The 72,089-nt window shown below is 34.8% G+C and overlaps 4 protein-coding genes and 1 non-coding gene across 6 annotated transcripts; 1 reads left to right on the top strand and 4 right to left on the bottom strand.

The window, feature by feature from the left end:
• Positions 1-37,145: 37,145 nt before the first annotated feature.
• Positions 37,146-38,197, top strand: LOC114410814 (protein MAIN-LIKE 2-like). The gene is made up of 2 exons (XM_028374737.1): positions 37,146-37,304; positions 37,400-38,197. Exons 1-2 carry the CDS (start codon positions 37,146-37,148, stop codon positions 38,195-38,197), a joined length of 957 nt encoding a protein of 318 aa, XP_028230538.1.
• A 72-nt stretch (positions 38,198-38,269) lies between these two features.
• On the bottom strand, positions 38,270-41,518 carry LOC114409711. Of its 2 annotated transcripts, XR_003666188.1 has the most exons (4): positions 39,982-41,518; positions 38,956-39,881; positions 38,653-38,881; positions 38,270-38,560 (listed from the first exon to the last, which is right to left on the bottom strand). XR_003666188.1 is itself a non-coding variant. In XM_028373277.1 (3 exons), the coding sequence occupies exons 1-2, from the start codon at positions 40,086-40,088 to the stop codon at positions 39,164-39,166; spliced, it is 825 nt and encodes a 274-aa protein (XP_028229078.1). In that variant the 5' UTR covers positions 40,089-41,518; the 3' UTR covers positions 38,270-38,881; positions 38,956-39,163. The 2 variants fall into 2 exon arrangements, 1 of the variants encoding a protein (XP_028229078.1); XM_028373277.1 differs by having other exon boundaries at positions 38,270-38,881.
• A 2,995-nt stretch (positions 41,519-44,513) lies between these two features.
• On the bottom strand, positions 44,514-46,412 carry LOC114409710 (chlorophyll a-b binding protein P4, chloroplastic-like). Its single transcript, XM_028373276.1, has 3 exons — positions 46,120-46,412; positions 45,261-45,676; positions 44,514-44,842 (listed from the first exon to the last, which is right to left on the bottom strand). Exons 1-3 carry the CDS (start codon positions 46,323-46,325, stop codon positions 44,706-44,708), a joined length of 759 nt encoding a protein of 252 aa, XP_028229077.1. The 5' UTR covers positions 46,326-46,412; the 3' UTR covers positions 44,514-44,705.
• Positions 46,413-51,784: 5,372 nt separating this feature from the next.
• LOC114409709 (expansin-A15-like) lies at positions 51,785-54,933 on the bottom strand. The gene is made up of 3 exons (XM_028373275.1): positions 54,705-54,933; positions 53,802-54,114; positions 51,785-52,587 (listed from the first exon to the last, which is right to left on the bottom strand). The coding sequence occupies exons 1-3, from the start codon at positions 54,829-54,831 to the stop codon at positions 52,281-52,283; spliced, it is 747 nt and encodes a 248-aa protein (XP_028229076.1). The 5' UTR covers positions 54,832-54,933; the 3' UTR covers positions 51,785-52,280.
• A 3,703-nt stretch (positions 54,934-58,636) lies between these two features.
• On the bottom strand, positions 58,637-58,709 carry TRNAA-AGC. Its single transcript has one exon. It is a non-coding gene; the product is annotated as a tRNA-Ala (tRNA).
• Between the last annotated feature and the right edge of the window lie 13,380 nt (positions 58,710-72,089).

Genomic DNA, 72,089 nt, shown 5'->3' with positions numbered 1-72,089 from the left:
TGTGTTTTCACGATTCTTGGTGGGTATTTTATTTGTGAGAGTGTTGATTACCCAACACATATGGATATTGGAAAGTCTAGAAGTTGCTCAGACTCAGCCAAGTCTTCCAGGGATTTTTCATTGCCTCGAATGGCAAACATCAAACATCAATTCAAACATAAAGGTTGATCATACTGAACCAACAATTTTATGGATGTCTAGATGTCAATAAACATAATAAAAAATGAGTAAATAATATATGCATTGACCGTGTCAAAAATATTTATATTTTCATCAAATCATAAATCATCATATATAGTCACTTTATTAATTTTTATAGTAGTTACCTTAAAAACTATACTACCGATCATAATGTAAAGGGTTTTTACAATGCTATTTAAAAAGTCGATTTTCTTAGGCTAATGGACTTCTATATATATTACCTTCTTTGAAAATTTTGAATAGTTATTTGGTTTAAAAGGTAACTTTGATTCTCCAATGGATAAACATCGCATACCATATCACTATCATGAATGACGGGCAATTTACGAGTTAAAACTGTTGGTGTGTATATATTTCAATGCTGAAAAAGTAAAGTACCCAAATCTTATGCCAAAGATATGAATCATCAGAACTAAGATAAGTTTTAATATTTTCATAATTCCAAACCAAAGGAAAGTTTCTACCTATTATATTGATGGTCTAGAGCATTCCAAGTTACATTTTTGAATTAAAAGTATAATTCCTTTTAAGCATTTGCCCTACTCTCAAGACATGGCACAAATGAACTTCTGTTGGAGTTTCCACATAAACAACTCTTTTATTACCTTTCACTTCAACAAAGGTAGGATTTGTCAAGAATTTTTAACATGCTCTATTCTAAAGTCATGTGATAAGTGATGAGTGCAATCATAGTCCATTATGCACTAGCCAAGCAGGAGTTCTAAATATACTTTAATAGTTGAATAGCATGTGGTCAACAACTTAGACTTGATGATGTTGCTCCTTCTAAACATTTCAAACTATAAATTATATGCATGATTAAACTGTTAATTATTTTTGGATTTTATGCGTGGTCTGAACTAACAACATTTCACTTAAAAGATTTTCCTTCTGTACTTTGGGAAAAAGAAGGAAACTTCTACTTCTTTCCCTAGTTTATATCACAACTTGGGTAGTAAGGTTTTCAATTCATAGTCTAGTTTAGCTTAGTTTATTGACTTTTCCTAAATGTCAAGATATCCAATATTGTATGTAAACATTAAACAGTTCCCTTAGCAGTTGGACGAGGAGTAGTACATTTGAAGTTCTTGTGCATTTTTACCAGACTTTTTCATTTCTCTCTTCATCATAATTGCAACATAATCCTAACACTGATAAAACTTGCCATGTTGGAGTAATCTAGTAATACATTTTTCCAATTTTTTCTTCTGATATTGGAGTAATGCATGATGATAAAAAAAACTTGAACATTTTGGGCAAATGGAAGACTCCAGGAATCAATTAGCCAAATGCATCAACAGAAGGTATGATTTTGTTTCATGTCAGGCAATCATTTTTTTAATCATCTTCAAGTGCCAGATATGCTTGTTCATTAAATAACTTTTGGAATATTAGATTGGTATTTTAACATGTCTACATGCCTTAGATTATGATCGCTACTGTAGAGTCTAGATTAATGAATTGTGTATCTTGATACTGACAAATTTTCATTTGCAGGAAAATATCAGAAAACACCAAGTGATTTCACTTGAATGTACTAGCCCGCTCTAGTAACTAATGTTCTCTCTTTGTCTCTCTCTTTCAATTACTTTTTCTTCAAGATTGATCTTATTTGGGATTCTTTTTTCTTTTAATTTCTAGTTTCAGGAAGAGATAACTTTACTCATGATGATGGCCCACAAGAATCCCAAACATTATGTTGGGATCCCATTGCAAGGTATGAGACATAAGGGATTCCAATGTAGAGTTTATAAGGCTCTAGGCTCTTTAACCAGCTTTTGTGGTGTCTGGTGTGTTCATCAATTGGTATCAAAGCCTTCAACTGTGTCTGTTAGCTGCAAACGAGGGCACATGTGGTGATGCTGTCAACATTCCAATGTTTGCCCAGGATTAGTCAAAGGGTTAGTGCACAACCAGCCTGTGTGGGTGCTGAAGTATGGTAGGATTGTTAGGATTCAATTTCAAGGTATGGGACTTGAGTCCTACATTGGAAGTATGGGACTCTAATGTGGCCTTTATAAGGCCTTGCCTAGGTTCTTATCACATTGTCTTGGAATTTGAATTTGAATAACGAAGAACATCAGTTCACATTACCCGGTCGACCAAAAATTTATACCATTTCAGTAGTTAATTGCAATTATGTATCTTACATTCTTGAATTTGGCAGAGTCTTTTGTTGTTTCTAGTACTAACTGAAAGTGAGTTGCATAATTTGCATGGAAAATGTACCTCTTTGGAACCAGCTCTTAGCTATGCATTTTAAGTGGCATATGCTTCATTATACTAATCATTTATCACTTATTCCTTTTTCAAAACTCGCATGTAATAGCCATGTGTTTCGTTTTCCAATTCAATGGCTAACTAGATTGTCTAACATGCAATGATAGTCTCTAAATGTTGTTGAATGCTCCATTGATGTTTCACCATTAGGTTAATCTAGTTATATTGGAAGCAGTAAAATTGAGTATAGTGGAGCTGTGTTAGGGTGGTTGTGACACCATCTACCTCGGCATACATATACTTAAGAAAAATATATAAAAATCCAAAATTTAATTAAATCAATTTTATTCAAATCACTTAAGCAAATTCACGTGGGTAAAATGGTCACATTCACGTCACTGTTACCAAATAAAACTCATTAAAAATATCTCCGGCTCAAAACAAGGTCGTCCAAAACTCCAAAGAATGAACTAAAGACTCAGCATGTGAAACAAAATGATAAAAATTACATATACAGAACTTCATGCAATTAATACAGAATCTTATGTCGCAATGTCACATCCTATCAGAGTATTGTGTTCCAACGTCCTCTAGCATGAGGTTCTCTATAGCCATCCACCTAACCATCTGCTCCCACGAACACAAAGTTCGATATCATCACAAGATCCAAACATAAATAGCACACATAGAGTGAGTTATCACATTTCTAACTAATAGAGAGAAATAGGACAACATAGATTTACATATCATATAAATGAAATACATTTTACTTTAACACAACTCATGTCATTCCACCACTTATCGTGTAACATCATATCTCAACACTACACGTCTCACACATTTTCATATCATTCACGTACTCAAGGAGCAAAACACAATATCACTCAATCAATCAATATCGACCAATACACAAGCCTTATGTAACAAATATACTAAGACTTAATCCTATATGTAATGTGGTACCATATCAGTGAAAAACTTCATCGGGCGCCTAAGAGTACATGACAAGACATACCACATATTGGTAAGTCAAGTTCAAAATAATTTTAACTCATTGTGCCTCAAAATGATAAAACTCATCTGGTTTCCATAGTGATCCCATCATAATACTCGTTGCGCATTAACTCGTCACCCTTAAAGGGCCTTACAGTCGTATGATTGTATAGTTCATAGCTCATAACTTAATGCACACAACATCTCAATACATATGTGTGATCTCACAATTTAACACATACTCAACTTGTCACTTACACATAATTCATCACATTTCCATAATCCCAAGACAACATGTTATCATGCCTCATGCATTATATACATGTCACACAATAATAATGTTAATAGGTTATGTTCATATGATTAAACACATCAAACAATTTTACATAATCATATCAAACCAAAGGAATCAAAATCATAGGTAAAAACATGAAAACATCAAGAGGACTCAATTTTATCAACCAATTCGCATCAGACATCAATTGGCCCATCAAACAAAACAATCCCATAATTATAAACATAAAGGAAGAATCACAATACAGTAAACATCCCAAAATAAATCTCAATTTGATCCTCTAAGTCCCTACACATGTTCATTCTAACCCCAATTGCAATAAACTCACCTCTTACCTTTAAATGGGCTCACATGTGTATTCTGGCAGCAATAGCAGCGTTTCTAGTGGTTCCCTAAGATTCCTCAAGCTTTTCCTCTGGTTTCTTTGCTAGGGTTTCCAAGTGTTAGAGAAAAGGAGAAGAGATTGGAGCCTTCATTTCACTGTCTCTGTGCGAGGGGCATTTTTTCTCGTTGCACACACTATCTCACAAATCCCAACAATAGAAATGTGCAAAATAATTTTTAAACGTTGTGTTGAAATTTCATAACGATCCAACGATTAACAGGTCCAAAATCATAGTTTTATTGAGACAAGTTTGAGTGTATGCTGGAAACTCACCACAGACATTATTTTGTAAATCCCAACGGTGGAGATGTGTGAAAATGAGTTCCAAACCTAGTGTTCAAACTTCACAATGATCAAACGGTTAACGAGTCCAGGATCGTAGTTTTAATGGGTAAGTTTGAGTATATGCGAAAAAAGAGAGGATTTTGGAAAAGGGAGAAGGAAAAACAAATTTGAGAGGAAGAGAGAGCGTAAAGACATATCGTAAATATAAAAACTGACCTAATATGTCTATATTTATAGCTAGGGCACTCTCAATCTATTATTTACTCTATTTTTTATTTTATTATTTTATAAAAAAAGAATTCTATTTTACTCCCTATCAAATGAGTAAATAAAACATCCTTTTTATTTCCTAAAAATATATATTTATTTTATTTACCTTAAAAACTATTATTTAATTAATAAAACTATTTCTCCTTATTTATTTAATTACATAAATCTCATTATTTTCCTAAAACTCTATTTATTTTTAAATAAAATAATTTTTAATTTATTTTACAAAAAATGGGGTGTTACAACTCCATCCCCCTTAAAAGAAGTTTCATCCCCAAAACTGCGCTGAAAGATCGATAAGAAACATATTACACATCTAGCTCTCAATACCAAGTTGTGTGCCTAGTTGAAGCGCTTTTTAGTGACTCTAACCATAAGACTTCTCTACACTTAGCGACTAAGTCTGGCGGTTCTCACTTCTTCAATGGTAGTATTTCATAAGTCATGTTTTCTCACGAGAATGACATCTCAACGGAATAAAATGTGAATGATATACTATTTGGAGTTGGGTAATATCATAGGAAACACTGATGACAATCTGAAACAAGCAAGCAAGCACAAGGAAACACGATTGACCACATGGCCGACCCTTTTTTGAACAAGGGACAATTCAAGAAAAGAGGTATAAGTTTCGAGACTTCAACGCTTTATCAATCCTAGTCCACACGTGACTCTCAAGAATAGATGATTTACCTACCTTCGAATCTATGTCTCTTCCCTCAACACGATCTTCCTCACTTCGGTATACTTGACTCATAACTATCACTTAGGTTCAAGGGAATCTAACAGTTTCATTCTAAGGTTTTCTACTTGATACTAACTGGGTGCTAACTGGATAAACAAAATAGACAACTCCTCACTTCCTTTAACTTGTTCAAGCTTAAGGTAATCTTTATACACCTATACTCACGCCACTGTATAACTTCGAACTTAAGGTTGGGGGTTCAACTGTTGTTTACGATGTCTAACTCTCTAGCTAGGACACTGGTCACATCAAGGATTTCCTACTCAAGCTCCAACTACTAAGTTAGCTCTAATGGTTGAAATTAAACACACAACAAGATTCTTAAGAATTCTACCTATCTCTTCTACCTCGAATTCAACTCCAAAGAATACCTCATCATGCCCGTTGGTCTTATAAATGCTCCTTCAACCTTCCAATCAACTTGAACTCAATTTTTAAATGCTCCTTCAACCTTCCAATCAACTTGAACTCAATTTTCATGCCCCTGCTCAGGGGTAGGTGTTGGGTTTTTTTTTTTATGATATTCTAGTTTATAATCCCTCTTGGGACCAACATATAATGCACTTTGGAGAAGTACTGCAATTTCTACTCAATCATAAATTTTTTTGGCAAATAAAACAAATGCTTATTTGGACAAATATATGTGGAGTATCGAGATCATGTTATCTCTATTAATAGTGTGGTGATGGACCCCTCTATGATCCAATGTGTGGTTGATTGGTCGGTTCCTGAAAATGTGAAAGGACTAAGGAGTGTGACAATTTTATCGCCTAATCCGTTATTATAGGCGTTTCATTAAAGATTATCGAAGGATAGCCATGACACTTAATAATCTCACTATATATTGGAGCAACAGCATATTGGAACAACAGAAAATTAAGTTTATGCAGTTTATTCTGTTTAGCTAGTTGGTTATTTTCTGTTTGGCTTTTTTTCCTCTCTTTCTTCTCTTAGGCTTGTTAGTTTCTCCATCGGACTCTCTACCTATATATAGAGGCTCTTCCTTGTACCTTATCACAATTACAATACATTTAATAAAAGTTCTTGTTTTGTTTTCTGTTAAGCTCTGATGATACTATAAAAGAGGGATTTTCTTGGAATAAAAGGATGCTCAAGTAGCCTGAGACCTTGGAGACACATATCACATCCTCCCTGTTGTTGGCTTCGTTTAATTTTTCTAAGAAGTTGGCCATTGAGAGTGATGCATCAAGCCATGGTTAATGGTTTAGAAATTGTTCTAATGTAGATAGTGAACCAGTAGCTTATTTCAGCAAGGCATTGTTTTCCTATAATCCTTCGAAGTTAGTATATGAAAAGGAAGTCATGGCACTAGTGCTGGCCGTTCAACATTGGTGCCAATACTTGCTTGGAAGACCCTTTAAAGTCTTCACGGATCATAAAAGCCTTAAGCACTTACTTCAGCAGAGGATTTCCACCACTGATCAACAATTCAACATTGTTGGTTAATTAGGGAAATTTATAAACCTGGACCATATAACAATGCAATAGATGCCTTATCCTGAGTTGTAGATGAAGAAAATGAGTTAATTGTTATATCTTATGCCTCAGCTAACAAAAGTTAAGGAGGATAGCAGACTTTATACTTTACTGGCACACATAATAATTGGCCTGCAAAAGACTTCCAATTCTGGGTTTAAGTTACATGGTGACTAACTCTTCTACAAAGGGCAATTAGTTGTCTCCTAAACAATCCATTCTCATCCTTTGTTGCTGCAAGAATTACATTCCTAGGATTTTACATAAGAGGTTGCGGCAGAATATGTAGGTTGTTCATGGTTGTGAGACTTGCTACTAAAGGTATAAATACCAAAGTTTAGTCCCTCCAGGCTCACTACAACCACTCCCTATTCCTAATCTTATTTGGGAGGATGTTTCTATGGAATTTATAGTGAAATTAATATTTTAACTTGTATAAGAAGATAAATATTTATTTTATATAATTAAATTTTATAATAAATAAATATATTTAATATAAATATATAATTAAATTTCTTAATAAATATATTTGAATATATAATTTGTATTTTCAATTTATAATGAACAAAGCTAGAAGGCTCATCTCATACACTTTTGATGTCTTCTTCATACAGGAATTAAGGTGGCTAAACAAACAAAATGCAGTAAATATTAAAATCCACCTAACCCTTCTAGTACAAAAAAAAAAAAAAAACACGGGGTACAAAAACAAAACCCCATGAGACAGCTAGAACAGCCAACAAAAGCAATCACCTAACCTTAGAATAGCAAAATTATAAAGGTAATAGTTAGTAGTGAAAGTTAAACCGATATAATTTGATTCCGTCTGATATATCAGCGTAATTTTGAACAACTATTATATTATTTAATAACTTTTAATTGGATAATACTTTTAGTTGGATTAAAAGTTTCTTTCATATAGAATATATATAAAAAAATTATATTAATCTAAAAATAAATTGAAATCGATATAATATAAACTTTTCAAAATATACCAAAATATGAATCATTTTATTATCTTCTTATTATTGTTCAATTTTGACAAAAAAAATAATATAAATAATCTTGATAATATATAGACATAATTCAATGGTTGAATCGATAAAAGTGACATATTATATATATATATATATATATATATATTTGCATTAACTATCATGGCCAAAATTCCACCTTAACTAATTTTATTTTGCAGGTATCCTGTATAACCTACCTTATCATTGAGATACACTTAGCTTGTAGAATTATACATAATTCTAATAATTAATTAAAGATTTGAATATCTTTATATCTGAATATGATGACTAAAGTAAATTAGTAGAATTTCTCTACAATTTTAACAAATAAAATAAAAATTTAAAATAGAAATCAAGGAAATATAATTAGTCTAGTCTACTCAAAACAGATTGTGCTTACATAAAAAAAACCTAATTCCTTCGTTTACTTAGGTTATTAAACACCTTCCCGAAAGTTTCGAGTTTACTATTGCTTTGCTACCAACAAAACTAATAAATCTAGATCTAGTATTAGGTGTATAATGTTTTTTTAGAAGTTGCTACAACCGAGCAACAACCAATATGTATTAAAATTTTAAAAAATGACCTTATATATATACCATTGTATTCAATTCATAACCATAAAATAAGTCTCACAAAAAGACTAAACAAAAGCCAAAGAAGGAGAAAGAAGAAATAAGACAAATTCAACAATGACTCATAACTTTTCCTCCTTAGTTTTAGTGTTCCTTGTATTTGTTGCATCTTCCTATGCAATCCAAGGTGCAGAAGTAGATGCCATTTGTAAGCAAACTGAAAATCCTACATTTTTTTAATCTTCTCAATTCAAATCCTGGTGGAGCAGCTAGTGCAAACCTAGTTGATATTACTCAATATGCTCTTGTTGTAACACATGCTAATATCACTGCCACAACCAAACTAACTAGGAAGTTGATTCCAAGAAATCCTAATAACCTTGAGGCAATAGATCACCATTACGAATTATGTTTGAATCGAATTGATAAAGGTGCCCTAAGTAAAGCTGAGTCCACTTAAGATATATTAAAATCGAGAGATTACTCAGGCATGAGTGTGGTTGCCTCTGGAATTCGAACTTACATTGATCTATATATTGATGAAGAGTCATCATCTAATACGCCTTATGACGATCGTTCCTTACGCTCGATATATGCAAATGATATCTCACATGTGTTGTTGAGATTATTGTTATCATATCCAATATTTCGTATAAATAATTATGAGATAAATATAAAAACTTATTTAAAGTTATAAAAGTAACTTATAGTTTGTTTCATTTATTTAAATTTATAAAAAAATACGTTTTTATCTATTTCAATAATTAACATTTATCATAGTTAAGGTTATGAAGACACTCATTTTTTAAGGATTTATCGAAAAAGTACTTAGTTTAACATTTAAATATACTGTCAATATTTATAACTATAATTATATCTAGTTTAAATCTTTCAAAAAAAATTAATTTTAGTTTGCATAATATTTGAAATGTTCTTTATCTTTGGTTGACATTCATATAGTAGTCATAGATGTCAACAACCATTTAAACAGTTATTATAGTTACTAATTTGCTTCCTTTACAAATATTTTCTTAAAATATTTTAAAATATATAATTTAATACTTAATAAATATCTGTGTTAAAAATTAAAAGGATTAATGTGAAATTGTATAATAAATAGCATGTTATTAGTTAACATAAAAATTAATTTTTAGTTATCAAAATTGTATATTTAGCAACATTAATGTGATCAATCTAATTTTTCATTAATTATAATTGTTACAAACAAACAAAAAAATTAATTGCTATTATAAAATTGAATCTTCCATTAATGACTAATATTTATTCAACTGAAATTTATTTATATATAGATATAGATAATTGGCTTTGTAGGACGAATTGTTTAAGAGAATTTGTAATAAAAATAGAGGTGACAAAATTAACTATTAAACTTAATGTAGATTATGAGCTACAACAGTTGAACTATAAAAGTTCAGATTTAATTTAGGCCTTTTAAAACGATGTTTCAAGTCATGCAGAAGCCTATTTTTTTAAGACATTTATTATTTCCACTCTCCTTTATTACTAATATACTTCCCTTTTTTTTTCAAAAATATCCTACAAAATACACTTGTTAAGTTTTCTTATTCTAGAATCAATATTTCGAAACTGTACATCCTCTCTCTCTCTCTCTCTCGTTCAGACTTCAACCTCCCCCTTTATTTTGTACCAACAATGCCCCAATTTCTTATTTTTGGCAAACACTATTTCTAAAATCTTTTTCTCCATAAGTCTTTCTCGCGTGAAGAAAAAAAGGCTTGGGTAGGTGGTGAAGGCTTGAGTCTTGAAAGATTGATTGGGGATGGAAATTTTGCTAGGAATACTCTTTTTTATTAATTTTTTTTAACTTTAGGTTATGAGATTCATACTCTCTTCTTAAGTGTTGTGGTTTGATTTAAAATTGTTAGAGCATTCTTCTTCTCCAGTTTCTCACGTTGACTAAGGAGGAAGAGTGAGGTAAAAAAATTTGAATTGCTCTTCACATTTCACTTTCCCTTTTCTCCTTTTGCCACTCATAAAAAGCAAAGTTAGTGCAGATGTTTGAAATTAAGCGCAGGAAACAGGACCAATTTTCGTACTATTGCTGGAGTTTTCTTGGAAGCAAACTGTGTTATGTGGGTTTAATGGTTTTTTCTTGATTTGGAACAAGTTGGGGCAAGATACTTGATTTGCGGAAGAAGGATTTTATTATAATATGTAAAGCAAATTGTGGAATGCAACTGAAGACAGTTCTGAGATGCGGACTGAGAGCAATTTCTGAAACGCAAAACTTATGGGTGTGTGCAAAGGGAAGTGTATTTTCTTGGGTATTTTTGGAGAAAATAAATCAAAAGGGGAGTGTACTAGTAAGAAGGAGGCGTGAAAATAACAAATGTCTTTTTTTAAGGGATTTGACTATTTTTGTAACCCATATTGAGCAATAATCGGATTAGACTAAAAAGATTTATGAATGATTCAGATTTAAAATTGAAAACACAAGTCTTACATTTCATCATGCGGGTTTAGATCCTCTCGGTTTTTTTAATTTTATAACTTCCCGGCTTAGTATTAGTCTATATCATACTTAAATAGTCTTATACTGTAGTTATCATGAAAACAAAGGGGTTAATTGTCTTAGGCTTACCTCATATTGGAACAAAGCAAGGGAGAGTAGTGATTGAATGGCTCATATATCTTATGGAAGCACAAACCAACAAAAAAACAGCAACTTGGGAGGAAGGAAACACTATTCAAAGGATGATTGGCAGTTATTTTGGGCATCCAACATTCTTGTTTGGACAACTTGTAACCAAGGTGAAGTGGCTTAAATGTCCTTCACCTGTTCACTATAAAAATAAACAGTGATTCGTCCGTATGAGTCACTCTCACGCTTCCTCTTCAACATTTTACGCTTCTTCTTACTCCATTCGTACGTTGCTTCTTCTTTATGGTTCTTCTATTTCTTGGTGGTTCGTGTTCTTCATGGTTCAGGCTTCTTCTTCGTGGTTCATCTTCTTCGTTGCTTCCTCATCTTCTTTGTTGGTTCATCTTTTTTCAGGTAAGTTTTTCTTCACTCCCTCTTTTGGTTGATTCGTTGTTATTGTTGCTCTTGGTTTAAATCATTGTATTGCTTCCGTTGCTGTTGGTTTGAATCATTGTATTATTGTTGTTTGAAGCATTGGCGAAGAAAAAAATGAATTTTTTTTTGGAAAAAAACCCATCCGTATGGGTTTCTTTTTAATCTTTTATTTTTATTTTTTTAATTCTAAATATATATTTGTGAATTATTTATTTATTGTTTTGTAGTGTAATTTTGTTTTGTAATATTTAGTGTAATTTGATAATTTTTTATGATTTTATTTGTTAAGTATTGATTTTTTTATAAAAACAAGATTAGATTAGATTGGTAAGACCAAGATTAGATTGGCCAAAAAATTAATTTAAAATATTGTAATATTATATTTGTCTAACTTTTAAAAAAAATTGCAACAAATATTTAAAAGATATTAAATTTGTTACTTATAAAAATGATTTAAATCATAATTTAAAATAATTTAAATTTGTTAGTTATAAAAAATATTGAAACGAAAATTTTAAATAATTTAAATTTGTTATAAAAATATTGAAACAAATATTTTAATTCTATAATAAATTTTTTAGTTATAAAAAATTGTTGAGACCAAAATTTAAAAAATCTTAAAACTGTTAGTTAGTTTTAAAAAATTGATTGAAACGAAAATTTAAAAGATTTTAAAATTATTAGTTAGTTTTAAAAAATTTATTGAAACGGAAATTTAAACGAAAATTGATTTTAAATTTAAAAAATTGATGAAACCAAAATTTAAAATTTAAAATATATTAAGATGGTTAGTTTTAAAAAATTGATTGAAATCAAATTTTAAAATATATTAAATTGGTTAATTATAAAAAAATATTGAAACCAAAATTTAAAATATTTCAAAATTGTTGGTTAGTTTTAAAAAATTGTTGAAACCAAAATTTAAAATATATTAAAATTTTTTGTTTTAAAAAATGATTTAAACAAAAATTTAAAAGATTTTAAATTTGCTAGTTTAAAAAAATATTGTGCAGATAATGGTTAGAACTAGAGGTCTGGGATGGACTTTAGGCTGAGCAATAGAAAAAGCCCTGGGGAAGAAAGAGGCTAGTGACGATGAGTGAAGGCCTACCGCATATGCTCGTAGGCAACGACAACAGGCGAGTGTTGTTGAGGATCCTCCTATAATCGCGAAGGATTTAAACGAAGAGCAACAACAACCACCTGTTGAAGAAGGTGTTACTGAAGTTGAGGGTTTTCTAGGCGAACCCCATGACACATTAGTTTTGAGAGATTTTGACAATCACATTGCTCTGAGAGTCTGGAATGGAGAAATATGTAAGTCTTAAAAAACATAAAGATTATTATTTTTTTGTTACATTATCGATATTATTGTTTGCAAGAATGTCCTGAGCTGAAGCTATCCTCCCATGGAAGGAAGATGGCTAAGTTCGGAAGACCTGCTCCAGAGATTGAAGGCCTTGTGGCTGTCAGCAGACTAAGTCCTTTGTGGAACTAATGTTTGGAAGATGACTAGATACGGGCGATTGAGGACTAATGTTTGCTTTTGTGGAACACTTGTATAAGGAAACTGGTAGTTTCCATTTGCCCGTCAGAGAGGTTACTATCACCTTGGATGACGTGACGTTGTTGCTACATTTGCCTATCTTAGAGGTGTTCCATAGCTTTGAGCAACTTCATGTCGATAATATTGTCGATATGTTGGTGGAATTACTCGAGGTCAGGGTTGCAGAGGCAAGAGCTAAGACGATTCAATGGCATGGCTCTTATGTTTGACTATCGTGGCTGCGAGATGTGTATCAGATGAAAATTGAGGCATGTCGCTGGATTGCAGCAGCATGAGCGTATTTGTTGCATCTATTTTGATTCACACTCTTTGCTAACAAGAGTGCCATACACATGCATGTGGTATTCTTGGATGCACTATGTGACTTGACGTAGAGTGGGACTTACGCTTGGTGCATATGTATGATAATTTAAATGAGGCATCAAAGAGCACGACGAGACAGCTTACAGGATATATCACTCTGTTACAGGTTAGTTCACATGTTAATAAAACTTTTTCATTGGCGTTGGTTATTATATGATGTCGCTTCTTTTAATGAATATGTTTGTAAAATATCTTTAGTGTTGGATATACAAGCATTTCCCGTCTATTGGTTCCGTCCTAGCTGCTGAGGATTATGACAAGATGAGACCGCGTGCATGTCGATGGACATCTGGCAGGGCACTACCCGTGTCGAGGTATTGTAGGCATCTGGACAGACTGACCCCTGATGTTGTGTGTTGGATTTCATATGGTGACCACCGTTCATTTAGAGAATTTGAGGTCATCTCCTTATTTTTTGGCCATCTCAGATGGGGTCCATTGATGGTCATTCACCGACCGAAGAGGGTTGTATGACAGTTTGGGTACATCCAGACTATTCCAGCACATCCTACTGTGCCTTCAGCTTTTGTTGAAGAAATGGATGCTAGATGGATGCAGTTCGATGACTACATTGCACTTGTAGGGAAAATTTGTGTAGTGTTTGGCCAGTGTTTGTCAGATTACATAGAGTGGTTCTACATGATTTAACATTCGTTTATGACTTCAGGACAGCCAGGGGATCCTCCTAGAGTTCTGCCGGTTCAACAATATGACACATTTGTTGAACCAGATGTGCCTCAGCAACCGGTGGCGGCAGTGGCACTTGATGAAATAGACGTTGATGTGCGTCGTCCTCGACATGCAGTGGTAATATATATTTTTTTTGTATTTTGTGTTTGTTGTTTTGTTTTTTGTTTTATTGCTAACAATTTTTATATTTTTTTTTTTTCACTTACTAGGATGGTTATGTAGCAATTGCTGATAAATTGGAGAGGCTACTGAACTTGAGGATCTTGACCGAAGGAATAAAAAGCCTATACTGTTGCTGAATAATGTCTGAGCATTGCAAGAAGCTACATTGGCCAACCAACTATAGGTCACAGATCGAGGCATAGGCGACGTACGGACAATCACTGAAGATTTTTTTTTGCCTTATATATGTAAATTTTAATTTTTTTGGATAATTTATTTATTTGGTACATTTATTTATTAACATTGACATTTGGTTAATTTACAATTTTGATGTGTTACCTACGGACATGCTTTTAACTATTTTATACAAATTTTTATTATCTATTTATCGTTAATTTGTCGTCAATGTTGATTTGAGGAAAAAATTAATTCGTCCTTAACAAATTATGAATGTATGTTTTTTGCAACATTTAAACATCATAAATCATTTTCAAACTTGACAACACATTGTGAATTGCATGTGTCTATTTAAAAAAATGAATAATACACCTACATACTGACATAAAAATGACTACTCAGTTATTTTAGTTCTGATAGTAGCAATGCATGTCTGATGCAACATTAAAGCATGAAACAACATTATTGTACTTGACAACACATAGGAAGTGACATGTGTTTATTTTAAAAAAATAACACAAGCAGTCTAATTGAACATCTATAAATATCAACAAAAACTCTCAATAATCACACATTTTCACCCAATCTACCTTTAGAAACCAATTTGTAGTCTCGAAACTATGACATTTTTGGGAGAAACAAATAGTTAGATCATTGTTAACTCCAGATTAGCTTTTCTTTTTCCAAATGGATCGATTATTCACAACGAATCTGGTGTTTATTTCCAAAGTTCTACTTCGATACCCATTCGAGTACCTAATGATTGTGGTTTTGAAACACTAAAAAGCAGAATGCACAATACCCTTCAACTAACCAACGATCAATATTTGGACGAAATTTACTACCGATAACCATTCGCAGATACAAGTAACCAATTTGTCTTTCAATCTATGCAATTGAAAAATGATGTTAATGCAATGTTAATGTGTAATGATCAATACTCATGTGTTGGCCCGATTGAGTTATTATGTACCATTGGTAGAACGCCGAATGATATATTAAACTTACTTCAAGCCACTATGACTCCTACTCATGATGTCCTGCTATATGTCATAGCCTAATTTCGTATGGAGACATTTTTTTGTTGGCATCCGGACCTTCATTGATCACTTCAGGATGCTTAACACACATCATCATGAAATCCGTAAAGTTTTGTGAGGTTTCGAAAAGAAAATAGCCAAAAAAACACAAAATAAGGGGTGAACTTATCAAACTGAGGGTCTAAATAGAAATTTTCAAATCTGGGCTCATCTAGAAGATTCTGGACTTTTTCTTGCTTCAAGTGGAAGCAACCTAGCTCTCCTAGGCGAGCTGAGCTCGCCTGGGCTAGCTGGACGGCAACCACCTCCCCCATTTTGTTGAAAAATGGCATCCGGGGCTTTTGTAATGCTTCATAACATTTTCATAACCCTGGAAAGCATATTTCACTTAGTATTTGTGAAGAGGAAGAGAAAGAAGAAGAAAATCAAGTCTGATACGCTTCCATAACTTTTTCGTGAAATACGAAAAAGGGGGGATGAACTTATCAATTTGGAGGGTGCATCAGGAAACTTTTTGAGGAAGCCTTGGCTTGCCTGGGCGAGCTGGGCGGAAACCTCCTCCCCATTTTGGCTATATATAAGGGCAAAGAGGTTGAGTAAAAGGGGCCCTGACCCCTATGCTGTGTATTTCAATTGTTTTGAGTGAAAAAATGTGATTCCGTGAAGAAAATCCAAGTCGAGGTGCTTCTGTAACGCTTCCAAGACGTTTCCGTGAGCAATTCCGTGAAGATTTTCAGCCGTTCTTCGCCATTCTTCGTGCATTCTTCGGTCTTCAACCGGTAAGTTTTCGAATCCGAGACTTTCAATTCATTTCTTGTTTTGTTGGCTTTCATTTTCATTTCGTTCACTTTCGGTTTTCTTTTCTTCCGCTTTTAACCGTTTATTTAAGTTGTTATCTCGCTTAGTAATTGATAAAATGAATTTCAACCGATCATTTGTGTTGTAATCTCGTTTGATCACTGTTAAAATAAAATCTAACCGATCATTCGCACTGTAACCTCGGTTAAATCAAAAAGCAAAATAATAATAAAAATCAAAATATCTTTGAAAAAAATAATAATAAAATAATCAAAAAAATCAATCAAACATTTTTTCTTTGAAAGTTTCCTTGAATGGATTGATTAATAACCTAAGTGAAACTAAGATTAAAATCAACTCACAAACCAAGCTTTGTCCGCAAAAGTCACTTAAAATTGTTTTAAGGTCCAACGCCTTAAACGACCCTCTTTGATTTTATCGGTTAACATGGACCGTCCAAAAGCATAAAATCAACACATAGCTTTACCACTTTTTGCAAGAACTACATAGGTCTGAGTTCCTCACCACAAATTGAGGATACGTAGGAGTAAAAACCCCACTTTTGTCGACCACCCCTTTTCAAAAAAAAAAAAAAATCAAGAGATCGTTAATGGTTTAATGCCTTAACGTTTCTCTTCTTTCACAACCAAGAGATCGTTAATGGTCCAATGCCTTAACGTTTCTCTCCTTTCAAAAGAATCAAAATATCATTCAATGGTCCAACACCTTAAACGAATTTTGTTCGATTAAAATTGACCTTGCGGAAAAAGATCAAAACAACTTAACCAACATTCAATTCTTACTCAAAGAACTACGTAGGTCTGATTTCCTCATCACAATTGAGGATACGTAGGAGCAAGGGAAATACCCTTGTCGATCACAAAAAGATAAAAAACTACAAAAAGGCCCATAAAAAACTAAAAAAAAAATGAAAAAAAGGAAAAATACATAATTTTGAAGTCATGTCTTGCACACTCGATTAGAGGCTGTTGTCCCTTGTGACGGATGCGTGGAGTGCTAATATGTTTCTTGTGCGTAAAAACAATTCCCGAACCTTTCATAATTAAAGTTTGTAGACCACACGTTCCGGTTTTTATGATGTTTTCCTCGAATAAATGTTGGTGGCGACTCCGCGCGTCTTCCTCCCTTGGAAGACAGACCCATGAGCCCCGCGTCGCCCTCCCGCTGAAGGGTAGGTTGAGACAGTTGGCGACTCCACTGGGGAATGTTTTTAGAGAGTTAGGCTAATCAATCAGTGTGCAACATCTCATCATGACTTCTTCTTTATTTATTTTCTCCCTTCCCTTCTATCTTTGGTTTTTGTCCATATTTGTACATAACCTTTGCTATGTTGTTGTGTTTGGTGTGTTTGTCTATCAATTGCATTCATAGTTAGAAATACCTTTTTTCTACACACACATGGCACCTACACCTCACACACACATTGAGATATTAGGCTCTATGCCCGGGTCTATGTGAGCCATAAAGAGTGGAGGTGAATCTGTGGTCATGCTAGGTCTCCGACTCGCTTGATGACAATGCAACCTCATCTAGAGTTTTCCTCTTTTAGTGAAGCGTTGTCGCTAATAGTCCCTATCGCCATAATGTATTACCTAAGAGGATGATATCTTTAGAAGCCAGTAAGGTTACATAAAACCATGCTGGGGAATTGTCACTAGAAGGGGACTTTTGGATCATTTCCATTAGATTCCTTAATTAGGGGCACATAGAAAACTCACTTTGGCATATTCCTTGATTGCATCATGCCTCTCTTCACGGCATCATAATGAACATATCGTTCCTGTATTTTTCAGTTATCATATTCAAGTATCATATTTCGCATAAGTCATTGCATCATCATGCATATGCATTCAACATACTTTTTGTTCTACAAACTGCATACTTTTTATTTTCATGTTCGCTCATGCATGATCCTTGCATTTTCCTCTGCAAAACAAAGAAAGTCACGATAAAGCACGAACAATGCATCATTCGCATACATCTATGCTTTTCATTGGTTGCATTACTCATTGCATTCTTTCCCTGAAAACCAAACTTTAATCATTTTTATCAAAAGGGAAGAACGCACTTTACGACACCCTTACCGAATGCATGCTAAAGCTGGAGTAATGGCTGAAGTAGATGAGGTGCAAGAGCGGATGAAGGCCGACATGGAGGCCATGAAAGAACAGATGACCACAATGATGGAGGCCATGATGAGCATGCAGAAGATAATGGAGGTCAATGCGGCTACAGTTGCCACTGTCAGCGCTGTTCCTGGGGTGGACCTTACTCCCCCATCTGGCCTCAACCTAATAAATCATCCAACCTTGGATACGGGCGGCCCCCATTTTGTGCAAGTCCATAACAAGCATGTTTCTCGCCATATGGTTTGCCTCCGAACTATACTCCACCCAATGAGAATGTCAATAACTCCACTCCGATACTCATTGAAAGCCATCAACCTCAATTTGATCATGCACATGTCTCTCAACCCATGGGGGAGACATATGAAATACCCCATCAAAATCTAGCCAACTTCGAGCCTCACCTTGGATATGCCACCGAAAGGCAAGCAGTTGGTGATATACACCTGGAAAACACTATGGCAGAAATGGGAAAGTTGGATCATCTAGAGGAAAGGCTCAGGGCCATTGAAGGAGGCAGAGATTATGCCTTTGCTAACCTAGAAAAGTTTTTCCTAGTATCCAATATCGTCACCCCTCCCAAGTTCAAGGTGTCGGACTTTGACAAGTACAAGGGGACTACTTGCCCCAAGAACCATCTAAAGATGTATTGTCAGAAGATGGGGGCATACGCAAAAGATGAGGAATTGTTGATACATTTCTTCCAAGAAAGTCTTACTGGGGTAGCTGTTACCTGGTACACTAACTTGGAACCTTCCCGAGTCCATTCTTGGAAGGACCTAATGGTTGCCTTCGTTAGGCAATATCAATACAATTCTAATATGGCTCCGGATAGGATGTAACTACAGAACATGTGCAAAAAGGGGCACGAATCTTTTAAAGAATACGCCCAAAGGTAGAGAGACTTGGCAGCTCAAGTGGCACCTCCAATGATGGAGAAAGAGATGATCACAATAATAATAGACACATTACCAGTGTTTTACTATGAAAAAATGGTGGGGTATGCACCTTCAAGCTTTGCAGATTTGGTCTTCGCCGGTGAAAGGATCGAAGTGAGTTTGAAAAGAGGCAAATTTGATCATCATGCTTTGATGAATGAGAAAACTGGGGCAAATGAAGAGGATGAGAATGAGGGAAAAACCCTTGCTGTGACTACCATTCCTACAAGGCCAAATTTCCCATCAGCCCAACAATGCCATTACTCAGCTAGTATCAACCCTTCTCATTACCCACCACCCAATCATCCACAAAGGTCATCCCCAAATTAGCCGCAAGGCCTACCTACCGCACGACCAATGCCAAACACCACCTTTAGCACAAACCGAAACACCAACCAAGAAATGAATTTTGCAGCGAAAAAGCCTATAGAATTCACCCCAATCCCGGTGTCCTATGCAGACTTGCTCCCATATCTACTCGATAATTCAATGGTTGCCATAACCCCAGCCAAGGTTCCTCAACCTCCATTTTTCTGAGTTTACGACTCGAACGCAACATGTGCTTATCATGGAGGGGCCCCGGGGCATTCCATTGAGCATTGTAGGACCCTGAAGCATAAGGTGCAAGGTCTAATTGATGTGGGCTGGCTAAAATTTCGAGGAGAATCGCTTGTGAATCCTGACATTTACAAGAGATGCCACACATAGGGCAATTTGAAGGTTGTTGCTAGATGTCTCTAATGACTCATTAAGATTTTCAAGTTTATGCCATTATTGTAAACCATAACTACAATGCTAAATAATATGGATAAATTTGACATCCTTGTCTCTCTCATCCTCTCATAATTACATCTTTGCTTATTCAACTTCCATCGAAATGTGAGTGTAAGCCATTGGTTTGTTTGCTTAAGCGACCTACACTCCTGAGTTTTTTTTTTTACTTCCAAAGACCGTTCAATCAGAGATTACTCGTCTTGCACGCTGGTGGGGGTGCCGTAAAACGACGAGTAAATTTCAAAACAATAAGTTTCAGAATAAGAAAAAAGAAAAAAGCATTTGATTGACTGTGTTTTCAAGTAAAAATATAGAAATTCATGTGACCTCATTTTATCATTCCTGAAAGTTTGTCTTTTTGAGAGAGAAGTAAGTTATCAAGAATAGGAGTCATTTGACTTAATCCATCAAACTAAAAAATCCTTCAAATGTTTCTTAAGAATCAATCGCTTCTTTCATTCTTCCTTGCTACAAGGTTGTGAAAACAAGACAATGATGGATACCTCAGAGCCCTACACTGGGGCAATGAAAGGCACCATTCATAAACCTCAAGTGAACTTAGGGGCAGATCATAAATTCTCACCTAATAGGTTCCCTGCTACAAGGTCATGACGAAAGACAATGATTGATACCTCAAAGCCCTACAATGGGGCAATGAGGGGCACCGTGCATGAGCCTCAAGCGAACCTAGGGGCAGATCAAAAGTTCTTACCCGTCGATGTTTTTAAATGAAAAGGGGGGGGGGGACAAACCCCGAGATTTCAATGGATTGGTTAAATGGCTCCATTGTCATCACTCCAAAATTGTCAAGTGACTAAATCAAACATAATATACACTCTGAGGGAGTTCCCAGAGAAATTTGCAAGAGATAGGGTAAGGTTGCATGAATCATCACCTCTTTCTAAATGACAGTCAATCTGTGTTTTCAAAAAAAAATCAAATCAAAATCAAAATCACAAAATAGGGAAAGAATGTCATGAATATTGTACAACTTTCCATTACATTGTATTGTTGCGTACAAAGTCTGCATTTACCGCATTTCAAGACAAAGGTTGCATGCATCTGCATCCCCAAAAATCATGTTAACTGCATAGATTTCCTAAATCTAATGACCAAACTTTTGAGTTTGGGATGAGAGGCCCTCTCAATGAGTCAATCTCTTGCTTTCTCATAAGGTTGGACCCCTTGAGGGCTACACATCCTCGTCTTCAGAGGGTTGCACGTCCTCGCCTCCAGAGGGCTACACGTCCTCGCCTTCAGAAGGTTGTACGTCCTCGCCTTCAGAGGGCTACACGTCCTCGCCTCCAGAGGGTTGTACCTCCTCCGCCTTCAGAGGGCTACACGTCCTCGCCTTCAGAGGGTTATACGTCCTCTCCTTGAGGGCTACACGTCCTCGCCTTCTGAGGGTTACACGTCCTTGACTTCAGAGGGCTACACGTCCTCGCCTTCAGAGGGATGTACGTCCTCGCCTTCTAAGGGATACACGTCCTCACCTTCAGAGGGCTGCACATCCTCGCTTTCAGAAGGTTGCACGTCCTCCGCCTTCAAAGGGCTACCCTTCCTCGCCTTTAGAGAGCTGTACGTCCTCACCTTCGGAGGGCTACACGTCCTCGCCTTCAGAGGGGTGTACGTCCTCGCCTTCAAAGGGCTACACGTCCTTGACTTCAGAGGGCTACACGTCCTCGCCTTCAGAGGGTTGTACATGCTCGCCTTCAGAGGGCTACACGTCCTTGCCTTTAGAGGGCTGTACGTCCTCGCCTTCAGAGGGCTACACTTCCTCACCTTCAGTGGGCTACATGTCCTCAACTTCAGAGGGCTAGACGTCCTCGCCTTTAGAGGGTTGTACGTCCTCGCCTTCAGAGGGCTACACGTCCTCACCTCCAAAGGGCTACACGTCCTCACCTTCAGAGGGCTGCACGTCCTCGTCTCCAGAGGGTTGTACGTCCTCACCTTCAGAGGGTATGTCCTCGCCTTCAAAGGGCTACACGTCTTCGCCTTCAGAGGGCTACACGTCCTCACCTCCAGAGAACTCAAGGTCCTCTGCCATTAATGCTTAACCAAGACTTGCGCTCCGGGGTGATGGGCCAGTGGTTTCCTTTTATCAGTTCCTAGGCCACCCCCTTTGATATTGGGGGGCCAACTGTGCGAGCACAACCAAAGGAGGAGGCAGGTCTCCGGCTTTCATGAGGAGGCTATCGCACAACTACTATGCATATCGGGGCAAGATTTCGCCCAGGCCGCTGTAGGGAGACGAGTCTGGATCATGCGTACCAACATATGGATGATGTTGCTACTTAGCAACATTCTGCTCAGTGACCACGACTTTGATCTCCCCCTGTCGAAGTGTCAACTGGTTTATGCCATCATGACATAGGTAAGTATGCACGTGGCTCAACTGATTTTTGATGCCATCTACTGTTTGCAGGAATCACGCCCACAAGACACCCAGTGGACCCGAAGAAGTCCAACAGGGTTCTGGGGTTTCTAGCTCTAATTACGGGCCTCTGTCAGTTCTACGGAGTGCTCGTCGCCCCCAACAAGGTCATCAGGCCCCCTATTAACAAGGCTTTCATCGAAAAGTACTGCGCCCCCAGCCAGGCGCAGGGCGAGGCACCACAATAGCCTGGGGACGACCTGCAACTGGCAACAGACGCATCGCCACCACCTCCAGAGTGCACCTCAGCTCATCTACAAAGGTTGGAGCGTTGCCTACGACCCGTGGTTGACCAAGTCCAAAGCCAAAGGTAAGCAAAAGTACTAGGCCCGTGATCGATAAGTCATCACATGTCCGGCTCAAGACTTTAAAGAAGCGCTACTAGGAGGCAGCCTAGTACCCTTTAAATTTCTGCTTGTTATTTGTTCATCTTTGTTTCTTAAGTCATAGTTGGACACACCTAGTTGCAAATAATCCTAGGAATTTAAATAAACAAGCACAAACTGGGAAGGTAGCAAGGATAACTCACAATATATATATATATATATATATATATATATATATATATATATATATATATATATATGTGTGTGTGTGTGTGTGTGTGTGTGTGTGTGTGTGTGTGTGTGTGTGTGTGTGTGTGGTAGCAAAACTACTTTGAATATGTATGCATATGTTTAGATAGCAAAATGTCTCACAAAAATATATATGTGTTTAGGTAGCAAAATACCTCATGAAAAAAAAAAATAAAATTGGTTAGCTAAAAAGCCAACATGCTTTTGAAAGGAAATGAACTTGTCATTCAGAACACAAGGTTTTTGAAAAAAAAATGTGTATGCACCTATAGGATGAATGTTGTGAAAATTTTCCCAAAAGCCCAGAATGGACTCAGATGAATGCATGAATTCATAAAAGAGCATGTTTTGGAAACACTGGGTTGACTTAAATAGGAAAAATGAATCCTGAGCCCTAATGTCACATGACCATAAAAACTTGATTCTTGAGTGTCCACATGGGTGCATGCATGACCAGTTTTGCATAAAATTTCCAAATCATCCCTTTTTTCCCTGAACCACTAGCCAAACCAACACCCTGACATACATCATGCAAGCCTTTTGAGCCAAGACCTCAAACCACCATAAACCTTGACCCAGGATAAGAATTTCCATCCTTGTCCTCGGAAGAAGGAACAGTGGGGTCTCCCAAGAAAAAAAGAGTCATTCACTATTGAGCTTCTAACATGCTTCAAAAACAAAAAATGTTCCCGATCAAAGATCGGAAGAAAACAAAAGAAAAAAAGAAGTTCCCGATCAAAGATCAGAAGAAAACAAAAGAAAAAAAGAAAATCCCCGATCAAAGATTGGAAGAAAAAGAGAAATAACCAGAAAGGTCTTCGGACCATACAATATTTGAACAATATAGAATTGTCACAAGCAAATAAGAAAAGAAAGGAAACCATGGCTTGAAGTGGTTGTATCCCTTTGATTACCAACAAAAATCTTGTGCGCCGGCGACTTTCTTGCCCCGCACTAAACAAAAATAGAAAAGGAAAAGGCCAAAACCCTCAGAGCCAAATTTCCCACCAAAAACACTATTCCCAAAAAGTCATATTGATCCATGACCATGCATGTAATCTTTGATTTGATATGAAAATGATTTTCAAAATCAAGTCATGACATATCTATGGTTCGGAATTAGGATAAAACACTTGCCTGTGTGAGATGGATACACTTTGAGTAGTTTTTTTTCTATTTCAGTTGGACCCAGTGTTTCCTCTAAATGGTCGTTTAGAAACGAAAAGCTAACATCCAAAATCTCATTTGTGGTTATGAGAAAATTGTATCAGCATACTTTCCTTCCCCAATAGACACATTATTTTTCTCCAAAAATTATATGTCGCTCTGATCAGTTGAAGGTTTTGTTTCTTTACAAAAGCATGTTCTCATTTTAGTGAAAGAACACCGAGACTATTTTCACACCGCTTCTCAAGAACTACGTAGGTCTGAGTTCCTCATCACAAACTGAGGATACGTAGGAGCAAAAGCCCCACTTTTGTCGACCACCCCACCTTTTGCTATCGTGACTTATGAGTCCAATGGCATGCGGAGACGCCCTATACGGTAATCGACACACACACTTTTGCTTTCCCGACCCGTGAGTCCGGTGGCATGCGGAGACACCCGATGGTTATCCATCCACACACTTTTGCTACCCCGACCCGTGAGTCCGGTGGCATGCGGAGACACCTTACGGTTATTCGCACCTCGTCATTCGAAGACCCCAAGTCCGATTGACAAGCAGAGACCAATGTGGTCATCTGCACCCTTTCCAGAGATGTCAGCATCTTCTAGCCGAGACTATTTTAGTCTCACAACATATGTTGATCCTTATCCAAGAGTCAGGTGGTAGGCGGAAATACCCAAGTGGTTATCCGTACGAAGACAACATCTGTTGATCCTGACATAAGAGTCAGGTGGCAGGCGGAAATACCCAAGTGGTCATCTGTACAAAGACAACATTTGTTGATCCTAACCCATGAGTCAGGTGGCAGCAGAAATACCCAAGTGGTTATCCGTACAAAGACAACATCTGCTAATCCTGACCCATGAGTCAGGTGGCAGGCGGAAATACCCAAGTGGTTATCTGTACAAAGACAACATTTGCTGATCATGACCCATGAGTCAGGTGGCAAGCGAAAATACCCAAGTGGTTATCCGTACAAACACATTTCTGCTATCCCGACCCATGAGCCAGGTGGCATGCGGAGATACCTTATGGTTATCCATACACACAATTCTGCTATCGTGACCTATGAGTCTGATGGCACGCGGAGACGCCCTACATGTTAATCCGCACACATTTCGAAGACGACAATGTCTTCAATCAATGCATGCCTTCAAAGTCGACAATGTCCTCACACATTTTGAAGACGACAATGTCTTTAGTCATTACATGCCTTCAAAGGCGACAATGTCCTTACACATTTCGAAGATGACAATGCCTTCAGTTATTGCATGTCTTCAAAGGCGACAATGTCCTCACACATTTTAAAGACGATAATGCCTTCAGTCATTGCATTCCTTCAAAGGCAATAATGTCCTCACACATTTCGAAGACGACAATGTCTTCAGTCATTGCATGCCTTCAAAGGCGACAATGTCCTCGCACATTTCGAAGACGACAATGTCTTAAGTCATTTAATGCCTTCAAAGGCGACAATGTCCTCACACATTTTGAAGACGACAATGTCTTCAGTCATTGCATGCCTTCAAAAGGCAACAATGTCTTCATTTGTATTTCGAAGACGACAATGTCTTCACCTCAAAAACTTCAATATCTTTTTCCCCTGTGCTTCGTAGGACTTGACGTAGTGAAAATGAAAATGAAAATGAAAAAGAATTAAACGAGAAAAGAAGGAATTTCAATGTCTTCATGCCTTCCCGGGTTTTACTGCTTGGATTTCCACTAGTGGTTGGTCGGGTAAAGATTCAGCTCGAACGAAATTAATGTTTGATCTTTACTTCCCTTTTTATCTCCAATAAAAGATAAGTAACGAGGGGCAATTGTTATACCCTAATTTCGTCTGGGGACATTTTTTTGTCGACATCCGGACCTTAATTGATCACTTCGGGATGCTTAACACCCATCGCCATGGAATCCGTAAAGTTCCGTGAGGTTTCGGAAAGAAAACAGCCAAAAAACACAAAAACGGGGGGTGAACGTATCAAACTAGGGGTCTAAATAGAAATTTTCAAATCTAGGCATATCTAGAAGATTCTGGACTTTTTCTTGCTTTAGATGGAAGCAACCTAGCTCTCCTGGGCAAGCTGGGCGACAACCACCTCCCCCATTTTGTTGAAAAATGGCATCCGGGGCTTCCGTAATGCTTCCATAACATTTCCTTAACCTTGGAAAAGCATATTTCACGCAGTATTTGTGAAGTGGAAGAGAAATAAGAAGAAAATAGAGTTTGATACGCTTCCATAACTTTTCCATGAAATACAGAAAAAGGGGGATGAACTTATCAATTTTGGGGGTGCATCAGGAAACTTCCTGAGGAAGCCTGGGCTCGCCTGGGCGTGCTGGGCGACAACCTCATCCCCATTTTGGCTATAAATAAGGGCAAAGAGGCTGAGTAAAAGGGGCTCTGACCCCTATGCTGTGTATTTCAGTTGTTTTGAGTGGAAAAAAGTGATTCTCTGAAGAAAATCCAAGTCGAGGTGCTTCCGTAACGCTTTTGAGACGTTTCCGTGAGCAATTCCGTGAAGATTTTCTACCGTTCTTCGTCCATTCTTCGGTCTACAACCGGTAAGTTTTTGAATCCGAGACTTTCAATTCATTTCTTGTTTTGTTGGCTTTCATCTTCATTTCGTTCATTTTCGGGTTTTTTTTTCTTCTGCTTTTAACAAGCTTTTAACTGTTTATTTAAGTTGTTATCTCGCCTAATAATTGATAAAATGAATTTCAACCGATCATTTGTGTTGTAATCTCGTTTGATCACTGTTAAAATAAAATCTAACCGATCATTCGCACTGTAACCTCGGTTAAATCAAAAAGCAAAATAATAATAAAATAATCAAAACATCTTTGAAAAAAATAATAATAAAATAATAAAAAAAATCAATTGGACATTTTTTCTTTGAAAGTTTCCTTGAATGAATTGATTAATAACCAAAGTGAAACTAAGGTTAAAATCAACTCACAAACCAAGCTTTATCCGCAAAAGTCACTTAAAATTGTTTTAAGGTCCAACGCCTTAAACGGTCCTCTTTGCTTTTATCGGTTAACATAGACCATTCAAAAGCATAAAATCAACACATAACTTTACCGCTTTTTGCAAGAACTACGTAGGTCTGAGTTTCTCACCACAAATCGAGGATACGTAGGAGCAAAAGTCCAGCTTTTGTCGACCACCCCTTTTTAAAAAAAAACCAGAGATCATTGATGGTCCAATGCCTTAACGTTTCTCTCCTTTCAAAAGAATCAAAAGATCGTTTAATAGTCCAACGCCTTAAACGACTTTTGTAAAGTTAAAATCGATCTTGCGGAAAAAGATCAAAACAACTTAACCAACGTTCAATTCTTACTCAAAGAACTACGTAGGTCTGATTTCCTCATCACAATTGAGGATACGTAGGAGCGAGGGAAACACCCTTGTCGACTACAAAAAGATTAAAAATACAAAAAGACCCATAAAAAGCTAAAAAAACATAAAAAAAAGGGAAATACATAATTTTGAAGTCATGTCTTGCACACTCGATTAGAGGTTGCCGTCCCTTGTGACGGACGCGTGGGGTGCTAATACCTTTCCCGTGCATAAGAACAACTCTCGAACCTTTCATACTTAAAGTTCGTAGACCACACGTTCCGATTTTTCTGACGTTTTCCTCAAATAAATGTTGGTGGCGACTTCACACACCTTTCTCCCTTGAAAGACGCACACGTGAGCCCCGCGTCGTCCTTCCGCTAAAGGGTAGGCTGTGACACTATATTACAATGGGAGGTGGAACATGCCACGGCAAAAAGACTTAATGGGTTAGTCGTTCACAGGAAAAAATCCTAAAAGGTTTGACATGCCTTCGGGATGTAGCATACACGGACTCAAGGATGTGATCAAGCAAGTTGCACCTCAAGGGATTCCCCCTTATGGTATTCATGAATCACAAATGGTAAGACGATTGTTTTTTCGACAGTCAGGTCATTCTGAGTATTCAGAAAAACTTATCAAATTTGAAATAATTAAGCTAAAAACTGACAATGACGTGTCGATGGTCTTAGTACAGTCTAATTACTAGAAACGATTTGGCCCAATAGAAATTTTAACTGTTTTTAGTAAACCAGTAATCAAAATGGAAGATGACATGTCTCGGTCGCAACATGATTCAATGCAAAATTAGTATTAGTTAATTGTAGTTTTTGATGCATTTTCTGTTTGTTTCAACTATGTTATAAGTTAATGTAATGTTTAAATTGGTGTTTATTAGCTAATGAAACCGTATGTTTATTATTTTGAAAGTACTTAGTTATGTCCTAACTTTTTAAAATAATTAGTGAAAATAAATTATTATTTAGGGAAATGTCAACAAAATTACGAATGTCAACAAAATAATTATTTACAGAAATGTCAGTGGAAATAACATATTTTATGTTCATTCTTCACCTAAATCAATAAATTTGGTTTTCAACCTAGACAAATTTGTGTAACGCTGCATTCTACCTATGTGTGGGGTGGGCCACTGCTTTGTCTGATAATGGCAATGTGTATTCCACAACAACGCCAATGGTAGTAAAGGACAATGGTCTCGTAAAAAAACTATTACATAATGACAAACAGATTCAATGTAAGATAACCAACAACATTGTCAGCATTTATACTAACATATTAATTATGCAATTACCTGAACAAAATGATTCTCATACACATGACCAATGCATATTACGTGATGCACAGAAGAATTTGGTGGTGGTTGACTTCTAAGAGGAAAAAATGTCATGCTTTGTTGTTGTGAAAGAGAAACAATGATCATGTTGTATCATGAAATAATCACATACCCCATATTTGTAATATTCATCCACTTGTCTATGGTAACCTACATGTAACAGACAACAAATAGCGGTTACTTAAATTTTATTTTAAGAAAAAGTGACATAACAATAAACTTACGCACCATAGACAATCCGTCAACAAGTAGGGAACACATTAATTCCTCAAATCTCTTTATGTCACCAAGCAGGTTGATATACTCTTCTGACCAACTTGTGAGTTCTTTATGCAGATGGTTGTGCACCAATGATCATGATTCTTCACCCATACCCAATAAGGCAGCTATTGCAAGATAACCACAGTTACCATCTACTTTGACATCAATAATGTTTTCAATAGAATCTTGGATGCACGGATGGAATTGATCCAAGATTGGAATATTTTATCTCTTTATTGGTTGCTCAATTAATGATGCACTACGTTTCACTGAAGAATTATTATTTTGCATAGTGTAACCCATCAACATACTCCCAATAAGATGGATCATGTTTTGTTGACTTTTGTTGTTTGGTCAACAGTTTTTTTGGAGCACCTTTGGTCTTCACCTTTTCTGGAGGAGGACACATAGAGTTTAGATCAAGATAAGCAATTTCTCAAAGCTTTGTCTTCAAATGTACTTTGCCACAAACATCGAGCTGCTCAAATTATTTCAATATGATTTCCATCTCCTCAATTATGGTCACCTCAGCCTCACATAACCCTAGATTTGAAAAACTAAGTCTACGCCAAAAAATGTGGACTGTCTCTAGTGATATGGAGCCAACAACATATTTAGACAACTCCCATGCACATGAAAGACCATGGGTAGTCCTCATGACACATCCACAACGTGAAGGGTTTTTGCCTACATAAGGTACACACTTATACTCGGCAGTAATTTCATTTAAAGTGTACCTTGATACCATGCCAAATAGTTTTTTGTACAAGGTAACTTTAAACACACGCCCAACCACGTGCGTACTTGTCTCAAAAGATGCTTTAATTTGGGTGTGTTGAAGTGTGATCATGTTGTTCATTACTTCCTAAACACTGCATATGTCACCAAGGTTGTTTTGTAGAAGTCTCTTTAATGATCAATGAGCACTCTCAAGCCTACAAACGAATTATACAACAACATATAAACAACCGCAACATTTACATTTAAGTCAACACTTAAATAAATCAACACAGATAAAAAACAATATTCATACCTATTGCTGGTTGTGTTTGCTAGATGCATCACTTTGTTAGTCCATGCTTTCACAAATTTTTCTTTGTGCAGAATCACCTATGTTTGGCACACATAGTCCACAAACATAGGCCATGGAGAGCAAGCCATTTCAAAGTTTTTAAGGTACTCATCAAAATAACTCACATGGATAGTCAACCAAACTCCCCTGAATCTCCATCACATAATCCCATGCATTTTTTGAGCAATTAGGGTTTTGCACTTCGCCTTCACATTCTCGTTAATGTGAAACCGACACAACAAGTTTGTAGCATCTGGAAATACAGTTTTGACTGCATTCATCAAAGACAAATCTCTGTTGGTAACAATAATCCTAGGGAGTGCATCAACTTTCATGAAAAGACCCTGAAATCGATGTAGAGCCCAAACAACATTATTAAGGCATTCTCCTTCCAAGTCAACATAAGCAGTGGAGAATGTCATTCCTGTTGGTGTAACACCAACAATATCAAGCAACGATAGTTTGTACCTATTTGTTTTGTAGGTATTGTCAATAAAAAAATCAAATTACAAGAATTGGTTAATTTGACTGCATCAGGATGACTTCAGAACAAGTCATGTACAACATTTTCATCCTTCATCCTATGCTAGTGAATATATTGATCTCGCTCAAGCAGCATCATGAGTTGTTGCATTTCGGTGTTAGTCCCTCTTATGGAAGAACGGTAAGCATTTCTGGCATTGTAAATTTGTTTGATTTTTGTATAATTGTTGGCATTGTGCTCCTTCAACGTCAAAAGAATATTTCTTGGTTTCACCATGGACTTCGTCATATCAACAACAACAATCTTCTCATCTTTAGTTAGTCGACCCACATATGGATGCCCAACAAATGACTTTGCCATTTCATGATTGTAAGTCCCACAAATTAACTTCACCATCCATCATTCTCCTCCCAAAACTGGCTCCGCACACAATTTAAATGACCATTCACATTTTCTACTGTCAGTGCATGTTCTAACCAAATCATTCTTCTTAGGCCTATACTCACCACTCCTTTCACAAGTTATTAACAAAAATAAGGCCCTTCCTCTAACACCAGTATTTGTGTCTGACCTCATTATCACAACAACAAATCCAATTTCATAAGCCACTGATCAAGCCCAATGTAAAACTTCATCACGGGTAGCAAACAATTATAACACAATTCAAAGAAGGTCTAAGATCAATGAACATTTATGTAATATAATTACTATACCAACAACAAATTAGACAAATACCTGAGAAGTATTAAAGGCATTAGAGCAATCAACGTGTTCTAGTTTCACACCAGCATCTTCCTTATTTTCAACATTCATATCAACTTCTTCAAACATTATACTATTATACATTCACTGTTCTTCGTCCATCTTAATAAAACATTTACAAATTCAATGATAAACAAAAAATAACTTAAAAAAATTATACAATCACCTCATTTGTTATCAACACAAATATAGCTCTATACAAAATTTTTAAAAAAATGTATTATACATCATGTAACCACGAAATACATTTTCACTACATATCTTCATTAAAATGTTCAACTATAACAAATAAAAAATAATATTATAATTAAACAAATGACTAATAAATATCATATAAATTCTAATAAATACATCATTCAATAAAATATCAAATTTATTTAATTATCAATTGTTGTAATAAATATCTAAATACATCATTCACTTAAATATCATATTTGTTTAATTTTCAATCACTATAATAAATATCTAAATACATCATTCAATTAAATACCAAATTTTTTTAACTATTAATTATTGTAATAAACATCTAAATACAACATTCAGTTAAATATCAAAATTGTTTGATTATCAACTTTAGTAAATATTTTAAATGTATACAAAAAATTGTTTTAGCAATCTAATGTTACTTTTACCAATCTAATTACTAAATTATTTTCAATTAATTACTAAATTAACTTTTTAGCAATCTAATGTTAGTTTTAGCAATTTTTAAAAGTTTATATATATTGCCATTTTTTACCAATCTAATTACTAAATTAATTTGTTTATTGTTTTTATACCACTATAAAATAATATCACCAAATCTAATTGCTAAAAATATTACAAAAAAAAAATACACTACAAAACAAATTAAATAAATAAATCATAAAATTATATTTACAATTAAAAAAAAGCCCTACGGATCAATAATCCGTATGAGCCATACGAATTAACAATCCGTATATATTTTTTTTAAAAATTACACACCTCTTCTTTTCCGGTGACGAAAAACCACCCAATTTCACTGTATATTCGTGAACAATGCAAGTACACCACCAGAGACAAAAAATGCTAGAAAAATGAGGCTAACAGAAGCTAACGAAAGTAAATTACACTAAGGGAGTGAGATTTTATGAAAAAAAATTTATACTGCAGAAATGAAAAATATAACCTGCTATTTATAACCGAAAGGATATTTTTAGCATTTTCAAAAATTGTTGGGTGTCCCAGCAAAAAGCTGGGTGACCAAAGCAGTTGCCAGGATGATTTCCTAGCTTTTGCATCAACAAATATTGACGAGGCCTACATTAAAGAATTACCTAAGTGTAAGATATTGCTATTTACATCCCCATATTCCTAAGTACACACATATGTCCCTTTCTACCTCTCAATTACCCATTATATCCTTTTCTTAAAAAAGTACACTCCTTTTCCTATTAAGTAATGTATTTCTAGAATTACATATACCTATTCCGGAAATATATCTTTGGAACTATGATTCATAGTTCTGGATATATAATTCTAGAATAGGTATATATTTTTCTATAAAATATCCCTTAAAAATTAAAATGATTGATGATAAATACAAAAAAATTATAAATGTTTTATTTTCATCCTATCATTAGTGTTCTTTAAATTCTATCTAAAATCTTATTTTCATTTTATCTTTATTATTCTTTAAACCCTAATTTTAAACTATCTTCACCATATATTCTTTATGTAATATTACATTTTCATCATTATTATACTATTTTGTGTTTTTCTTCATGTGCCACATGAATTTAGTGATGAACTTACCTTGAAACGCATTGCCACATGAAAGAAAATGCAAAATATTGTATAACAATTATGAAAATACAGTATTATATAATGAATATATGGTGAATATAGTTTAAAATTAGGAATTAAAGAATAATAAAGATAAGATGAAAATAAGATTTTAGATATGATTTAAAAAACACTAATGATATGATGAAAATAAGACTAACAAACATGAGTATAAGATAAGGGTTTATCATCTTTTTTATTTTCCTCCAACCTTCTTAATTCTTAATTGATATCTTATTAAAAATATATACTTATTCTAGAAGTATGTCTCTGGAACTATGAATCATAATTCTAAAGGTACATTTCCAGAATAGGTATATGTAACTCTAGCAATACATTTCTAGAAAGTAAAAGGGGTGTACTTCTTTTAGAAAAAGGGTATAATGAGTAATTGAGAGGTAGAAAGAGGTAACAGGGGTGTTCTTAGAGAAAAACAGGAGTGTAAATAGCAAGAACTCTAAGTGTATACAAAAGCTCCAAATCCAACAAGTCTATGGGCATTGCTAGGTGCACCCAGCAATTCAATGAACTTCCAAAAATACCCTTCATTTAAAAAATAAAAGTTAATATATTTTAAAAAAAACGTTTTCTTTTTCCGCGCTTTCCTTCTTCTCCCGTGCACCCTGCAATCTCTCCCTCCCAGCAAGCTTCTTCTTCTGCGCTTTCATTTTTCTCCTTCCAAAAAGGTTCGTCTTCTTCCTTCGTCTTCTGTGTATCAGATAGCTAGCAAGATTCTCGATTTGAAATTTGGTTCCCTTCTTCTCCTCCATAGGTATTGGCATCCTCCATTGGCTAGCTTTGTTTGTTTCTTCCGCCATCCAGGTTAGTGTTCTAACCTCGTGTCTTCATTTGTCGCGTTAATGGTCGTAGGATAGACGACATTAGTGATGTGTAGTGATGTGTGGTGCCTGAGGTTGAAGACGAAGGTTCTTCCGCGAGAAGAACCTTCTTCAGCGCGTGTGGAAGGGGAAGTTGGATATTGTAACAGAAGAAGCAGTTCTTCCATGGGCTCCTGCGGAAGAAAGGTGAAAAGGTTCTTCTGCGGGTTTCGGCGGAAGAAGGCGAAGAAGTTTCTTCTGCTAGATCCAGCGGAAGAAGGTTCAGCAGGTTCTTCCGCGGGATCCAGCGAAAGAACTATTTCTTTCGCTGGATCCCGCGGAAGAACCTGCTGAACCTTCTTCCGCAGGCAACATTTCCTGGTCGCGGAAGAATCTACAGAACCTTCTTCCGCAGGCTACCTATCTTTCTCGCGGAAGAACATGCGAAACTTCTTCCGTGGAACATGTTTTGCCGTTTTTTGGTTTTTTCTCTTGAAAATTTTGTCTGAACCACCAATTTATTGATATTAGTAATTATTATTTTTAATTTATTTGCTATTACAAAGTGTATATGGTATGTAACTTACACAAACTCCCTAATTTTGATGCATCACCTATTGTATTTTGCTTTCATTTGGTTAGGATGTCTAAATTGAATTGTTATTTGTTGTCATTTGGTTAGGATGTCTAAATGACTGTATACACTGCATAAATTATGTGGATTAGTTAGGATTCTTTTTCCCTGATGAATGAGAGGGTTAAGAAAAAAAAACAAGGTAAGCTAGGATACTAATATGCAACTATTAGACTACTGTTAGACTAGACTTGTAATTAAGAAAAAATATGAGACAAGAAAACAAAGTTCTTGTGTTACTCTGTTTCTAAATTTATTTTGATATTGAAAAGAAATTTGTCTAATCTAATATAATAGCCTGCAACCTGTCAAGTACAATGGGAATTCTTTTGATATTGAAAACAAATTTGTCTAATCTAATACCTACACAATCTAAGCAATGTTATAAGCATGGGAATTCAAAGCTGATACCATATGAGATAAATAGGAACCTGTGAATCAGTGAAATAAGAATAAGAAACAAAACTTAGTGATATTAATCAGGAAGTAGTTGAGGGATAGCCTTTAGTTTGGATTCTACGTACCAAAAAATAAGAATAAGCCAAAAGTAAGACAACATTTGATAGTGGTTTACATTTGTTGGAAAGTATTAGTTTGCTTTCTACATTGAATCAGTGAAATAAATGAGACATATTTGAGATCTCATTAAAGACTGAATTAGTGAAATATTTTTGTTTCACCAAGCTGTGTTCTAGATAAGTTTCATCATGAGACATATTTGAGAAGCAACCATCTCCTGATTCTTTAAATTATGCATTAAGCAGTGGCCTATGTGAGGAAGATAATAAGGAACCATCTCTTGATCCCTTGATAATTTTGGCCAACAACTCAGATCTGCAACATCAAAGCCTAGATATGTTTTGGCCAACAACTCAGATCTCAACATATTTGAGAAGCAACCATCTCTTGATCCCTTGATAATTTTGTCACAAGATTTTGGAAGTAAATCCTGTTGGAGAAACCATCTCTTGAAGTGAAGAAACTTGATGTAATTTCATATGCTTGCAATTAATCATTCATATGCTTGCATGACCGAAAATTGAATGAACTCAAACTCCTCTGCCATCAATTTGCTGCTCTCCATCTCTTTTATGTAAATGCTTCCTCTTTTTTTTTCTTTTTTCTTACACAGGCATACTTGATGCTAATTAGAGTGCTGCAATCAAGCACGCATGCACACTGAATGCTAACAAGATAGCAATCTTGAAAATACAAAACCAAAGAACAGAAACATATAAAATACACATTTTCCTGATATAAAGAAACCTAGAAAGTGCCATGAGCTTTTTCTTTTCTTTGGAATTCCTTCTGAACATGCACGCGCTCCACAATATCATATAAATTAAGACAACTTAAATCCAATCTCTGATTATTAGACCAACTGCAATATGGAACTCAAACTTCTTCATTGAAGAAAATAAATGTGTCAGATAGAGATAAAACAGTGGGAATTTTTTTAAGTGATCCTCTAGGCTTTTTTCCCCCCCTTCGGATCTGCTCATGATTTGAACCACTCATCATTCATCTTGGGCTTTGTGTTACTAATGAGAGAAGGGTAAGTGTTAATCCTGTTGGAGCTGTAAAAAGAATTTAAGCATGATCCAAACAGAAACCAAAAATTATGCCTATTATTTTTCCCTTGGAAGTAAATCTTATAATGTTTGATTTGATTATTCCCTTGGAAGCAAACTATTTCATTATTCAATTTCAGCTTTTAGGAGAATTGTGTCTCCTAAATTCATTGTCCTATTTTCAAAATACTAAACCAAAAAACAAAAAACATGCCTTGATTCTACATGTCCCTCATAATGAAGCATAATGTCACACATATCATAAGTGACAATGTCACACATATCATGAGAACATCATGTCCAAGAAACATTGAAAACTTAATTTGACCAAATTAGTAAGAAACATACAAAATATGTGTTTGAACAAATTTGTAACGACAAAGCTTTGTTACCAATTATTTGAATATTTAATTTGATTGAAAAAAGTAAATGTTCTTCACGATTTCAGATCATGGTTAGAACACAAGGTTTAGGTCGTGCGTTAGGAGGTGGTAGAGGTAGAGGCATCAGTGAGGATACGCATGAGGCTGATGTTCCTCGACGTCGCAGGCCTACTGCTTCAGCACGTAGGCAACGAGTTCGTCTGCGTGAGGACGTCATAGAGAGACCTGAGGATTTGCCTCAGTTGCATGAGGATGTTCCTCATGTGTCTGATGCCACCCCATAGATGACAGGAGCCACCGATGCTGTTCAGACAGAGGGAGTGGCTACTGATGGAAGCTTGGGGTCACCTGCTGCAGATGAGGGATTCCCCGGTGGACCACGCGACCCATCAATTTTGACTGGTTTTGCTGAGCATGTTGCACACAGCATCTGGAGTGGACAGGTACGTAGTTTTTAATGTTGACTAATTACATAAAAATTATTTGTAGTTGGATTGTTTTTTATATACACGTTATTATAAATTGTTATTCAATTTAGGAACGACCCGATCTGAAGTTGGTCTCCCACGGTAGAAAAGTAGATAAAATTGGGAGACCAACGCCTAAGATCGAAGGGTTGATTGCTGGCACCGGATTGAGTCCACTGATCAGGTGTTCTGTTATCACTACTGATCCTGGACTCATATCCGCCTTCGTCGAGAAGTGGCATCGCGAGATTAGCACGTTCCACCTGCCAGTAGGCGAGTTGACGATCATGTTGGATGACGTGGCGTCACTCCTACACATTCCCATCACTAGCGCGCTGCATACGTTCGAGCCGCTGGTTACTTCAGACGTGATTGGTCTACTGACGGAGCTTCTTGAGGTCAGTCATGAAGAGGCTACATTTGAGACCCGACAGGCTGGTGGGCCTCATGTCTGGTTGGGGTGGCTTCGGGACTTGTATGAGAGCCATTGCAGGGCCAGACGATGGGTTTTAGCAGCCCGCACGTATCTGCTCCACTTGGTGGGTTATACTCTTTTCGCCAACAAGAGTTCAACCCATGTACATGTAGTGCACCTGGAGGCTTTCAGGGACTTGGCCCAGGCAGGGGGATTCGCCTGGGGAGCGGCTACATTAGTCCACATGTACGAGCATCTGAACGACGCATTGCAGGCCTCTACACAACAGCTGGGCGGTTATATTACACTTCTCCAAGTACGGGTTTTGGGCCTTTTAGAAACATGCCTAAGTACCCATGTTCGGGTTTTTTTTAAAATTATGTGGGAGCTGCTTGAGACTGTCCAGGGCCGCTATTTGGCATGTTTGCATGTCAAGGAACCCAAAAAAAAATAAAAGCAGCGCCCCATTCCATCGAATCGCACCTCAAACCGAGGCACCAAAAATAAAAAAAGTTGGTTTTCGGCCTGTTAGAAACATATAACTAGCATTCAGTTCAACACAATTTGACACACTAACACTTGTTCACGGAACAATTCATTAATTACATGAACATAAATCCAATGTAAATATAGATACATAAATATTACAAGTTCAGTGTCCGCTTAGGTCTACATGCGTTGTATTAATTGTCATTAGGCTTAAGTATTGCTGCATTCTACATACATATGCAGTTGGCCATTGTTTTGCCTCCGGATACGCATTGCTTGACCACAACAGCGCCATAGGCGATAAGGGACAACGATATTTCAGATAAACCTGTTGTAAGTGAATTTACAATAATAACTTAAACAAACAAACCAACTCATTCAATAATTGAAATTATTTGAGTAAACGAATTTTCAATGGACCTGAACAAAATGACTGCCAAACACATGATTATGAGAGGAAAAAAATGGATGGATATAACGAATTTTCAACTCATATCATGCGGTGCGCAGCAGAATCGGCCGGTGGTCGACTTCTGAGAGGAAAAAATGTGAAGCTCTGTTGTCGTGACAACGATACAAGGATTACATTATATCTTGACGCAATTACATATCCCATATCCGTTATATCCATCCATTTGTCCATACTAACCTAAATCACAAAACAAATACACGTGTCACTCATGTAAACATTATTTATATAAATAAAAAGCATAAAACACATACCTTGGATAACCCATCCACGTGTAGGGACAACCTCAGTTGTTCATATCTCTCCGTGCCACCAAAGATCTTTATGTAGTCTTGCGACCATTTGCCAAGTTCTTTAATCAATTCGTTACGCATCATGGCCCAACACTCTTCTCCCATACCTAACAAAGCGAAAACTAACCAATATCCACAATTACCATCCGCTTTCACATCAACAACATCCTCAATGAAACCTTGCATAAATGGCGGAAATTGATGATGCACTGGGTCTGACTGAGGTGTTGTTGTTTTGAACTGAATGATAAGCATCAACATACTCCCAATAAGACGGATCACGCTTTGTCGATCTTTCGCTTCTTTTCATTACCTTTTTCGGGGCACCTTTCGTCTTAACCTTTGTTGGAGGAGAGCACATAGTGGTCTCATCGGGAAACGCGAATTCTCGGAGTTTACTCTTGAGAGTAACTTTCCCGCAAACATCAAGTTCCTCGAATCTTTTATGTATTCTATCAATCTCTTCCTTGATGCTCACTTCGGCCTCACATAGCCCCTGGTCTGAAAAATTAAGTCTCCTCCAGTACATATGGATTGCATCCAGTGGGATGCTGCCACCATCATACCTTTGTAGCTCGCATGCACAAGGAAGACCTAGCGTGGTTCTCAAGACACACCCACAAGAAGACAGATTGTCTTTCAAATGACGTACGCGCTCAAACTCAACCGAAATTTCATTTAAAGCGTACCTTGACACCATTCCTAGAAGCCTCTTGTATAAGGTTTTCTTAAAAACATGACCAACGACATGCGTACTTGTTTCGAATGATGCTCTAATTTCAGTGTGTTGTAGCGTCATCATGTTGTTCATTGCATCCCAAACACTACAGAGGTCTCCAACGCTATTCTGTAATACCATTTTCAAAGACCAATGAGCAAATTCAACCCTACATTTAAAACACACAACAGAGAAGACAAATTAATAACAATAATGTTCCAAACAATCATTAAAAGAAACTTGACTAAAATAATAAAACATTTAAATACCTATTTGTTGTTGTGTTGCCTAGGTGCATCACCTTATTCATCCAAGCCAAGATAAATTTCTCCTTGTGTGGGACAATCCATGTCTCACATACGTAGTCAACGAACATTGGCCACGGGGAACATGCTACTTGAAACCTTTGAAGGTGCTTAGGGAACTCCTGTTCCGAAGGACAATCTACCAGGTTACCCTAGCTATCCATTACGTAGTCCTAGGCATTCTTCTGACCAATTAGCGATTTGCACTTTGCCTTCACATTCTTGTCTATGTGAAACCTGCACAACAAATTTGTACACTCCGAAAACACAACTTTCACAGCATTCATCAGGGCTAGGTCTCTGTCTGTGACAATAACAACAGGAAGGCAATCGTTTCTTAAAAAAAGGCCTCGAAACCGTTCCAATGCCCATACAAGATTATTCACGCACTCACCCTCCAGATATGCAAATCCAGCAGAGAAAGTCATCCCGGTTGGTGTCACCCCCACAATGTCAAGCAATGGGAGCCTGTACCTATTTGTTTTGTAAGTACTGTCTATAAAAAAAACAAGATGACATGTGTTACATAACTTAACTGCATCTGGGTGACACCAAAACAAATCATGCACCACATCTTCATCCTTCAATCTATGCCAATGAATGTATTGGTCACGTTCAAGGAGCCTCATTAGGTGTTGCATTTCAGTGTCATCTCCTCTGATTGAAGAACGATATGCACTTCTTGCATTGTAGATTTGTTTGATTATGGTGCAACTTCTGTTGTTGTGCTCCTTCAATGTTAGCAGGATGTTTCTTGGTTTCACATTCGACTTCGTCATATCAGCAATGATATTCTTCTCATCATCTGTCAATCTCCCAGCATATGGATGTCCAACTAAGGTCTTCGCCAATTCATGGTTGTGAATCCCACATATCAGCTTCACAGCCCAACCTTCACCTCCATGCACTGGTTCTCCACGAATCTTAAAGGGACAACCACATTTTCTAGTGCATGTGTCTCTTCTAACAAATTCTTTCTTCCTACACTTGTACTTACTGCTCCTTTCACACCCAATTAACACAAATGAAGTTCTTCCTCTGCTACCAATATATGTATCAGACCTCATAATTACTGCAACAAAACCATTTTCATGGGCAACCGTTCGAGCCCACTTCAAAACATCTTCTCGGGTTGCAAAGACTTAGGACACAACCACGACATATTAATTTTTACACAAATCATACATTAGACCAAACAATTAAAACTGATCGACATGATTACCTGAGAAGTATTAAAAGCATCTGAACAATCAACATGTGCTTCATTCACACCACAATCTTCTTCATCTTGAAAATCCATATCAACTTCTTCGGACATCGCACTGTAATATGTCCATTGATCTTCGTCCATCTTAATTCAAACTATAACTATCACCTGATTCAACATTCAACTAAATAATTTGAACAATACAGCAACCCAAAAAAATTTACAAACTATGAATATCAAACTAATTCAACATTTGACAACCTCACACAAATATTTAATCTACATATACATCAATATTTTAACAACAACCAAATTCAACTTTTAATTACATAATTTCAAAATTATAACCTACAAAGCTCATTTAACCAAAAAATACTTCAACCTAGGCAAAAAAATCAACACTTCAACCAACAAATATATTTTTATGTTTCACATAAATTACAAATAGAATTAACCAAAATAACATTCAAAATACTCTTAAAACTAAAAAACCATGAAACGAATTACTCCACGGAAGAAGGTTTCTTCCGCAGTTGACATTACAACTGCGGAAGACTGCTTCTTCCGTGAGTGCTCGCGGAAAATGTCTTCCGCGAGTCTCCATGGAAGAAGCAGTCTTTCGCAGTTGTAATGTCAACAGTGGAAGAAACCTTCTTCCGTGGAGTCTCGCGGAACACATGTTCCGTGAGCACTCACGGAAGAAGCAGTCTTCCGCAGTTTTAATGTCAACTGCGGAAGAAAAAAACTTCTTCTGTGGAGTCTCGCGGAAGACATCATCTGCGAGACTCCACGGAAGAAGCTTTCTTCCGCAGGTGTAATTTAAACAACGGAAGAAACCTTCTTCCGTGGAGTCTCGCGGAAGACGTCTTCCGCGAGACTCCACGAAAGAAGTTTTTTTCTTCCACAGTAGTAATGTCACCGTTGGAAGAAAATTTCTTGGGTCGAATCTGAAACACTTACACCATTCTACTACCCAAAATAAACAATCAACCACAGAAAAGTAGCTATGTACCTTAGTTGACAAATATCACACCAAAGCAGAGCACAAGCACAACCAGCACGGACAAATATCGCACAGCACAAGCACTAGAATGAAGTAAACGCAGAAAGCAACCATGAAATAAAAAAAAAAATACAGCTTCTTATAAAAGAAAAACGTTCAGGAGCATTTTCGGGTTTTTAAAAAATTGCTAGGTGCACCAACAATGTTGCTGGGTGCCCCTAGCAATTCCCCAAGTCTATTCTCGCAGACCCAAGATGAAGGGAGCCGAGGCACTCATTAACATATTTGTTTGTTTGAGGAGGGAAAAAAAAAGAAATTCTTTGGTAAATAAGGGCAATTGCTCTTGCACCCTATTTTTGCTTATACACCCCTTCTATGTTTTTTTTTATGTTTTTTTTTTCTATAAATACTCTTTCCGAAAACTAAGTTTTGAAATTTATTTTTGGTAATGAATAATTGTTCTAGAAATTATTTTTCGAAATTCTGCTTCAATAGATGGATGTTAGATGAAACAAATAGTTTCTCTTTTCACTTTTGCTCCAAATAGGACATCATAGGAGTGCACAAAAACATTAGAAAAAAACAACAATTTCTCAAAAGGAAAGCAAAAACCAGCAACTCAAACACGAAGATATCCCATCCCGTTTCCAAAGAAATAAAAGAAAACTATAAAATAATAATAAGTTGATAATACAACAGAATGATAGCATATAAGGTAAGCATGTTGCTTTTCTTAAATCATGAAAAAATCTACCCATATTCCCTCCATGAATGCCATTTTTCCCCTAAAATTATATTAAAAAAAAATTACATGCATTGAAAATCAAAAGGGAGAAAAAAAAATTTGACACCAAGCCTTATCTACCACACAACTTCAAGATAGGAGTGTATATGACTCAAAATTGAGTTTGATTAAACCTATTACCAAAATTAATCAAAATACTTCAGTTTGTGCTAGATTGGATTTATGCATTTTTTTGTTAAACCCAAATTGCTCTTATATGAGTTTTGTAAGGAGACAAGTCAATCTTATTGCTCTTAAACTAGTCAGGACATCGAAATTTCATGTTAGTTCTCATGATTTCATTTGCATTCCAACATATGTACTCTCAGTTTCCTTAATTATTTTGTTTTGCCGAAAAAAATGATGAACTAGATATGATCATTTAAAAGACAAATCATAAAAAGCTATTGATTAATTTCAACTTTTTTCAAATTGGGAAATAAAAGAAAGTGTGTGAATGAAGAAAGAGATAGAGAGAACTGACCACCATGGGTATGAAGGAGAAGATCAAGCTTGAAAGCAAGAAGAAAAGTAAAGCATGAGTAAGTAGAGCGTGGATGGACATGACCACTCTTCTCCAACTCATTTCCCTCATCTACATTTTCCCTCAAGAAAAAGAGAAAAATGGACAAAACAAAAGCACTTTCTAACACAAAAAAAAGAAACTCACGTATCTTTTTCTACTTCTCTCTTTTTTGGAAATTAATTTTCAAAATATTAAAAAAATTGGAAATTAATTTCCGAAATGTATTTAATACATTTTGAAAACTAGTTTCCAAAACTTAGACTTTTTGTTTTACAAAAAACACGAAAAAGGGATGTGTAAATAGAATAGATAGGTTACAAAAAAGCAATTGTCGTAAATAGACAGGGGAATAGTGAGAATATTCATGTAGGACTCGTGATTATTTTTCTGATTGGGCTTAGGCCTTGGGCTAGATCCATAGGTCATAGCTGGAACTTAGTATAAATAATATATAGGATTAGGTTATGCAGACTCACTCAGGTTTGCTCTTATTACGTACCTCGTACTTTTCCATTTTTTACTCCCAACGAGAGTTGTGTAATGCTTTTTAGCCTAAGAGGGGTCGGTGTAACAAAAGTCCAAAAATTAAAGAATTTTTTATAGGATTCATAGAAGGGTATCGGATGTAATAATGCAAACTTCAGGGACATTTGTATAATTTACTCAAATAATAGTTAATATTATCTACATCATATTAGAATTGCTCTTATCACTATTCTTCTCCATCTATGAGGTGAATGGAGTTCATTTGGGATGGGATTTAGTTTTAGCCACCAAATGTGTTTGCTGCATATATTGTACAAGACTTGTAGGACTACAGTTCGTCCACATACAAATATTTCAGCTATTTTGACTGACTTGTATATTGGTGGTAGAGTTTTGAAATCTGATTTGGTGATCTAAGTTGTAAATTTGAAATTTGTAAAAAATGGAAGTAAATTTTACATACTTTTGAAATGTTGTATTAGAATTTTGATGAAATTTTTAGAAAGTATCATGCTTGATTACTGATTGATGGACAGTCTAAATAACAATATAAAACCATCGTAGTTCCTCTGTACATGAAAATAGATGGATCACAACAATCACGCCCAAATCACTCTCAAAATTCATCCATTCAGGATTACACGAGAAGGACACAGGCTTATCCATGTCATTGGATACAAACTTAGTAGCCACGAATTGTATTGATGATGGTGTTGTGCCACGGGTCAGAGAGGTGCTGCAAGAGGTTCTCAAATGGTCCTTTGCCTGTCACGTTGTGTTGAACTATGAATCCCAAGAATGCCAACATAGCCAATCTCCCTAAACAAATTATAACCAAACAAGGTTAGGTAAACAATTTCACAAAAATAAAACTTGAATAAATAAATGAGGTTTAATTACTCAATTGATTTTTATACATTTACAATTTTTACATTTTAGTATCTACACTTAAAAACTACTCGTTTTAGTCTTTACACATTCTTTTAACTAGTTTTAGTTATTACACATATTTTTAACTTCGTTTTAGTCCCTACAAATTTGGATGTTAATGACTAAAATAGATTTAAAAACAAATTTGGATGTTAGTGACTAAAATAGATTTAAAAATGTATGGATAGGAGCTAAGTCGAGTAATTTTTAAATCTAGGATGCTTTAAACCTAAAGATTTTATAAGGATGAAATAAGTAATTAAACCAATAAATAAACTTTTTAAGGAAAAGATAACAAAGCATGTACCATTGGCAAGTTCCTTCTCCTTGGCCTCCAAAGTAGGTGCAAAGTTCAAGGGGTTGAACACACTACCAGGGTATCCACACTCATGTGGGGGCAAGCTGTATTGCTTGAAGATGGGGTCTTGGTTGACACAGCCAGGGTTCTTGATGTCCTGCCATCTTCGGATCTCGACGTAGTGGAACAAGATGAACTCGATCACGAAGAGGGTTGAGGAAGATGCAAAGTACTCTGATTTCCCAGCATCATACCATTGAGGGGCATTGATGATTCCAAACTTGGTGAAAACCTCAGGAAGCAACATTCCTGCAACACCCAACATGGCCCAACGTCCATTCACAAGCTCGGCTTGAACGTACCACCTCAAGTTCTCTGGGTCCTCAGCTAGCCCCAGAGGGTCAAATCCATTGTCACCAGGAAGACTAATAGTACCACAAAACATGTGTTAATAGTGTTAATAATTATAATGAGTGCACCCATTTTCAGTGGGAAGAATAGATACATACATAAATATGTAGGAAAAGAAAGTTTCACAATCTATGTGATTTATGTTACCGTTCCAAAGAAAGTTATACTTTTTTTTTTTTTTACAATCAAAGAAAGTTATACTTGGATTATAGTATTATTTGATTTAGTTAAACTTTTATCCTTATACATGTAAGGCTTATTTTTATTTTAAAAAAAATCACACCGTTAACAAATTAAAAATAACTCTAGATACTACTATAAAAGAACATTTTAGTTTAAGACAAAACTTCTATACAATTTTATAAGTTTCTTTTCTTTATGTTTTTCTCTAATAAGAATTAGAGTTTCATCTCCATAATTTATAGATACTTAACTAGAACATATAATAATCACTTACGTGCCATTGAGGTAAGTTGGGGAGGCCAAGCCAGGTAACCACTCTCCCTTCTTGGCTTCAACCTTGAAAGAGGCAGAAGGAGGGCACCCCATTGGCCGCATAGTCACTTCCCGGTTAAGTTTACCGGAAGAGCCGGTCAAAAACCTCGATTTCGAGGTACATGGCCGGAAAATTGCGGCGGAGGCTTGGGTGGTGACGGTGGCCATGGCGGCGACACACGGGCAGTGACAAGGAAGATATGAAGAAAACAATAAGAGTGTGGTGGTTTTGTTTTGTGCATGGCTTAGGCTTATTTCATGTGTTATTTTTCCTTTCGGAGCCATTCATGTGGTTCGCGTGTTCGGATAGCGCTGCGCCGTCGATTCGTGCGATATTTGGGATCGGACGGTCTACAAGAGTTTTTGGCTTATCCTTTTATCCCAACGTTATATCCGCAAATCCATTTCTACGATGTTGTTGGCTGGGAAAAGATTCTGTGGGGCCGCGCAATGCCACGTTGCGTGATGGATCAGAGGGGTTGAAATATCGTCGTCACCCAATTATTGGTAGACACCTGGCTCGTTGGGTTACCATTTCGGTCGATTCTAGCTAAGATATATCCATGGTTACACTTGTGATATGTAAAGGAGGAATCTAGCAATCCTATTTTTTGACAAGTAAATCACTAATTTCTAAAATTATAATAGTAAGTCAAATTAGATCTTAAAATTAATCAAAATAGTTTCTAAAATTATATATTGTTAATCAATTTAGTTTGTCGTGCATAGAAGACCTATTCGACTTTAATAAAAAAAAATTTAGTAAAAAATACATATGGTATATATAAAAAAATTAATTTAATTTTCAAAATTATATTAAATGGTCAAATTAGTCTCTAAAATAAATATAATGGTAAAAATGGTTCATAAATTATAAATTATTAATCAATTTAGTTTTGAAATTATAATAGTTAGTCAAATTGATTTCTAAAATTAAAAAGTCTAACTAAACTTTTTGTCTCTTAACTTTCAAAATTTTACAAATAATATTCCTGATTTTTTTCTAGCATATTTTGTCCCTAAAATTTGTCCTAATTGACAATTTCGTTGACATGGCAAGGGAATATAGTGTTTAGAAAAAAAAAATTATATTTTTTCCTTCTATTTTTTTTTATAAAAAAAAAGCCTAAAGTGAAACTATTTATGTCTTTAAAAGATGGTAAAAGTGTTAATGATAGGATTTGAAGTTTTGAACCCTTGACCTTTCTTTCTTCATTACTACTAAAGTCACTAAATTAATTAGTTTATTTGGTTTACGTGCGTGTCAATGTTATTGACAAGGCAATTGATATGGCAAGGGAATATAATGTTTAGAGAAAAAATAAATTATATTTTTGTCTTCTATTTTCATTTTTTTTTGTTTTTGCATTTATCCCTAAAATGCAATTGCGTTTTTCAGAAAATAGTAAAAGAGTTAATGATAGGATTTAAACCCTCGACACTTCTATCCTCATTACCACTGAAGTACTAAATCATATAGCTTATTTGGTTTATGTGTCGAGTGTGACAGTGTCATTGACAAATGAAAAATAGATATAGATTTAAAAATTTAAATTGAATTCGAATTACTAGATTATATTAGCCTGTCTAATAGAGTTCATTGACTAATTTAGTTCAACCTCTTTAACTAGTGATTTAAGAATTGATTGTTGAGTTAGTCGGTAGGTCACAAAATATGGTTCAATTAACCAACTTCGACTCAAATAAATAACAGAAATCATTTTTAGAAACAATCCCAAGATTCCATATGCTGGAAGTGTTTTTTGCCACTACAATTGCAAATGTTGATAACTATTGCGTAAATTCTATATTATATACTAATTCTTAGAATGTAGTTATCCTCCTTGGGGACTTTAATATTCCACTTGTTTTTATAGTTTGGATCCAAAGTATATTTTTGTTAGGCAATTGCTATTTCTATTCCTTGATTACTAATACACACCTCCCTTCTCTTTTTTTTTTTTTATATATAACTTTTACCCCTTATAAAATACCTTGGTTCAAGAAAATTCACTCCGTTTTTGGCCTCTTTAACGCATTGTATTCTGAATATGATCTCCCAGCTTTGATCCATATCACTCCTCCGTCATGTGTGTCCCATAAGAATTGCTCTTCTCCTCGTTGTAACTCTTTAAGACCGCCTCCCATTTATGCACATTCCCATTACTACGATTTGCAATTCCCCCACCAATTTACGAAAGCATCATAGGGATACACAATTTAATCCCACACTCACCCAATCACTCACTCGTTTACAATCATGAAAATCCAAATAAAAGAATATCTTATTTCTTATATAAACAAAATTCCCCAAATAAAGCAATAATACCTACCTTGATCGTCTTTACTCTCATCCTGACTACTATTCCCATAATAATCAAAATCATCATCGCATTTTGTTCTATAAGTTAAAAGTTCATCAATTCCCAAAATGAAAACAAAAATCCTCAAATTTTCTCTCTCTCAAAACTACAGCTATTCGAAAGCTCAAAGGAAGCCAATCCAGATAGTGAGAAGAAGCACAATGATTGAAGAGAGTGGAGTAAGAGAGTGAGTCCTTGTTGGTGTTTGCATTGTGATCTATCCATTGCAAAGCGACTATGATGCGAATTAATGAACCCTATTTGGCTATTTCGCTTTTGATTAATTTCTGCAACTAGGGTATTTAGGGATAAAAAATTATAAAATCAGATTAGGAAAGTGTATTAGAAATAAGAGGGAGTGAAAATAGCAATTGCATATTGTTAATGCGTCCAAAGTCAGAAAATATAGAAGGCTGTTACTAAATACACCTCGCACCACTTTTCACACAGTTTTCTTTTTTATTTAATTTTTTTCAGAAATACGCTTACTTCTCTCATTCCTTATATCTACCTCAATATCAGTCACGCACACTTCCCTCTCACCGATAAAAATGTTTGTTTCTTTCTATCATTCCAAAATTAACCGTATATTCTGTAGAGAGGAAAGAAAATGAGAAAGGAAAAGATTTAAAATTTAAATTGAAAGGAAAGAAAATTTAAAATTTTTATTTCTTGAATTCAATTTTTCTTTAGATTTTCTTTTTATTTTCTCTTCAACCAAACAAAATAAAACATCGTTATGTGTGTTTTTTTCCTTCCACTTTCACTCCTTTCAAACGGATCCTAAATATCACGAGTTCTCATTTTGAAAATAAAATTTTAATGGTGTGAAAACACTTAAATTGGCATACTTCCATTTGAAGTTCTGCTTTCTCTACAATCTCAATATCATTTGAAGGTCTCTTTTGTGGTAGAGGACACGACTTGACTTTCCTTTCCTCCACCAATTAAGCATACAAATGTTGTGTTGATTTTTGTTGGTTACGGACAGTCTAATGTAAGGCATCATATTCATTCCCAATCCAACTGCATTACATCCATTTTTTTTTTATTTCTATAAGTGTGAGAGGAGGAGTGTGCGTGATGGGTATATAGGTATAGGTAAATAAAAGGAGTTAAAAAGGTATTTTAAAAAAAATTAAAGAAAAAGGAAAAAAGAGATGTAGAAAGTAAAGAGGAAGGTGTATTTAGCATATAGAACTACATAAAACCATCGGGCCTTGACCCAAAGCAAACAAATGGGTCTTGCTATTGCACACCCCCTTGTTATATAAACCATTGGAGTTGGCTTCATTTATGTGGATGAAAATTCCCCTCACAACATAAATATGTTTTCTTTGTGTATCTAGATGAAATACACAACAAAAACTTAGTTCTGTTGTTTAATTGAGTGTTTATACATAACATTTGTATTATGTAATATTTTTTAGCAGCTCTTACTACATAATGAAATTTGTTGTTGTGCATGTATAGACACTTAATTACACAATGGAAACAACTTTTGGAGCATCCAAGATTTGCCCTCGTGGGTCCAACCTTACTTGTTGCCCTAAGAGATCTCCATATATAGGCACAAAGTTCTGTCTGAATGTATATTGTGAAGACTCACAAATGACAATTGGAAAGTGCTCATATATCTATACATTAAAAAAAAAAACAGAACAATGTTAAATGTAAAATTTGCAAAGAAAATAAATAAAATGTTTAAAAGTATAATAGGAAATAAATAATTAGTTTAAACAAAAAAAATTGAATAAATATCAGTAAAAATATTTAAGTAAAGAAAAAAAGTGTATTACATAATAACTAAAATTAATTATCTGATAGGACTTTCGGTGTAAAGATGGTTTGATTCATAAAAGGTAATGTTAAGTATCCTATATATATATATATATACTATCCACTTGTTGGTGAAAATTATTTTTTAATTCTCACCAAATGACTCTTCTGAATGTATTGCCAATATAAAAATTCATATATAAATTAATTAGAAATTAAAATATTTATAATTTTAAAGATAATTCTTAAAAAATTTATCGAAATTATCATATATATTAATTTTTATAATTGGATGACAGTATCCAAGCTCTTTAAACTATCAATGTATAAATTATTTTTTCACGCAAACATATATATATATATATATATATATATATATATATATATATATATATATTGAATTATTTGTAAGAAATTTGATTCCACAAATCATAACAATAGTAAAAATTTGCATTTCAATTTCTTTGTTTTGACCCTAGTTTTCATAGCCGACAATGACATTATTAATTATTCCCTTGGTTTATATAAGAAGAAGAAAAAAATTGATTCATGCCCATTAAAAAAAGTTAATTGGTCACATTTAATTATATTAATTTAATTTAAAATTAACTTTTTTTCTAACTTAGCCTTTATTAAAAATCGATATTAAAAATAGAAAAGAATTATTAAAACTGAAACCTCAATAGATGAAAGATATTTTAGAAAAGTAGTAGTTTTAAATGAGATAAAATTCTAAAATTTTCTTATATTAAAAAAAAATATTTAAGACCGAAGTAATACATAATTCAAATTGAATATGTCTACAATATGTTTCAAAGAAACATTCATTAATTAGGGATAACTACTACAATATCGTCCCTTCAATAAAACTATGCCACGAGCCAATTTAACATTAAACCTCCTATTTTAAAAAATAAAAATTTTCAAGCAATTTTTATCATAATATTTTTTTTTACAGAATCATTAGAAATTCTTTTAATGATGTATTGAGTGTACAATTAAATGGTAATATAAAATTTTAGTCTCGCTTTATACACTTTATAATAAATTTCTCTAATTATGTCGCCTGTTGATCGTCTCCATAAGTTTACGTTGTTTAACAACTAGTAGTTGTGTTGTGATTTTGTTGCAAATCATGAATGTTTAAAATTGGATAAACTTTTAGACATTTTCCATTGCAAGGACAGGCAATCTACTCTAATATTTTTTTTGGAGTAAACAAACCCATCCCTCGAAAAAAAGGAAGCATTAGATGGTCTACCACTATTGTGGTCTCTATTAACTTTTCACATGACATATATAATTAGGTGTGATTAATTTTCTCTCTGAAATTGAAAATTTTGCATGTAGGTTACAAAGTAACCGGTGGAGACTATGACTATATGGTGTTCTCATCTATCAAATAATTTCCCTCCAAGAGGTAATAAATCACATAAAGCAAGGGAAAAGGCACCTTGTTGCAGAGATAAAAAAAAAAAAAAACAATTTGAACTAATGAGGAGAGTAATTTTATTCCTTACATGTCATACAATTCACTTTTACACTCACTAAACTACATGAAGTTCAAGACATTAATGACTTCCTATAGAAGCAAAAACGCTTGTCTCTTTCCTATTCTATTCTCATTCGCTAAGCTAGAAAATATCACTTTTTTTTTCATTTTCCAATTGTGGATAACATAACACGAACCACACAACAAACGAAATTGGCGGGTGGTAAACCTTAAACATCCACCCCTGCCCCCTAATTAAACCATCTCTGCCTTTTTCAAATGCTAGGCAGAACAAAATTCCTCACAAAACACAATTCAAATTACAAGGAAAAAGGACCATCCTAAAATAAGCCCCATCCATGACTCAACTCCTATATCATATTACTTAATTTTTTCTTCTATATACCAACACATCTATTGTACCACTAAGTATAATCACAAATACAACAATTTTTAGCTACTAAATGTAAAAGGGTCTATGTTGTTTTCTTAAATGAATTGGTGGCCATTGAAGGTTTGGCCAAAGGACCAGCTTGAGGGTGCAACATTATTAGAGACCACGGTGTGTCCGTCGCTAGTGGTGACCTTGAAGGAGAGGCTTTGTCCGTTGAGATAGGCGTTGCTTTGCCAGTTCTGACCCCAGTTTCTGGTCATTGGTTGCCAATTTGTTCTTGATCCTTTGATGGAAACTGCGTGAACATCACCTGCACCTCCAACGTTGGAAATTAGGACTAGGTTGAAGTATGAGTGACCGTTGATGGTGAATCTGATGCCCTCTCTCTTTCGGCAAGGGACCCTGTACGTTATCAAATAGTAAAAGTTTAAAAAAGAAAGAATCATAATGTTTGAACCAAAAGGAGTACCAAAGCAAAGTGGCAAACTTAGGTATCAAGATAAAAGGGTCACTTGGTAAATGGAATATATTCCTAGTCACAAAATCACTGGAACATGAACGTGGCGAATCTGTATATAGTTTATTTATCAAAAATTTAAAAAAAAAACAAAAATTAGGCAAAAAGAAAAGAATCTGACAATCTTGATAATTTTCAACTGTTTTTTAAGGAAAAAGCTGTTGAACTCTAGAAAACCTTATAAGCTCACCAACTTTATTCCTGTTTGGATTAAAGTTTATAAACTTTAAGTTTGAACTAAATTTAAGTTTGTAAATTAGATTTGCAAAAGTAATTCAAGTCTTATTTTTATAAAACAGAGTTTTCAAATAAAATTTTAATATTCAAACATACTTTTTAAGAGTAATTAAATATGTTAGGAAACTAAGTTTATTCTTCAAATTGAGTTTAGAGCAGTACCCCAAATGAAAAATCAAATATATCCTTTAAAAAGTCATTGATGGATAAGAAGTACTTAATTTTGAGCCTTAAAATAATAGGATCATGGGAATTCTAATTTATATCCCAAGATTACAATTAACAATGTATTACTCATGTTAGAAAAAATCCCTTAATGAAACAAGAAAATTTAGAATTATGAAATTAAAAAGTCACATGTAATCTGTACTGCTGACTTTGTTTGTAACTATGTATAATTTCTTGTGAGCAATATTAATTCCTAGGCCAAAAAACAAAAGAAGCCTTGAAAACATAAATTTAAACAAAGGAAAAAAGATACTTTACTACGCTTCAGACACGGGTACAGTGCCTAGATGTGTCAAAATCATCAGTTACCAGATTTTTGTTTTATTAGGCATTAGAATTAGATGACTCAAGCAACGCAGAAAATATGTTTTAGAATATTGTTAATCAATATCTTTATAATATTAATTAAGAAATTAAAATAAAAAATATTTATTATATAAATCATAAGAAAACATAAAAAAAAATCATAAATAACATAATTTTTCATCTCTTAATAAAATATTTTTATTAAATTTCTTAACCAATATTCTTAGAATTTTAGTTTGTATTTGTCTATTTTTTATTATAAAATTCCAAAATACCCTGTGAAAAAGAAAACTTAAGACAAATAATTATGATAATAAATTGTAACTACCTTCGGTAAGCCACGGGTACTATTCCAGCTTTGTATTGAGCAATTTGTTGGAAAATAGGTTGGGAAAGGTCGAAGTGGTGAAGGGGAGGGTTACACCATCCACCTGCATTATTAGGGAGTGCATTGTTTGGGGGACAGAAATTGGTTGCAGTGACAATAACTGAGCGTGGAAGGCACCACCTTTGGTCGTTAACACACTTTATCTCAAAACATGCCCCACAGCTTAAACCATTGTTGAACAAAGCTGTGCTCAAAGCAGCAGTGTTTGTTCCATAGCCCTGGCTGTACAAGTTCCCATATCCACATGCTCCACCTGTAACAAAAGCACATAGTCAGTGGAGTTACCAGGGGCATTAATGATGGAATTGATATTATAAAAACTATCTGCTTTTAATTTCTTACCTAGGGTTAGGGTTACTGTAAGATACTTATTAACATAACCTAATTGAAATTAATAGACATATAAATCATTCTTAGCATCAGAAACGAAATTATTATAACAGTTAATAAATTTATAATATAATATAAGATAGATGATACTATAAATAATTTGTAATTAGGTAATAGTAAAAAACATTTACACTCTTAGTATGTACATTATTAAAAAAAATTATGTATGAAATTGTATAAAACAATTTTACATTATTAACTAATTACAAACTATTACATATACTATATTTATTAATTTTTATAATTTACATTTAAAAAATCATATCAATAATGTTTTTTATTAAATAACTGGGTAAAATTATTTAATGCTTTGAATATGATCATTAAATTCATTATTTGTTTTTAAAATGACATAAAATGAAAAAGAAATATGAAAAAAATATATTTTTGTTTCTTGTAATAATTACAAAATGGGCATTGTGTTGTGTGTGGCATGAATGAAGTGTTACTCACCCATGGTGCCTGAGGCATCACCCCCTCCATAGAAGGTTGCATGAGCATCCATCCAACCATAACCAGAAGCTGAGACAAATGAACCCAGAGAAAGAAATCCCACCATGAGAAGTCCCAAAAGCACCATCTTTCAAAGCCTTCTCAAATATCTGAGTGATAAATAGAGTTACAACTTAATAGAGATAGAGAGAGAACGTACGAGACAGTATGAATTATGAGGAAAGCCAAAGGAGCATAGGTGGAATATAAATAGATGTTGTGAGGGTGCAAAGAGGGGTTCTTGCTTTAAACCAACGTCATGCCAACAAACTGACACATTTGAGAGGTGTGTGGACCCAAAACCGCCAAATGCAGCTATTTCATTTTTTATGCAGGGACAAGGCACTATTCCTGAAACCACGTGGTTTTATGTTCCTTTTGTGTGTGTATTTTGGTATTTGCCACCCTAAACCAAGGTTTCCAAGTATTTGCTACCCAAAACCAAGGTTTCCAAAAAATGGTACGCAACCGCGAATACCACCTCAACGTTTAGGTTCATTGGGGGCCTTGACATGCAATGCGACTGATTGTGTGTTTAGATACCCCTTAGAATTAATTAATTTTGGTAGAAAATTGAAAAGGTTGAAGCAACTACATGTTACTTTGGCCTTCAACTTAATTTTAGAATTGAAAGTTAATCTAAACATGTATTACAATTGTGATTACATTAATCGCATTTGTTTACAATTTCCGATAATATCAAGCATTACGATGATATTTTGATCGTAACTGTAATTTAAAACCTTCTCCAAAACTGTGACTCAAATTTCAAGCGTTTAGGCCATTATGCTGATTTGCAAGTAAAAGCTGTTGTTGCAACTTGCAAGCAACGAGCCAAAGACAGTTTTCTCGGAAGCCAATAAGTCACTAATTTCTAATTTACAGCATCAACTAATCCTGTTGTTGGCATAGTTCTATTTTACTCATCAAATGAATTTGGCCAATTTGTTACCTATGTGAGTGAACATAGACTATATTGTCTAAAATATTGTGGAGCTGTGAATGTGATTTAACCCTTTGAACCTAAAATGAACATTCACGCACGCATGTCAGTTTATTTGGAACATATAAAATTACAGGCAGTATAGTTTCCAAGATAAATAATGAAACAAAAGATCCTTAACTAACGGTTTAAAGTTAAATTACTAGAATCGAGAAAACGGACATAACTTTTTCTTATTCGAGGAAAAAATATTTTATTAGCCAAGCAACCGAAAGAGCTCTTAAAATAGAATTTATTAATGCATGAGAGGTGATGAGATATACGTAATCTGCATTATTATTACTAGTAGCCAAGTTTTAAAAAACAGTAACCGTGATTTGAGTCATAGTATGAAGGTTTTATAATTATTTGTGACCGCAATTGGGATAGCATCATAACAACAAATGCGACAAAATCGCGACCGCAATCAATAATTAAAACCTAGTTAGTAACTAATTATAACTGTCACCTATGGCCATTTCCATAGAGTTTTTAATCCTGAATTTATTATGAGATGAAGTGAACAAAGTAAATCTGAAAGCTGATAATTAAAGCATCAATTAATACTTCTCACCAAAATTTGCTCCGTCCAGAAGTATATTCAAAGTTCAAAGCCAATTTATGGGTTTGGCAATTTTCCTTTCATATTGTGTCAAAGTTTGAATTCAGCCTTATATAGTTATTTATGATACAGAAAAAAATGACAACAACCTCTGCAGAGCTCAATTAATGTAGTAACATGGTGGGTTCACTGGGTTTGACGACTTACAAAAGCGATTCCACACTTTTAGACTCTTAAATTCAAATGGAAAAGGATGAGAACTGAGACAGGGTAACGCAGCACGTGGCTGATGCGGTGAGTGATGTGAAGTTACATTCGGAGACCAAAAGACAGCCCAAACTCTTTTTTTTTTTTTATGCAGAACTCAGTCATATATATATATATTAAAACAAGTATCCTATATAAAAAGCAATTATATTCTAGCCAACCAGATAGAACACTACTAGAGGCAACGAATATCTTCCTCTAAGTATTTAAGACAAGTACATTATAGGACTCAAATTTGATACATCTATTTAAACTTGGACAATCAACAATTTTAAATCAATAAACTTGAGACATCTAATTAAACTTCAACAATCAACAATTTTGAACCATTTGATCCATGCCTTAGTTGTATATTATTCATTCATTGCACATTGTTTCAATGGAAAGCTGAATTCACAATATCAACATGGAGTTAAAGTTGCAGTGGCATGCGGAAGATATTCCTAATTAATTTTTAATTTAAAAATTAATGAGCGTCCACAGTCCACACTTGTTTAGAAAAGCTAAAAGAGAAAATGGTAAATGAAAAAATATGTTAACAATTAATATTAAATATATTTTAATTTTATGTAAAATTTAATGTTTAATATATGTATTCCTTAAGCAGAGCGGCACTCATTAACAAAACAATTTAACAGGCAAAAGCAATTCCTTAACCATGTGACTGGTATTTTCTTGTTATATTTTATATGTACTTTACCTTCCACTCTTGTATTGAAAACATTGTTTGTTTCTTTTGCATTATTCTCTTCTGATGAGCTCAGTAGTACTGCTATATTTACGGCCATTCTTGTTTGTTATGTTTTATTCAATTTTTCCAAATCGAATAATATTAGCATATATTTTTCCCTTCAATAGCTTGGTCGCTAATCTTCTTAGGTGTAAAGGACAAAAGATGACATAGCCATTTTTTAAATACTAGGATGATCTGATATACAATATTTATTTATAATATTTTCTACAATACAACTTTTTTCTCTACATCTCTTTTTATCATATTATTTAACATTTTCTTCTTTTTGTATGTATAAAGCTATTGTATAAACATAATTTCTCAATATTAAAAAAAATGCGAATGAGATAAAGTACTTTATTATACCTTACTCACCATATATCATATATACCATTGTTATTGTAAAGAATCTTTGTCTTCTTTAACATATTGAAAATTATTTTTTATGACAAAAAAGATATATATATATATATATATATATATATATATATATATAATTTTAATATTCTTAATATTATGAAAAATATATAAAACAATTCATGTTTCTTCACCCAATAGTTTTAACTTTTGACATACTTAATTCATGATATTAAAGCCTCCATGACTAAATGGTCTAGAAATCCAATACTTATCGCCTTCATCTTTTAAATATAATTTTAATTTTAATAAAAAGATAAGGGAATGATGTGTTGTTTTAATTCCAAATCTAAAAAATTATTGGGTGATGAAACATAAACATGTTAGAAATATAATATAAATTTATTTTAATAGATTTTATCAAATAATGTAAATTTCATAACCAATTGGATGAGTAAAAACCATGAAAGAAGCTCCAAATTAATTCCAATGGTTGAATGAGAGATATTGTTTATCTATCTATTTACTTTGCCCCTAAGGTAAGAGATGCTATAGTGACAGTGAAAGTTGAAAGGGTAGTGAGTATGTAAGAAAGTGAACAAAAACAAAATGTGAACGTAACTTAGTGATGTGGGAGTAATAGAAAAAGGTGTAAGCTAGCTAGGAAAGGAAAGAAACACTAATTAACACCACACCACACCATAGTGACGTTGATGAACGTGTTGGCGTGTGGAGCTAGAAGCTAGAAAGGAAGCTAAAGGTGGTGGGTCTATCGCAAGTGCACGTAGCAGCACATGCACACATTCTTGTTGTTGGGCTCAAAATGCAAAGTTTCAAGTTTCAACGACGAAAACAGAGCCATTTGTAAGTGCTTTCTCATTTGCACGTATTGGTATTCATTTGTTGGTTGTTTGGCAAAAGCGTAGAACAATAATAATAAATAAATAAACCAAGCGATGTTGATATTTCAGAATTGAAAAAAAAAGTAATAATGGAGATGCGGGGTATCGATCCCCGTACCTCTCGCATGCTAAGCGAGCGCTCTACCATCTGAGCTACATCCCCAACTTATATTAACTTCTTTCGTGTAAAACTAATCAACTAATTATGACAGAAAACGATATTATAAAACACGATACACAAAAATGATACTTGTTGGTCAGTGAAATTTTGTTGCTTTGATAGTCAGTTGTGTTTTGTAACAAAATATAACTATGGCATTTTGAGTCAAACAAAATAAATATATATATAGTTGAAGCATCTTTCTTTTAATACTGCTTTCCATAATGCATAGATTATATACATTGCATATATTAAAATGTCGATTATTTTTATGCTATTCACAAATACTTTTCTGGTTATATAATCCTTTTTATTCAATAAACTATAAAAAAATTGTTCAAAAAATTATAATAAATTGATCAGTTTTTTAAAATCTAAAACTCATGAAAAAGAAGTGATTTAGTGTTTTTATCGTAAGTTGGAAAAATAACTTCTGAAAATAATTACAAAAATTATAAGAAAATCATTTTTAAAAAAAATTGTCTGCAAGATGTAAATAATAGATATTGATAAAAATTACAGCTCAAGATCTAGAAGGACTATGAATTTGTTTTGGAGAAAGAAGAGTTAATTTGGTAGTAAAAAGCTCGCTATGATTGAATTTAATTTGTTATTAGGAATAAGATTAATAAGATTGAGGCTCTTGAAGATGAAGATGATAACCTTATTAACTATTAATGATCAATTAATATGATAATTCTTTATTTTCGTACTTTATGGTGCTTCAACTTCAAGTGTTTATCTTAATTGGTCCATTCATGTTTGCTTGACTTGCTTCTCATCCCTTCAATTATGATTGAAAATGAGTTGAGTTGAGCCCAACTTAATTCAGCTAGATTTGGTTAGTTAATATTTAGTTTAGTTTGAAACTTGATTCAAGCTCAACATAAACATTTTTTTCATATCAAACTCCATTTGGTTCAAGCTCACAAATAACTTGATTCAGCTTATTAGCTTGAATCACATAAACCAAAAGTAAATCTTTTTAAATCCTATAAATTTTAAAATTTTAATTTATTAGTAGATTTTAGATAAAATGATTGTTTAATTATTTTTTTTAAGAAAAAAAATTGAGCATATTCTATTAACTTTGTAGGGCCACAAGATATGACAATAAAAAAATAATTACAACCAAAATCCAATCAATTGCAACCATAAATAAAAACTACCTCATTCAACATACATAAAATAATAGAAAATCCAATCAATTATATATTTATATATGTATATATCGAGCCAATTATGAACCAAATGAGTTGAATTATACGTTGTTTAAATTCGACTCATTTATTTAATGAGCTCAAGTTCAGCTTATTTGGTTCATAAACCAAGTTGATTATCGAATCAAATTTTGAACTATATTCAAGTTGATTAGATTTATTGTTACCCCTACCTCTAATGGACTTTTTGATGAAAATGGGAATTTTGGAAAAACTACATACCTAAATGGATACTTTTCAGAAGTATTTATATGATAGGGGTTATTTGAGACATTCATTTGTCTTGTAACAGAACAACGCCTCCAAGTGTTAGCAACTAGATTACTTATATTTATAACCAATGTACAAAATATTTTTTTACATCAATTATTTTTATAATCGATATAAAAAGAACTTTCTACATCGATTATAAATATAATCATAAAAAATCAAATTTATAACCAATGTAAAAAGTGAAAAATGTTAAAGGTGCCACTTAGAGTGACAGGTCTTGCTACAATACAAACCGGCGTCTAAAATAACTCCTATCATTTAAATATTTCTCAAAAGTACCCATTTAGGTATTTAGTTTCTCTAAAATTCTCATTTTTGTCAAAAAAAAAAATTCCCTCGAATGATATTCGAGGCCCCTTTATAGGCTTTGAAATTGGATATGAAATCTTTAGCATTTTGGCCCAACGAAACCCCTAGCCCGAATGGTTTGCGCCTTATTTCCTTTCAATCCCAACGGAGATTGGCTGGTCCTTCAGTTCGTGAGTTTGTTCTTGATGTTTATAATAATCCTAGTCTGGTGGAAGGGAATTAATGGTACTCTTTTGTCTCTTATTATGAAATACATAACTACATATTCTATGCAGGTATTTATTGGGAAAAAGAAATAACGCTTTTTAGTTAAGAAATGGCTCTTAAAAATAAAGGTTAAGAAATGGGATTAAGCAGTTGATCTCATATCCCTTTTTATTTGTTTGATGTAATGAAAGGCTAGAACATCTCACTGATTTTAATATTCAAGGGAAAGAATGGATTCCAACCATCTCGATCCAAGGGTGAATCCAAAAATGTATAAAAGAAGAAATTAAAGTTTTTTTATATAATTATTTAAGAGTAAATTATGGTTTTGTCCTGAATTTTTTGACTTTTATAGTTTTGGTCTTTTAATATTTTGAAGACTAATCTTCGTCTTTAAATTTTTTTCCATCCATTGTTTTAGTTCTTTTTATTTGTTTATCTGTTAAATCATAACGTGACTTTTATTTTTATTATTATTTTATTATGATCCATTTTCTAATGACTAAAATTCACAAAAAAATTGAAAGAACACATTTAAAAAACCAACAAAACTATAACTGAAACCACATGAATCAAATATGGAATCACATCCGCCTTCAAGCTCCTTAGTTTTTGCGCCATCTCTCTCTCAAACCTCACCTATGCGCAACTCATCTTTGACCACCTTCCCTCTCCCAACACCTACCTCTTCACCGCTATGATCACTGTCTACACCACTCACCCCTGCACCTTCTCCCTCTTTCGCCACATGCTCTACTCCCACACTCCCCCACCCTCGCACCAACCACTTCATCTTCCCCCACGCACTCAAAACCTACTCTGGGTCAGTCGCCATGGAATCCCTGCATGCCCAGATTTTAAATCCAAGTTTCTCCAATACCAAACATAACCAAACAACAACACTCGCACCATCTCTAACACGTGCCACCGCCACCTAAGCTACCACCACCGTCGTGCAACCATAGCCACCCAACTTAACCATTGCGTGCGTGACACCACCACCTTTGTAATCGCGCACGACCCCTCCCTCTACACCATTATTCGTGCACGCCACCACCACACAAGGCCCCTCCACCAACAAGCACATCGTCAACACCCATCACTGTCGGGGAGCGACCCAACCCAAACACGCCACACAATGGAAAGGTTGATTATGGATGTTGATTTCAAATCAGAGTTTCAAATCGTGCAATCGGTGGGAACATACAAGGCAATGCTTCAATCGCTGCCATGAGTTGGATTTGGAAATTTTCTTGGTTAACAAAATGACTAAGATTGATCTTAAATATAGCAATTTTTGGCGGCTTGAATATGTTTATGATCTTTTAAATAAATTATCCAAGTAATTTTTGACAGTTGTAAGAAAATAAAATATTAATATAAATAGTGTCACATAGGCTGCTGTTAGGGGGGATTTGGATGAAAATGATCAAAATATTAGATGGAAAAAATTTTGAGAACCAAGACTGGTCTCCAAAATGTTAAAGAACCAAAATCATGAATATTGAAAAGTTCAAGGACCAACAGTTAACCCTTTAAATAGTTAACTTCTAATAAATAATTATTAAATTTACATGCAAAATTTGAGATAGAATCTAATAACAAAAAAATTAGAGATATAATCAACTTCTAAAAAAAATTAAACAAACATTAACTCAACACCCTGCCTTATTTTCCTCTATTTATATTTTAAAAAAATATTTTTCTTCTTTGTTTTTTACAAATTATAATAACTTTCTCTTGGAAGTTTTTACTAATTACACATGCACACCCCTTCCTTTTTCAAACATTTCTTTGGCATCCCTTCTATGTAATCTATGTAACGGTGTTTACTTCCATCAATTTTTTTACAAAAGCCCAAAATTGCCCCTAGATGGTTTCTCTTCTAGTCGCTTCACGCTTCTTCTTTAGGCTTTTTTACCAAAAGGGGGTAAATTTTTACATTATTTTTTGATCGGGAGTATGTTTTAAAAAATTAACCAAAAGGGAGTAAGTCGTAACAGATGTTACAACTTTTGAGTTAGAAGTCGTAACACTTACGACTTCCTTTTTTTTAACTGAAGTCGTACAAGCTATATTAGTCATGTACTTATTTGTATATATGACAGTTAGTACGATTATGTCCTTCACTTATACATAATGAGCATTTCTTAGGCCTATTTGAAATTGGTTCATCCATCTCATTATGTATTCAAGTAGTGGTCGGCCTGCTTAATATCTGTCATCGTTTTGAAGAATCAGGCATAAAATGTGGACCTAAATATTGAGGTCATGTGTCTTCAATTCCAAGGGAATGAAAGTGATGTTGATAAACTTTGAAAATGTTTTCCAACTTGTATACAAGGTCAACAAAGTCATCATAATTTAAATTGTAAAAAACACACGTTGCAATTGCATGCGAGCAAGGTAGTCGAAGTGCTTGAAATTGTCCATAATCACCCAACCATTCATTCAATTTGACTGTGCATGTCATTGCTCGTCGACCAAGTCGCGTATTTGCAATTTCTTGAACCTCAAACTCCCTTATTTCTTGAACATACATGCGAATATAATACGAGGTAGTAATGTGTTGATTTTCTTGTATCATGACATATACGTCTTCAGAGTACCTATGTCCTGCCTTTATCATATTCATGATTTTGATGCCATTAGTAACAAATGAATCATTTATTTTATTGAATGTTTCATTGACTAAGGCAGTAATAGGTAATGCTCAGGCTCCTTTCAAAACAGAATTCATACATTCAACAAGGTTGGTAGTCATATGACCGAATGTAGAGGTGGTAGACCATTCGGCAAGGTTGATGTTGATGATGATGACAACAGTGGTGATCATGTTCCTCAACAAACAACATACAATTACATGTGATCATCCTAGAACAAGAAGAGGTAGAGATCGTAGACCAAGAGGACAACAAACACAAATCCAATCCAACAAGATGAGAGACTAAGACGCATATATAGAAGAACTCGTTGTGGGACATCATCTCATTATTAGTTTAACAAATACGTAATTTTCATTTAAATATAATCAATTTTTAAATTAAAGTGTTTCAAATTTATAATATCTCCTTTGAATTTTATTATGTATTTTTTATTAATAGATTATCTAAATTTCAAATAAACAAAAATATTTAAATAAAACAATGTTAAAAATATATAACATGTTTTAAATAATAAAACATTAAAATAAATTAATAACATATCAAATAAAATCATAAAAAATTATATTAATAATAAGTCAAGTTAATATTATTTATTATACATTTAAATAATTTTAATTTTTTTAAAAAAAGAAAAGAACCTAAAAGAATTATAAATTTGAAAAAAAAACTTAAACAATAAATAAAAAAAATAAAAAATAAAAAACTATAAACTATAAAAATAATTGATTTACGACTATAGTCGTAAACCATAAAAAAATTTACGACTTTAAAGTTGTAAAACCAAAATAAAAAAAAATCTTTACGGCAGTAAGTTTAGCTACGGGTGAAAACGTATCAAGAAAATCCAAACCTTCTTGTTGAGTATATCCTTTGGCAACTAGTCGCGCTTTGTATCGTTCAATGCTTCCATCTGCGTTATGCTTGACTTTGTAAACCCAGCGACACCCAATGGCCTTTTTATGTGGAGGAAGTGGAGTTAAAATCCAAGTGTGGTTCTGTTGAAGAGCATCTAACTCAGCCTTCATGGCTTTAATCCAACAGTCGTGGCTAGAGGCCTCAGCATAGGTACGAGGTTCAGTTATGGCGGTTATAGACATGACAAAGTGTTTATGAGAATGAGACAAGCGGGAATAGGATAAAACAGAGTGAAGAGGATACTTAACCTTGGTGAGAGTGGAATCAGCTTGTGAAGTGAGGACGTGGTGAAAGTCTTGTAGGTATGTAGGTGGTTGTCGCATACGTGTAGAACGGCGTAAGTTGGATGCACCATTGGGTGAAGGAGATGAGTTATTTTGTGTAGAGGTAGGTGTTGTGGTGATTGGGTTGTGTGGATTAGTTAACACAATATCAGAAGGTTGTGTGTTAGTAGAGAAAGGAATGGGTGAGATGTGCGTAGGGGTATCATCATGGGAATGAGATTCATGCAATATGGGAAAGTGATTTTCATAAAAAACGATATTTCGAGAAGCTGTTATGTTATGCGTATGAAGGTTATAAATGAGATAACCTTTTGTATGTGGTTTGAAACCAAGAAATATGCAAGGATGGGCACGAGGGTCGAGTTTCTAGCGATGATTCTGAAGGGTACTTATGTAACATAAGCATCCAAAGACACGGAGATTGGAAATGTCGCATGGTTGAGCATAGAGTTTGTCATAGGGAGATTTATCTTTTAAAAACGGAGTGGGTATGCGATTGATAAGGTATGCAGCATGAAGTAATGCAAAGCACCAAAAATTAAGAGGAAGCTGAGCTTGATATAAAAGAGCTCTTGTGACATTCAAGAGGTGTTGATGCTTTCTCTCAGCAATGCCATTTTGCTCAGGTGTTTCAACACAAGTAGTTTGGTGAATTATACCTTTGCGGCCATAAAAATCATTCATGAGAAATTCAGTTCCATTATCGTTGCGTAAAATTTTAACTTTGCTATCAAATTGCGTTTCAACATATGCAACGAAATCAGCAATAATTTTACGTGTTTCGGCTTTTGTGTGCATGAGGTGAATCCAAGTATATCTGGAAAAATCATCTATGATAGTTAAGAAATATCGGTGCCCATGCATGGATGTTTTGGAGCACGACCCCCAAATATCAACATGTAAAAGCTCGAATTGATTTAATGCATGAGATGTGCTAGAATGAAAAGGTAATTTCTTATGTTTGGCATAATGGCAAGTATTACAAATGAAACTCTTGTTATTATTTAAGAAAGGATAGTATGTTTGCATGGCTTGTAATCTTTCGGGAGAGGGGTGACCCATACAAAAATGCCATAGATTTACAGGGAGGATTCGACACTTTGGGTGTGTAATGATAGAACATATGGTATGTGTTTTTGGTGCTTCGAGGGTGAATTGATAGAGGCCGCGATTCACTTCAGTTGTACCAATCCTCACCTTGGTATTGGTATCCTGTAGAATACAAATATTTGATGAAAAAATCAATTTGTAGTTAGTAGATGATACAAGCTTTGATATGGATATTAGATTAAAGGTAAAAGCTGGCACATATAAGACATCGTGTAGGGTAATGAGTGCAGAAAGTTGTACTATGCCTAAGTGGGTAGCATTAACAAGATGGCCATTTGGTAGCTTAACACTAATGGGACTAATTTGACGATATGAATAAAAATTTGTTAAAGAAGAAGAAACATGGTCAGTGGCTCCTGAATCTAAGATCCAGGAGGTAGAGTTGGATTTTTCGTAAGACAAAACCATACCTGTTGGATCGTTATTGGTGCAAGACGAAATAAAGGCAACCTGTGGTTTAATGGACGCTGAGGTTCCGGCCGACGGCTGTTGTATTAAAGCTAGAAGTGCTTTGTACTGCTCTGATGAAAAACGAACCTGTTCTTGTGATTCTTGGGATAGTATTTGGTCATCTGTGGCCTTCCCTTCAGTTGCCACTACACTATTAGCTATTGCTTTGTCATTGTTGAATTTGAATCTTGGAGGATACCCGTGTTTCTTGTAACAAACATCAATTGTGTGTCCAAGCTTCCCACAGTAAGTGCATGTTTTCCTCGTGCCGTAACCCTTTCCTTTTCCATCGTAATTGGGAGGTAGGTCGTGTTTCTTGTAACAGACGCTTTCATTATGGCCAGTGCGTCCACATAATTCGCAAACACTTCTAACAGCGTTAATGGAAGATATTTCTTTTGGTTCGGGATTGAAACTCGATAAAGAATTGTTACCTAGTTGTCTTTCTTGCTGTGCCACGTACGAAAAGATTTTTGGTATTGTGGGTATGGGATCCATCAGTAACACATGAGAGCGTATATTGCCATACTGCTCATTCAACCCTCGCAGGAACTGCATCACGCGGTCTTCTTGCTTTCGTTGAGCTATGGTGTTGAGTACCAAGCAAGTACACTTTACAGTGCATGTGCATATGGGATCTGGCCTGAAGTTTTCAATCTCATCCCATATGACCCGCAGTTTCGTGAAGTATTCCATCACAGAGAGAGAACCTTGCTTAATGGATGAAGCTTCTTGTTGGAGTTCAGAAACCCTCAGAAGGTCCCCTTGCGCGTACCTAGACTTCAGATCATTCCAAATCTCCTCTGCTTTGTCCATCCACAAGACACTTTGTCTAATGGGGATGGATACTGAATGGACCAACCAAGATACTACCATGTTATTACAGCGACTCCATGCCCCGTGAGTTCTGTCAGATTTCAATGGCTCGGGTGCTTTTCCGTTTATAAACTCTACTTTGTTTTTGGCGCTTAATGCCGTCATCATGGACCTACTCCATGAATGATAATTGCTAGAATCTAAAGGTGGTGAAACCAGTGCAACAGCTGGGCTCTCATTTGGGTGAAGGTAGAGATAACTATCTATACTTAGCATTGGGTCGTTCATGGTGAGAAAGCAGATGAGAGGAAAACACGATAGAGTAAAAGAGAGAGGTGACACAGTAGAACTCTTCTTCAAGAAGAGCTCTGATACCATGTTAATAAAGGTATTGTGCCATAGAGAGAGAAAGATAAGCGTAAATCACGTGCAAAGTGACCAAATACTGCATGCCTTTTTACTGATGCATTTATTACGTATTTATATCTTTGCAGAGTAGCAGAAGAAAGAGAAAGCGCTGGTAGTTTTTAATCAGTTACACTCAAGAACTAATTCTAACTAACTAACAAGAAATCTAACTGATGAAACGAACTTTTGCTGAGATACCAAGCTTCCGCTAAGACCTCTTCTTCTTGTTGGGGGTGGGAGTGGTGTTGGTGGATGGTTCCGTCATCAACGGTAGTGGGGGGCGACCGGCGATGGAGGCCCATTGTGGGAAAGGGGTGGCATGTGTGTGTGGCGCGGGATAAGGGCTTGATTTCTATTGATTTCAAAGAAGGTTTTTAAAAACACCCTCATGCAACACTTAGATTTTTATGATGGTTTATATAAAACCGACTTTGAACACTTGATATCTATAACTATTTTATTAAAATTGTCTTTGAACACTTAATTTTTATGATGATTTTTATAAAATGATTGTTAAAAAGATTCAATTATTTTAAAAAAAAATACAACCGTATTTTGAATGGTGATTGTTTTAAAAAAATTGTCTTAGATCTAATGTGTTGAAAATCAATTTTGTAGTAATGTCAATTGGGGTTGTGTTAAGGGGGTTCCTTGGGCATAAAAGAAGTGTGCTATTATATCTTTAGATTCATTAGGATGTGCGATCAGAGGCTAGGTCTAAGGTTCAGAAAGGGGTAAATCAGGGTTGGTTGTTATTTGTAATGACATAATTAGCTCCCTGTTTTGTAATTTGTTGACTTAGCAAAAAAAAATCTTAATTGTTGTTTGAGGACTAAATCTATGCTAGACCGACAAAATTAACTCAGATAAAATCATTGATTCACTATTTTTATCCCTCAACTCTTAATTTGCTTGTTTGTTATTTGTGCTTAAATTGGAAAAATATTTTGCGATTTGAATCAATTCTTGTCATCATTAATTCATTAAGGATTAAGCCTGAAATGACTTTAAAAGAACTCTATTTATTGTAGCTAAATTTATTGTAGCTAAAGTTATTGAGACCACTTATTGACACAAATACAATCAAACAAGTACCTATCTATCAACATGTGTCACAATGCACGTTGCTGATTCTTATGCACACAAACCCTAAAATTAGGCTATTAAAAAAATATTTTCTTACAAATATATTTTAAATATTGATCTGATTTAGGAAATGAGATTACTTTTTATTTAATTTTTTTCCTGTAGAAGATGGATTTTATTTGATGGATCAAGTAACTAAATTAAACTTTAATTAAAAACTAAAAAGTAATAAAGTTTAAGTGTCAAGAAAAAAAATAAAATAATGGTCACACATGTTTAAAATTGCCTAACTAGCAAAACATAAATATCTAATTGTTTAATTAGAAATATAAATAATTGATTGTAAAGTAAAATTATATCGATTTGCTTGAAATTGACTAACTATGATAAATGAATTAATTCTTTAAATTTAATAATTATTGTTAAAAAAAATAATTAACGAGGCATTTTACATGTAGATGAATATATACTTGAATTAAATTTTTTATTTATTATTTTAAGTATTATATTTATAAAGAATTATACTTCTTAAATTACGCAATACCATATTGATAGAGGTTAATTAAGTTACAAGTAGTGTGAAATATTGTCAAAGGAATATAATTCAAATAGTTGAATAAAGTACGCAAGTTAGTATAAATCTTAAGACACTATTTTAATTCTCACAGAAAAAAAAACGTCAATTGCAAATACTTCACTTTAACTAGGCATAACCCTTGTAAATAGATTTATAAAAAAGAAAACATTATGAATAGAAACGATACCAAGAAATTTCCCTTCGCAACATTTTCTCCGATAGAAAAAGTGTGAGGAAATAAAACACACGTTTCTTTGTTGGTACTGAGTGTTTTAAACCATTATATGGCTGGAACTTTTCACCAACGGTGGATCATATTAATTAGTCCAAGTGAGAACTCCAGCGGTATTTGATTTCACATATTATCCAAGCATTTTCAACCAATAAACTCACCAAAGTTTTTCTTTTACCTTTTTACTAATATTTCATATTTTCTTATAATGTTATATTATATTTCTTAGTTTAAACAATTCAATCAATTTTTTATTCCAACCAAGAAATTCATAAAAGTTTTTGAAATAGACCCTACAATATTTACTTTTTACTTTTTCAAGTCATCTCCATGCATTTTTTTAATAATTTGTTTTGCAAATTGTTGGAGTGTACAATAAGAGAACCGGTTTTGCAATTGGAAATTTTATTTTCTCGTGAGTCCCACCTAGTTACTCTAATGCAAAGAGAAATTTTACAAAGTTACTACTACTGGTCCGTCGGAAAGGAAACTCCCGTTGGAGTGGCTCTTAGAATGGTTTTCCAAAGCTCTAATATGATTTAAAGAAACTATTAGTTATAACTCAAATTTTAAATTTGATTTTATATTTCTTAACAGGATTTTAAAACACGTTATATTCTTAGAGCTCTTTTTTTAATATTTAACACAATTATTTTAGACTTTAATATTATATGAGAAAAAAGATCATATATTGATAACGTATATTTTATGAGAAAAAAGAGCATTGGAGAAAAAGGAGATCAAGTCATCTTATGGTTCAAGTTCCAAACCTTACCGAGAGGCCTTCTTGAAACCTTGTGGAAACTGGAATAAGGGGGGAGTCAATCATTCTTCGAGGCGTGATGAAGGGGGAGGATGGAGTAGACGGACACGATCAGAGGAGGTATAGAAAGGAAGAAGAAATCCTTAACCCAACATTGTTGGCCGTTCTAAGGGAGCAAATTTTGAGGAGTGGGGTTATGTTGACCTCGATACAACTTTCGGTGGAATGAAGGTCAAAAAGATCATGGTCAGATACCTGGTCATTAATGCACCCTCTACCTACAATATTATTCTTGGATGACCAGCGACAAACACACTAGGAGCAATTATGTCAACAACCTATTTGAAGGTCAAATTCCCACTTGACGATGAATCGGCCGAAATAATCAGTGTTAACCAGGAAATCAAGTGCAAATGTTATGAGGATAGTCTCAAAGCCAGAAGGGGGATTTCGGATCAATGAAACACTACGGAGTCAACTTTGTGGAATTGGACCCACGGAGAGATTTCATGGACTAATTACTGACTCAAGTGGAAAGTTAAAGGAAGTAGAGATCGGTGGAAAGTAAAGATTGGCATGGCACTTCCACCTTAAATTGAGGCCGACCTTTTGGAGGTATTAAAGCGCAGCTCGAGCACATTCTCATGAAGAAAGTGACAAGTTGTTGTCAGCCAACCATATCAAGGAAATTCAATTATTGACCTGGTTGGCTAACGTTGTGATGGTCAAGAAGTTGAGCGGCAAGTGGTGAATGTGTGTAGACTTCACGGACCTAAACAAGGCATCCCCCATGGACTCCTACCCACTACCTAACATCGACAGTTTGATTGACAGGGTTTCTAAATATCAACTTCTAAGTTTCATGGACGCTTACTCAGGTTACAACCAGATTTGAATGCACCCCAATGATGAGGATAAAATGACATTCATTGCAGGGCACTCAAATTACTACTAAAAGGTGATGCCATTTGGATTAAAGATTGCGAGCGCAACCTACCAATGATTCATTGACAAGGTCTTGGCCTAACTTATGGGAAACACAATTGAATCTTATGTCATCAACATGGTGGTCAAATCTTCGGACGTCAATGAGCATTGTGTTGATCTCCAACACGTCTTTAACACCCTTGATAAATATCAGCTAAAATAAAATCTAGAGAAATGTTCATTCGCCGTACGAGCAAATAATTCCTCAGCTCTATGTTAATGCATCGAGGAATTGATGCTAACCCCGATCGATGCTCGGGGTGATCAACATGCGTAGTTCGAGTAATGTGAAGGAAGTCCAACTGCTTTCTAGGAAGATTAACTCCCTTTCTAAGTTCCTCTTGAAGTCGGTTGACAAGGCCCTCCCACTTTTTCATTGCTTACAGAAAAACTAAAGGTTTGTGTGGACGGAAAAGTGCAAGACAACCTTTGATCGATTGAAAGCTTTTCTCTCCAGTCCCCTAATATTACAGAAATAAAGGGTGGGACTCCCCATCGTTGTTTACCTCTCAGTATCTAACAACATTATCAGTTTGCTCTTAGTGCAAGATGTGAAGTTGAATAACACCCGATATATTCGTGAATCACGTGTTGCAAGGTGTTGAGTCGTAGTACCAAAAGTTGGAGAAGATGACCTTGGTGGTGCTAATCACAGCCAAAAAATTGAGACACTACTTCTAGAGCTTTCTAATCATTATCCAGATAGATCAACCTATCTGCCAGATTCTACAAAAGCCCAACCTGGTAGAATGATGAAGTGGTAAGTAAAGTTATCTTAGTGCGACATCATTTTTGAAAAAGTGGGGGGAGGGGCGTCAAAGGCCAAGTCCTTGCTAATTTCGTGGTTGAACTTACACAAGCACCCCCTCAACAGATCGAATCTTCCCCGTGTGTGTTGTTGGTCAATGACGCAGTTAACAAGGTAGGTAGTGGAGCGGGGATAGTACTGGAAGGTCCCGATAGGGTCGTTGTTGAACAATCTTTGAAGTTCAACTTCAGCCTAACACACAATCAGGTAAAGTATAAGGCACTACTTGTTGGCATGCGACTCACTCAAGAGGTGGGAGTCCAAGAGTTGGT

Source organism: Glycine soja, chromosome 4 (assembly GCF_004193775.1).
Source record: "Glycine soja cultivar W05 chromosome 4, ASM419377v2, whole genome shotgun sequence".
Lineage (NCBI taxonomy): Eukaryota > Viridiplantae > Streptophyta > Magnoliopsida > Fabales > Fabaceae > Glycine > Glycine soja.
This window is presented reverse-complemented; position numbering and strand designations above follow the sequence as displayed.

Excerpts from the sequence above, each read along its gene's own strand:
- LOC114409709 (XM_028373275.1), bottom strand. The coding sequence starts at position 54,831 with ATGGTGCTTTTGGGACTTCTCATGGTGGGATTTCTTTCTCTGGGTTCA. Across the intron at positions 54,115-54,704 it reads TGATGCCTCAGGCACCATGG|GTGGAGCATGTGGATATGGG; the intron begins GTGAGTAACACT and ends CTTTTGTTACAG. Across the intron at positions 52,588-53,801 it reads GTACCCGTGGCTTACCGAAG|GGTCCCTTGCCGAAAGAGAG; the intron begins GTAGTTACAATT and ends GATAACGTACAG.
- LOC114409710 (XM_028373276.1), bottom strand. The coding sequence starts at position 46,325 with ATGGCCACCGTCACCACCCAAGCCTCCGCCGCAATTTTCCGGCCATGT. Across the intron at positions 45,677-46,119 it reads CCAACTTACCTCAATGGCAC|TCTTCCTGGTGACAATGGAT; the intron begins GTAAGTGATTAT and ends TGGTACTATTAG. Across the intron at positions 44,843-45,260 it reads GGAGAAGGAACTTGCCAATG|GGAGATTGGCTATGTTGGCA; the intron begins GTACATGCTTTG and ends TAATTTGTTTAG.
- LOC114409711 (XM_028373277.1), bottom strand. The coding sequence starts at position 40,088 with ATGTTCGTTGACTACGTATGTGAGACATGGATTGTCCCACACAAGGAG. Across the intron at positions 39,882-39,981 it reads GGCAACACAACAACAAATAG|GGTTGAATTTGCTCATTGGT; the intron begins GTATTTAAATGT and ends TTTTAAATGTAG.
- LOC114410814 (XM_028374737.1), top strand. The coding sequence starts at position 37,146 with ATGACAGGAGCCACCGATGCTGTTCAGACAGAGGGAGTGGCTACTGAT. Across the intron at positions 37,305-37,399 it reads ACAGCATCTGGAGTGGACAG|GAACGACCCGATCTGAAGTT; the intron begins GTACGTAGTTTT and ends TATTCAATTTAG.